At 38.6% G+C, this 72,089-nt stretch overlaps 3 protein-coding genes across 4 annotated transcripts in view; all 3 read left to right on the forward strand.

Moving 5' to 3' along the window:
- Positions 1-3,017, forward strand: part of LOC145015101 (sodium/calcium exchanger NCL2-like) — a 3,193-nt gene extending 176 nt beyond the window's left edge. The window contains exons 1-8 of the mRNA XM_078973551.1: positions 1-383; positions 557-742; positions 827-1,017; positions 1,102-1,392; positions 1,493-1,617; positions 1,733-1,988; positions 2,117-2,389; positions 2,512-3,017. The exon at positions 1-383 is cut by the window's left edge and continues 176 nt beyond it. Of these exons, the coding sequence (XP_078829677.1) occupies positions 1-383; positions 557-742; positions 827-1,017; positions 1,102-1,392; positions 1,493-1,617; positions 1,733-1,988; positions 2,117-2,389; positions 2,512-2,760 (1,954 nt within the window). The 3' untranslated portion in view covers positions 2,761-3,017. The remainder of the gene's footprint in view (positions 384-556; positions 743-826; positions 1,018-1,101; positions 1,393-1,492; positions 1,618-1,732; positions 1,989-2,116; positions 2,390-2,511) is intronic.
- Positions 3,018-16,793: 13,776 nt separating this feature from the next.
- LOC145018583 (sodium/calcium exchanger NCL2-like) lies at positions 16,794-19,886 on the forward strand. The gene is made up of 8 exons (XM_078976461.1): positions 16,794-17,251; positions 17,467-17,613; positions 17,778-17,965; positions 18,051-18,341; positions 18,449-18,561; positions 18,638-18,950; positions 19,040-19,312; positions 19,389-19,886. Exons 1-8 carry the CDS (start codon positions 16,840-16,842, stop codon positions 19,635-19,637), a joined length of 1,986 nt encoding a protein of 661 aa, XP_078832587.1. The 5' UTR covers positions 16,794-16,839; the 3' UTR covers positions 19,638-19,886.
- Positions 19,887-51,049: 31,163 nt separating this feature from the next.
- LOC145017816 (protein IQ-DOMAIN 10-like) lies at positions 51,050-57,667 on the forward strand. 2 transcript variants are annotated; one of them, XM_078975771.1, is made up of 6 exons: positions 51,050-51,154; positions 51,486-51,586; positions 51,769-51,927; positions 52,070-52,285; positions 57,024-57,140; positions 57,232-57,667. In XM_078975771.1, the coding sequence occupies exons 2-6, from the start codon at positions 51,512-51,514 to the stop codon at positions 57,457-57,459; spliced, it is 795 nt and encodes a 264-aa protein (XP_078831897.1). In that variant the 5' UTR covers positions 51,050-51,154; positions 51,486-51,511; the 3' UTR covers positions 57,460-57,667. The 2 variants fall into 2 exon arrangements, with proteins under 2 accessions (XP_078831897.1, XP_078831896.1); XM_078975770.1 differs by lacking the exon at positions 51,050-51,154 and adding an exon at positions 51,198-51,393.
- Positions 57,668-72,089: the final 14,422 nt, after the last annotated feature.

A 72,089-nucleotide genomic window follows, 5' to 3' on the forward strand; every position in this document is an offset into this window, starting at 1 on the left:
TTCAACAGCTGCATGTTCTTTTGCTTTCTTTTGTTTCTTTTTCGTTTGGAGTGTAACAGGTCGGTTTTTACAATATGATGATGGTGAGCAAGTTTCCGATGGTGTCTACAACCATGGAGATAAACATGAACAATCTTTCTTTCTTCGATTCTTGGGATTTAGTGGCTCTGAGGAGTATTGTGAGCAGATGTATGGATTTCTGCCATGTTCAAGCAATCTTCCAGGTCATTTGTTTCTTATTGTGGTATACGAGTACCTTTTGTATCATGGCGAATCTTATGCTGGTGGTGATGGAAGGATTTTCGGTGTTCTTGGGAATAACTTCTTTGGTGCAAGTGTTTTCCAGCTTCTTGATTCCCTCCCTGATTCTTTAATCCTTCTTGGTAGATTCCCTTATGTTGTTACTCTCAAATTCAATTGCTAAAAAGTCGAAATCGAAGTAGCTTTGATTGTATCCAAGATTCTATTATTTATGAAACGAATTTTGGGTTGTCGGAATTCGAACATCGATGAACTGATATTTTACGTATTTCCACTTTTGATTGTTTGATCGCAGCATCTGGACTCTCGAGTAGTAAAGAAAAAGCTCAAGAATACGTTGTAACGGGTGCTGGATTGTTAGCTGGATCTTCAGTGATGCTTCTCACTCTTCTATGGGGAGTATGCTTCATATGTGGTAGAACAAAATTCTATGTAAAACCCGGTTCTAAAGTGAAAAACAAAGTTATGCAACTATTAACAGGTTTGCATTCATCGTTTCGATTTAAAGTTTTGATCTTTAAAACTCAAAGACTATTTAATTATGATCGTTTGATATGTTTTATAGGTTCGGGTGTTGTTACAGATTCCGAAACGAGTTATCATGCGAAAGTTATGTTTTTTTCATTGATACCATTTGTAGTCATGCTATTACCGAGTGTGATTGGTTTATCGTATTCTGGTGGAGGATACAGGATTGTTGTTCTTGTGTCACTTTGTGTCGCAGTTGTTTGCTTATTCTCATACTTCTTCTATCAGGTATATATATATACATCGATCATATCACGAGATCTCTAAGCTATTCTAGATTCTTGATCATTCTTGATTTTTGTAATTTTGCAGCTTTTTGATTCTCGGATTCAGACAAGAAGACTCGAGTATGCAGAAGTTGAAAGAAAAGTTGAGTTGCAAGTACCTTTCTATGAAGTACAAGCACTTATGCTCGATAGAGAGAAGCATCTCATGCTTAGGCAAAAGGAAATGGAGAAAACGATGAAATACCCTGATGCGAGTGAGAAAATAACATTGACAAGGGATGATTTCTATAGCACGTTTGAAGATTGGCTTGATGTTACGAGACAATTGATGGATGATCCACATTCGTTGGATAAATCAGGGTCGGAGTACAATCAGGTGAGCATTACATGATAAACAAGTATCCGTTTTCTTGATATATATGAGCTTGGATGTGAACTTTTTTGTGTAATTGAGTTATACGTAAGTGATCTTTTAGGTTGCGGAATTGTTGCTTGAAGATAAAAACAAATTGATAGAACTAATATCGATTATGATGGAACGTGCTTCGGGACAAAAGTTGCTTAAAGAAGATGGAGGACGAGATGAATCGGCAATAGCTACGTGAGTATATATATATATGTACGTTAAAGCTATATATTCATATGTAAATCTGAGAAGAGTACTATATATGATCCGAAATATAGTCTTATTAACTTTATGTTGAACTATAATTCAGATTCTATGAACGCATTGATACTAATCACGATGGATTTATCACACGGGATGAACTGAAAAACTTTATTATGGAAATGAACTACGAGGAGATATTGATGGACGATGAGATAGCTGAAATCATAATGAGACATTTGGACATTGATGGAAATGGTAACATCGATAAACAAGAATTCCAATCCGGGATTACAAAATGGCTCAAGGAGATGGATCATGTAGCTTCACGTAACCAAAAAAAGCAGTCACGTAATAAGAACCTAGTAAGTGTTATGGTAATTATATACTATATCACTTTGTCTATATATATTGGACAGTTAATATATATAAGATTATTCATGAAAGTTAGTTCATTTCGTATGTGTTAATTAGTTATATATACTTGATGAAGGAAAAAGATAGGTACCAACGTGAGGAGGCAAAGGCAAAAGAAAACGAGAAGTTTAAGGCAATAGCACTTTTGATCATTGGAATCTTTATGCTAACAGTTTTGGCTGAGCCTTTGGTAGAAAGTGTCCGAAAATTTTCTGAATCTATAAAGATAGAAGCTTTTTATGTATCTTTCATCTTAGTACCATTGGCTACAAATGCTAGAACAGCCATTGCAGCGATTAGAGCTGCGAGTCAGAAAAGACATCTAACAACATCGTTAACTTTCTCTGAGGTTAGTTTCTCCCTTGATTTTGTTTCTTTATAGGGTGATCTTATATGGGTCAATTTAACACAAATTTTTTATAGCGTTATATTTACACCTAGCTTATAATATACATGTTGTGTAAAATACAGATATACCACAAAGTTTTCATGAACAACATCCTTGGCTTTTGTGTTCTTGTCTCGGTTATATACTTTCGGGGCTTGACATGGCATTTCTCAGCTGAGATTCTGGTTGTGATAATCGTGTGTGTCATAATGGGGCTTCTTGCAAGTTTCAGATCCAAGTTTCCGATGTGGACATTGTTCATCGCATTCCCCCTTTATCCACTTTCTTTGGTCGTGGTTTACCTTTTGGACGATACTTTCCGCTTTACTTGAAACTTGAACGAGAATTCGCATAAAACATGGTTGATACGATTGTTAAGCACTTAAGCATAGGAGGGAGATGAGTTTCAAACTTGTTATTTGGAATTATACACTAGTAAACTAGGAACTATATATGTTTTCTATTTTTGCATAAATAGGACCACAAAACCTTTGTATTAGTAGGGATGTTTTAAATTTATTGGTAAAAATGAGGTTATTTTAAAATTGGATCCCACTAACATATATAAAATTTTTAAGTTTCAAAACAACCTTTCAACTTTCGTTTTTAAATTTTGATTTTTTTTTCTTTTAAAGTTAATTTTACACCTTAGTTATAATAAAATAAAATACCTATATTTTAGTTATAAAGTTTATATCCAACTAAAAATATTATTATAGTAAAAAGTGAAGGGACTCAACATCTTTATAAGTCCAAAATTTTCATTTTAGTTTGAATTCACAAAAGAACAAGTACATATATAGGCTTCTTTGTGAGCTAAGTTATGAATATATCCACTCCACAAACCGACAACAGCAAAATATAAGAATGACTACGCAGATTCCATATTGCGGACTTTGTTTATGAGAAATCTGTACCATAACAATTATGACTTTTTTTTTTCTCATGTAAAATGATAATTTAAAAAAAAAAAAAAACAAAACAATTTCAGAAAATCTAATAAATTCCATTTTTCTTTTTCAGAAAAATGAATGATTTTTTTTTTTTGTTATTATATGTAAGGGAGAGTCTTGGCAAACAGTAAATAAAGAAAACACAGAGCCGACTCAACCAGTTTGGGGCCCTAAGCGATCAAAAAATTTGGGACCTTTGACAAATAACAAAAATTTAACTTCATATTGTATATCAAACAAATTTAACTTCATCACAATAATTGTACTCTATTTGGTGTAGTGCATCAAACAATTTTAACTTCATCAAAATAACAAAAATTAACATAGACCATGAGATGTCTTGTATAACCTTTTTAGACATAGATTACTAACAAACAAAATGAAGGAATATTGCAGAGATATGATAATGATAACCGTGCAGATTGAAAATTAAACTAATAGATAAACTCAAATAACTTCTTTTTTTCCTTAGGGTTGAATTGTGACAAAAAAAAAGAAGATAAAAAACAAAGACCTCTCTTGTGAAATTATTATAAAAATGAAATTGGAAACCGAGTTACAATGGACATGATTAGGAATTATTCCCTAGTCGTAAGTTTGGCTAAAATCAATAAGAAAAAAGGGGTTCTGGCAGGTCAAAAACGGGTTAAGCAGAAGTGCAGAACCACCCGGTCCAGGCTATATCACAAACCACAATCATAAATAATAGATTATCATCTTTTCACAAATTCACAAACCACAATCATAGATAATCCGAGGAAAAATCGAAGAAGAACAAGAATGGAAGAAGAACTTACTTTTCAAAATTTAGAAATCACAAAATCAATTGAGTTCTTGAGTCTTGACACTCGATAGCCTTTCAGAAAGAAGAATCAAGTCAATCAACAATGGAGGTAATTGGTTTCTGCAGAGAAGAAAGAAGAATCAGATTCAAACGATAGAGAAAGAAGAAGAATTGAAGAACAATGAGTCGCATTCAATAGATAGCGCCGATCGTTTGATTAATTTGTTTCTGCAGCTGATGTGTGTGATTTACGAACGGAAATTGGAGAATTTTAATCGATACTTAATTATTCCCTAATTGAGGTTTGGGTTAAGTGAGGCTCCTTAGAAGTGGGGGCCCTAAGCAAGCGCTTAATTATTTAGACACTAAGGCCGGCCCTGAGAAAACACATATGTTATGACATTTGTTACAAACTTCTCTTTACATATTTTGACATATTAACCATGAGAGGCATATAGAATTGGTTAAAGCAAAGACGAACTATACATATAATAGTAATATTAAATTATCTTTGTAACATCTAGTGTATGAGTATATTATGGATGTAGTCCATAATAAATTCGAAAAGTGTAAATTGTAACATGGACAATGTTGTGCATATGTATATGGTGTTGGTTGGTGATCGAAGTTCAAGAACAAATAGTAGTGAATCGGTTAAATGTTGGGCTTTATCAAATGTTGGAAAAAAAAACTCAAGATTGCAAGAGGGTCTGGTGCAAAGGGGATCTAGAGGAAGCAACAATATAGTGACCTTGTTTATTAGTGCTTCATTTCCCGAAAACGATATATATAATAGTCCACTGAAAGCTATAGACAATGATTTAATAAACGTTGATGATTGTGTTGATTATGGTGTTGAAGATGATTATAAAGGTACATGTGGTTAAAGAGATAAAACAATTGCTCTTACTGTTATTTAGGAAAATAATTTATTTTATTATGGAATACCACTCAATTTTTTTAAAGAAATAAATGGCGATGAATGATCTATTGAGTATGAAAAAAAGGTTGGCCATAGGATGAATTTACAAACCAATACAACTCAAATGTTGTCCTAGGTATGCCTCCCATACTGATATATCCAGATTCAGTTAATACTTATACATGATCTCACAATCAAAGATCTACCCATAAATTAAACAATGTCAAACCTTAAAAAAATTATAAACTGGTATTTCGATTAGAACGTGTTGAAGAAGGATTTCAAATGAAAACAAAAAAATCAACAAAAGATCAGTATGAGGTTTTTTTGTTTAAAACAAATAGGTTATAGTTCGTGTTTATATGTGACTAGGGTTAAGGAAAATGATTTTTCCAAGTTAAGAAATTTAACATACATACATATTCATCAACACAAGTACACACCAATCATAAACAAGTGAATAAGAAAGTGTTGGAAAACTATAATACAATGGGTAATGGGTAACAATCATGGCAGAGTTTACAGGGGAATGATATAGTTCGAGATTTTAATTCCATGTACAATCTTGATATCATTTATAAACGGGAAAATGACTTAAAAACCCAACGAAGTTTCCAAACCGTTTAAAAAACCCCAATCATATTTTGTCTGTTCAAAAAAACCCAACAAACTTAACATTTTATCTAAAAAGCTCAACTAAATTACACTTTCTCGAAAGTCAAATAAGAGAAACAGATGACGTGGCTTATTACCGTATCGGAAAACTGACTTGTTAGACCAACGAAGTTTCCAAAACGTTTAAAAAACTTCAATCATGTTTTGACTGTTCAAAAAAAAAACCCCAACGAACTTAAACAAAACAAAATTGGAATTTTCTGAACGGTTTGAAACATTGTTGGACTTTTTAGACAAAATATTAAGTTCGTTGGGTTTTTTTGAACAGACAAAACATGATTGCGGTTTTTTGAATGGTTTGGAAACTTCGTTGGGTTTTTAAGTCATTTTCCCTTTATAAACATGCATGATGTGTGAAACAATATGTCGTCGAATTAATTAAAGGGTCCACATAAGAAATATTTTTAAAGTTATTTTCACAACTTAAAGAAACATAATCTTGGGATTGTGACTTATATTCTAACATATGATGTAACAGCTGACTTTTAACACAAAGTACAACAAAACTTTTTGCACTTTTTAATTTATAAAATAACCCATTGTACATTTATGGTAACTAGTTGAATGCAAGAAGTTATCATAAAGAATCCAATGATAAAACAATACAATGATCCGATCCATACATTACCATCCCTTAGCTACAAATATCCAATTCGTTAATAAGACCGCATGAACCTAAAATGCATACAACAAAAGCTAAGATATAAGATCATAATGAGTAACCTACTCGACATACAAATAGAATATCAGTTATCTTTAATCACAACATCAAAACACAAATTAATCAGATTATGCATTTTAATAACCCAAAATCAGTTTAAACACGCGTTCACCCAATAATGAGTTCACCGCTTTTTAACAACTATTGGCAATCTATATCACTCGTGTACAACATTTTAACTACAAAACGATTAAATATGGTTTTACGACTACTCAAACCACCATCTCAACTAACAATGACGCCAATATTTTTACGTCTTTTCAAGCCACAATTTCAGATAACAATAATTTATATTACCACTAGGCACTTGTCATGTGATCAATGTACTCCTTAATTATTACCAAAAGGTTCTCTTTATATAGTTATTCATAATCGTTAAGCATTACCACATGGTACTCGTTATATGGTTATTTATACTTGTTTTGTGGTTATCATATTCCTTTAACAACAATTAACCGGAGTTTATCAACTATCATAGTTATCTACACTATGCTGAAACAAATAGCTATAACAACTTACCACATTTCACAAAAATAGTGACATATACGATAAATATCCTATAACTCACCACATTATGTTCATATTTTAAAATTCAACAACGATTACTCAGCTAAGCCCATTATTCATATAGAACTATTTAACTATATTTAGCTTCTACTTTTATGCTATTATCAATGATATAAACTATATTAAGATATAATTGTTATTAACAACGATATTAGTTATATTCAACTATATATACTCCATCAAAACTCTCAATTATTAACATCGTATTCAATTATATTCATTATTGTTTTTAACATCAATATTAGTTATATTTAACTATAACTCTTGTTTATATAAAAATGACAACTCTCAATAATACTCAACATTGCTTATCCTTAAATGTCAGAGGAATCAAAGTGGATGTAAAAATCAACAGGGTTAGGAGGTTAAAAAACCTGCACAAAGTTAACTTCCTAGGGATTCAAGAAACGCAGCTGCATGACCATGAAAAAATGGACGTGTTGAGTTGTTGGGGTGATCAAGACTTCAAGTTTGAAGGACTGAACTCGCATGGATGATCAGGAGGGTTGGTATCAATATGGAGTAACAAGTGTTTTAAAAAAAGAAGTAATTAAATCACGCTATTACCTCATTGTCATAAGTAAGTGGATTGGAATCAATGAGGATACCATATATGGGCCACATGATATCAATGAATAGAAGAAATTATGGAGCGAATTGTTAGTGATAAGAAGATCGATTCTAGGTAATTGGATCTATTTGGCGACTTTAACGTAGTTAGAAGACCGGAGGAGAGATTCAACTCTAATTTCTGTCAGGATAGTGCATCTGCGTTTAATAGGTTCATACAAGAGGTAGATCTTCATGATTTCAACATGGGTGGGGAACGATTCACTTTTATGTCTAGAGTAGGAGCCAAACTGAGTAAGCTCGATAGGTTCCTTGTGTGCGCTAATTTTCTTGCGCTTTCCCTTCATTGGTTGTCACTGCACACCCTTAGGAACTATCTGATCATAGTCCAGTTACACTCTCCTCTAGAGAAACTAATTATCGCCCTCATCCATTCAAATTATTTAACTCATGGCTACTAAAAGTTGGTTTCGATAACACTGTTAAGGAAGCATGGGAAAATTTTGTTGGTTATGGGATGCCATATGCATATCTAGCTGCAAAACTCAAATACCTTAAAGAGGAGATCAAAAAATGGAAGAGGATGACTAATAATACGGAAAAACTTGAGCTAGCACAAATTAAAGATAAGGTCTTACAACTTGAGACATTGGCGGTGTCAAGGTTGCTCATAGATACGTAACTTAATATTCACAGCGTGGGACTTCAACGAATTCTTGAGCTAGAAAAGCTTGCGGTGTTAGACTTAAAGCAAAAATCTAGGATCAAATGGATTGTGGAGGGCGACGAAAGTACAAAATTCTCTCATGGGCACATAAATAGTAAGCATAGGAGGAACACAATCCATGGGTTAATAGGTGAATGGTAAATGGGTGTCATCTGTAGAAGAAGTAAAAGATGAAGCATTAAGATTTTTTAAGGGTAAGTTTACTGAATCTTTGATCCTGAGGCCTAAACTCATCAACCCTATCTCAAATCCATTTCTATGATGGAAGCCATCAAACTTGAAGCCTTCTTCACATTGGAGGAAATAAAATATGTGGTTTGGGTATGTGGAGGTGACAAGCCCCTTGGTACTGATGGATTTACTTTAAATTCATCAAAGCCTATTGGGATACACTTAAAGACGATATGATGAATTATGTGCTACACTTTGACAAGTTTGGTACCCTAGTGTGGGGGTGCAACTCATCCTTCATCACACTTGTAGCTAAAGTTAAAGACCCCTCCTCACTCTCTGACTATCATCTCATCAGCCTAATTGGGTGTATGTAAAAGAGATGCTTGCATTAAGGCTCAAAATAGTTATTGGTAGAGTCATTGGAGATGTACAGTCAACATACATATAAGGAAAGAATATATTAGACGGACTATTGGTGATAAACAAACTCTACTCTTGGGCGAAAAAAATGAAGAAGAGGATACTACTATTTAAGGTGGATTTCGATAAAGCATTTTATTCAATAAACTAGGAGTACCTCGATTCTATTCTTGCACAGATGGGATTTGGGTCTAAATGGCGCACGTGGATCAGAGGATGCTTGAACTCATTCTATGCCTCTGTGATCAGGAATGGGTCCCCAACAAGCGAATTCAATATATCTAAAGGGGTACGTAAAGGTGACCCGCTTTCACCATGCCTCTTCATTATAGTCATGGAAGGTCTTAACGTGGCATTGGAGGCTGCCAAAGATAAAGGATTATTTAAAGGTGTCCAAACCCCCAATGGGGGACCTACCCTCTCACACTTATTCTATGCAGGCGATGTGATATTTGTTGGTGAATGGTCGAGATCCAACCTAAAAACCTTGCATGAATTTTAAGATGTTTTCACATATCCTCCAGTCTAAAAGGGAACTTTCACAAATCAAGGTTGTTTGGAATTAGGGCTTCTAATGGTGACATTGTGAACTGGGCCAACATTCTTGGGTGTGAAGCGGGATGTTTCCTTTTTAAATACCTTGGTGTTCCTGTCGGTGCACACATGAAACTTAAAAAAATTGGAAACCAATAATCGAAAATTTTCATTCTAAACTATCGTTATGAAAATCAAAATCCCTTTCTTTTGGAGGTCATTTGACAATGATCACCTCAGCCCTGGGCAACCTCCCCACTTACTACTTCTCACTTTTCACAGCTCCAGTGATAGTCAAGGACACTTAGAATAAATCGGACGCAAATTTTTATGGGGTGGGGATGAAGACAAAAGAAATATTGTCACACCCCTAAACCAGAACGGCAGAAACATCTGGGGGCGGATCACTTTCATGTCCAATATCATAACAATTTAATAGTAGCGATCAAAGCATTACAACCATTATATTGAATATTTAATAAGTTTACATTATGCTCAAAACTATAGCACCCATAAAATTCAAATCAATTTAAAACTTTTTAAAACATTTAAAACCATTAAGTTATTACGGTCTACTTTCAAATAATTTAAACATCAGTACCTGAAACAATAATCGATAAAATGCAACCTCATACCCAATTCCTCATGAAACTTCTTCCAGAACCTGGAAGTGAAACGCACATCTCGATTTGAAACAATCGAGACCGGTACTCCATGCCACGATACCACCTCTCTCACGTACAACTCTGCCAGCCTCTCCGCAAAAGAGCTCTTGCTAATAGCAAGGAAGTGAGCGCTCCTCGCCAACTTATCCACAATCACCCAAATTGCAACAACACTCCTCGCAGTCCTCGATAATTTGGTGATGAAATCCATGGTAATCTGTTCCCATTTCCACTCGGGAATCTCTAACAGTTGCAGCTTACCATGTGGATACTGGTGCTCGGCCTTAACCCTGCAATAGGTCAAGCACCTCTCAACGAACCATGCGACATCTCTCTTTATACAGGGCCACCAATACTCATTCTTCAGATCGAAATACATCTTAGTGGCCCCGGGATGGATCGAAAACTTCGATCTATGCGCCTCCTCCATCAAGATGGTGCGCGTTCCGCCTACAAACGACAGCCAAATTCGTCCATGAAAGGTCATAAGCCCTCGACTATCGGTGACGAACTTCAATACCTGCCTGATAACCTGCTCCCTCTTACGGTTCTCTGGTCTCACAGCCTCAGCCTGAGCCCCTCGAATGGCGTCAATTACTAGGGTCATCACTGTCAGTCTCATATAAACATCCTGTATCAGGGCGCCCTCCGCCCTACGACTCAGGGCATCGGCTACAACATTAGCCTTGTCTGGGCGGTACAGGATCTAACAATCGTAATCCTTCACCACATCCAAGCATCTCCTTTGTCGCATGTTCAGATTGGGCTGATCCATTAAATACTTCAGGCTCTTGTGGTCCGTGTATATGGTACACTGAACCCCATACATATAGTGACGCCAGATCTCGAGGGCGAACACCACTGCCCCTAACTCTAGATCGTGGATGGGGTACCTCATCTCATGAGGCTTCAGCTGCCTCGATGCGTATGCTATCACATGCCCCCTTTGCATAAGCACCGTTTCTAACCCTGATATTGACGCGCCATAATACACCACGAAGTCCTCCATCCCCTCTAGAAGGGCTAACACCGGGGCTTCACATAGTCTCTAGAGAAGTATCTCGAATGAGGCCTGCTACTCTGGGCCCCATGAAAAAGCAACACCCTTCTGGGTTAACTTGGTGAGTGGCATGGCGATCTTAGAGAAATCCCTGATAAATCTCCAATAGTAACCAGCAAACCCCAAGAAACTCCTGATCTCGGTAGGTGACCTCGGTACCTCCCAACTCATCACTGCCTCAATCTTGGCCGGATCGACCAATATCCCTTTCTGGTTAACGAGGTGCCCTAGGAACTAGACCTCTCGTAACCAGAAATCACACTTGGAGAATTTAGCATAAAGCCACTCCGATCTTAAAACTCCTAGGATATCTCTCAAATGTTCCTCATGCTGCTCTCTGGATCTCAAATACACCAATATGTCATCGATGAACACGATCACTGAGCGATCCAAGATCGTCCTGCACACTCTGTTCATGAGATCCATGAACACCACCGATGCATTGGTGAGCCCAAAAGGCATCACCACGAACTTGTAATGCCCGTAACGAGTCCTGAACGCTGTCTTCTAGATGTCCTCATCTAGCACCCTCACATGATGATATCCAGACCTTAAATTGATCTTGGAGAACCAAGATGCTCCCTGTAACTGATCAAACAAATCGTCGATCCTCGGCAGCGGGTAATGGTTCTTGACCGTCAGCTTGTTCAATTCCCTGTAATCAATGCACATCCGGTGTGAGCCATCCTTTTTCTTAACAAAAAGGATAGGTGCTCCCCACGGTGAACTGCTCGGCCGAATAAAGCCCTTCCCCAATAGGTCCTGAAGTTGTGAGGATAAATCTTGCATTTCTGGAGGCGCAAGGCGATAAGGCGCCTTGGCGATAGGCGCAGCCCCAGGAACCAAATCGATACTGAACTCAACCTGCTTCTCGGGAGACACACCCGGTAACACCTCCGGAAATACATTCGGGAACTTACACACTATCGGAACCTCATTAACTGACCTCGGTCTCTCTGAATCAACCCTCGTATCCATCACATACGCTACAAATCCCTTACAGCCCTGTTGTAGACTCTGTCTCACTCTAGCAACTGAACAAAATGCCGACCCAAAACGTATACCCTAGCCGTACACCGTAAGAACTCCCCGATTAAGGTCTCGTATGGTCACCAGCTGTCTCTCACAGTCGATAACTGCTCCAAATTTGTTCAACCAGTCCATGCCCACAATGACACATACGATTGGAAACTCAATGCCAAAAATCTCGAGTACACACCCTCGAATCACCTCGGTAGCATACACCGCTCTCTTGTCAGCTATGGAAACTCTCAGGGGTCGGCTCAACGCCGCTCGACTAATACTGATGTGCTGACTAAAAGCCAAAGATACAAAAGACCGACTCGCACCCGAGTCAAATAACACCAAGGCAGGTACAAAACTCACAAGAAAAGTACCTACACATATCATAATATAAGCACAATATCTTAACATAAAAGTAAATACATGAAAGAATACATACCACCCACGACATCGGGCGCTGCGCGGGCCTCTTCCGCAGTCAATTGGAAGGATCTCCCTTGTGCCTTCGGTGCGTCGGCCTTTACGGGCTGACTTTCTGTAGCTCTCACTGCAGCAGGGGCAGATCCTTGAGATGTTCCCTGAGCTGTTCTTCGCAACTGTGGACACTCTGCCTTCCGGTGTCTGGTCTGGTTGCAGTGAAAACATACTGCAAACCCCTTGGGGCAATCCTTGGCCATATGTCCCTCCTTGCCATATTTGTAGCAAAACCCCGCTCTGCACACCCCATCATGGCTCTTGCTGCACATGCCATAAGTGCGGACCTTCTGACTCCCAGATCTCAAATCAGCGGGCTTGGCCCGCTTGACTGCCAGCTGAGACTGCGCCGATCGCTGATCTCTCCCCTGAGACTCAACCTCCTCCCTAGTCTGGGTCTCCAGCTCTATCTCCCTCTTCCGGGAATTTTCCTGAAGCTCAGGAAATGTCCGGTACGTCGAGTTCGCCACGAACTCCCGTATATCCCTCCTCAAAATGCTCAGATATCGGCTCATATATGCCTGCTCGGAGGACACGTGCTCTGGGCAAAACATCGCCTGCTCATGGAACATCCTCGTAATCACTGTGACAAACTCAGTACCCTGCTTGAGGGTCAGAAACTCCTGGGCCAAACGCTCCCTCTCCACCTGGGGAACGTACTCATCTCGGAACATAGCAGTGAACCTCTCCCAAGTCACTGCAACAAGCTCAGCAGGCGAATAATGCATCGTCACAAACTTCCACCAGTCCTTCGCTCCCAAGCGAAGCTGGTTCAACGCGAACCGGACTCTCAAATGCTCTGGAGATGAGCAGGTGAAGAAACACCCCTCGATGTATGAAATCCACCTCATCGCTGCAATCGGGTCTTGTGTCCCATCAAACTCCGGTGGTTTTGTGTTGATGAACTCCCGGAACAGCAACGCATCACAACCCTGCGGTCTAGCTGCAGCTACAGCAACATCAGAAAGAGCAGCATATCTCTCATCAAATGTCTCTATCAGGGTGGTCTTGATAGACCCGAACATCTATGGAATCTCAGCGCGGATGGCAGCAGCCACCTCATCATGAATCATCTTGCGGAGCTCCTCGTCGCTCACACCCCCTCCACTAGTCCCTGGTCTGTGGCACATCCCCACCAAGATGCCTCTCTGAAATACAACACAAGATATCAGAAACTCGCTCGGGTTTAAACACACTCGATATCCTAATCCTAATTGATCTCTGGTACCCTAAAGATTCTTACTTGGGCTGCGCACTGACCCGGTGCCTTCGGTAGTACGAGCCTAATACTACCGACCACACCGCGTCAACATTCATCCCAAGTCCTCCTCCCAAAGTCCCAAATTCCAAGCACTCTACTCTCTTAAATCATATGCTACTCACTAGTTGATCTCTCATAAGCTCCTCGCTGCTATCTAAACACTCTCAAGCATCCCTAGCAGCAAAGCTCCTAGACTAAGGCATCATATATCAGGCCACTCTAGTCCTAATAGGGATACCTAGTCTACTTTAGCATGCATCATATAGCTCATCATATAACATAACATAATGTATCTCGTAACACTTATTACAAGGGTATTTTGGGAAATCACCGTTCGGACGCTGGTTGATCGTACACACGACTCTGCTTTGTTTTTCTCAAAACCCTTTTTAAAATTGTTTTGTTATAATTTTTTTTCTTTTTCCAAATCCTCAGTTTGAGTTCAGATACGCCCAAAGATGCATCCGAATCCCTCAAACCAAGGCTCTGTTACCAACTTGTAACACCGTAAAAATTAGAACAATTTTTCACATTTTCAAAACACATTTTCCAAACACATTAATTAATAAAATCTCATTGTATCATATCATTGTGCACAAAACATTTCCCAAGATCAAATCATAATAAACTTCGTGGGTGTGTGTACAGATCATGCCAGCGCCTTCCCGCGATCATCACTGGTACCTGAAACACATAACACATAACACTGTAAGCATAAAGCTTAGTGAGTTCCCCAAAAGACCACACATAACACATACTAGCCACTCGAGGCTATAACTCTATGGGCTCGTGGGCCCTAACTCTGTGGACCCTCTGGTCCTAGCTCTGTGAACCTTACGGTTCTAACTCTGATATACTCTGATATAAACACGGTATAAATCACATAGAATATAATGCAGTGCAACACATCACATAATAACATACAATAACTCTGTCACATAACTCTAATTACCACTCAAGGTAAAGTATAGTAAGAAGACTCACCCTTGATGTCTTGGTAAATCCCTGACTCGGTAGCAGTATAGTCTAGCCTCTGCCTAATCACATAAAGTAAAATACGCTCATAAATATAACTCTCGAGACTAGACCCAACCCTCTGTTAGCATCCTCAGATGGGTAAAAGACCATTTTACCCCTCTCTTGACTCAAAGACCCCATTGTTGACCAATCCCTAAAAGTCAACAAAGTCAACGGTAAAACTTTGACCTGACTCGTCGAGTGCACTTGGGTGACTCAACGAGTCTACACGTGTCCACTATCTCTCTAACCTCTCATGAGACGTCGAGCCTTCCCCCTGCTCGACGGGTTACACCTGGCATGAATCGCGGGGCCACCCCGACTCAACTCGTCAAGTTCAATTATGAACTCGGCGAGTTCCACCTGTAATCCTCTACCCCATTCCGACTCACCGAGTCATTCCCCCAACTCGACAAGTTACTCACTGAGTGACTTACGGGAAACCCTAGCCCTACTCGCCGAGTCTGTTCTTGGGACTCGGCTAGTTCATGCCATGCTTTAGCTCAAATGAGCTCTTGAGGTCAGATCCGTTCCTCTAACTCATAGATCTAGCCTCCTAAAGCAATAAAAACACGTAAAGTTTGGATCTTGATGCCCATGCAAAGACCCAATGGCTCTATTTGAAGAAATGGTCTCAATATGCCACCCTAAGCTCATATAACCCAATGACACCCCATAAAGATCAAGGGGCTTAGATCTCTAGACCTCTTTGGATCCAGATCCGCAACCCCAACACAAGAAGTGACCAATTGCACTAACAATCATACTTTAAATGGGCTAGAAACCCTAACTCTCAAGGATTAACACTCAAAGCGGAAGAAGGATCGAATATATATATACCTCAAGATGAAGTCCTTAAGCTCTGAAATCCACAAATTAGCTCCCTCTTCAGTTTCCTCTTTCCTTGGTCACCTTCTTCTTGCAAAATCACCCACACAATGATCAAAAATGGCTTCCTTTCTCTCTCAAAACGCTCACACACTCTGGGGTCTCTCTCTATCAACTTGGTAGCCGCAAATGAAGGCCATAAGGGCCTTTAAATAGGTCTCAAACCCCGGAAATTAGGGTTTCATTAAACAGCGCGGACTCGCCGAGTCCACTAGTTGACTCGCCGAGTCCGGTCATTAACCCGGATGAAAATTTGCGACTCTACTCGGCGAGTCTAAGCATCAACTCACCGAGTCTCTCTCAAAATCTCCAAAATAATAATTAAATAAAGTACCTGAAAATCCGGATGTTACACTCTATTAATGGTGGAGCAGTTGGTCGGCAACGTAACTTCCATGGCCTTGTATAATCATAGGGTGAAGGAAGGTGGGTCTATTTTATAGTCTGTTTTGTTTTTTTCTTTTTCGTTTTTTAATTTGTAAATAATTGTAATATTTCATCACAGTTGCCATGTTTTGGTAAATAATTTACAAACTGCTAGATTTTGGTAATTAATTTTCCAAAACACTATTATCACGATAAAAACTCATGTTTTCGGTGGCCATCAAAATGGTATGCTTTACCATCTTTTAAAACATGCTACTACGTTTGAAGTATTTCGTGTTTTATTGTTTGAAGTATTTCCTATTTTATTTTAAGCATTAATTGTCATGTTTTATATTCTAATAATCAAGAGAACGTGACACTAAATAAAATTTGAACAATTAATGTGTAAGGAAGACTTTCTACGTACTATTATATTAGGATTAAAAAAAGACGAACAAGTATAAAAGACCATAAAGACCATAAAGACCAAAAAAGTATACTTCTTTAACTAAAAGACCATAAAGACCATTAATATATTGGTAAACGATGATGAATTTGCTCCTCCCTTTCCATATATATATTACAGAATGCCCTTAATTATACAATTTCAATGACTTCCGTCACCATTTTCGAAATGGTAAAAGTATTTCCAAGAATCACATCTTACTTAGTTTTTATTCTTTTCCTATTAGCTTGGAATGTAGCGGGTCGTCACTTGCATTATGAGTTGTTTGATGGTGTCAGTGATGGTGTTGCTCAAGAACACAAGCCAGAGTCCTTTCTGCATCTCAAAGGACAGGATTCTTCTGAAGAACACTGTGAGCTAATGTATGGGTTTTTGCCATGTTCAAGTAATATCCCGAGTCATATCTTTCTCATTGTGATATACGAGTACCTATTATATCATGGAGAATCATATGCTGGTGGTGATGGTAGAATTTTTCGTGTTCTTGGGAAGAACTTTTATGTTGCAATGTTTTCTCAGCTTCTTGATTCACTCCCGGAATCTTTAATACTTCTTGGTAACTTCTCTTTTCTATGTAGTCCATATAAACTATCCGAGTCATATCTTTCTCATTCGTTTTTTTTTTCTTCATGAATCCTATTTTGTTATCTTGTCAAGGGTGTTCTCTAATGTCTACACAAAATTTTTGGAATTTAGTAAATGTGATTGCTACGTTTTGACACCTTACATTCCTACGTTTTTATTGTATATATAATTAATTATTGGTTACAGCAACTGGATTGACAACTAGCAAACAAAAAGCTCAAGATTATGTTGTAACGGGTGCTGGGTTGCTAGCTGGATCTTCAATATTGCTTCTCACACTTCTATGGGGAGTATGCTTCATCTGCGCAAGAACAAAATCAGTAAAATCTCAAGGTGCATAACCATTAACCGGATTGCATTCTTCATCTTGTTTATGACTTATGATCGTTATAATTTGTTTCTTCCTTAGATATGTTTAAAAATCATGTAATTAAGCTTGTTAGAAAATTAAGTCGATCACCCCATGAACGTACTAAATATGTTTATATTTTTTACAGGTGGTGTCGTCACCGATGTGGAAACCAAATATCATGCGAAAGTTATGTTTTTTTCGTTGATACCTTTCGTAGTTATTCTAATTCCGAGTGTGTTTGGTTTAGGGTATTCTAGTGAAGGATATAAGATTGTCCTTCTTGTGTCACTTTTTGTTTCACTTATCTGTTTATTCTCGTACTTCTTCTATCAGGTATATACATCTTTCGATTAAGAGAAAAGTTGCATGGAGATACCCGAACAATTTTAACTGTTGATAACTTTCTTTTTGGTTGTAGAGTTATGATTCACGGATCCAAAAAAGAAGACTTGAGTATGCAGAAGTTGAACGAAAAGTTGAAATGCATGTACCATTTTATGAAGTACAAGCACTAATGCTCGATAGGGAAAAACATCTCATGATTAAGCAAAAGGAAATGGAGAAATGGTTGAAAGATTCTCAGCCTAATGTCGCCAAATCAATGACAAGAGATGAATTCTATGATAAGTTTGAAAAATGGATTGATGAGACAAGACAATTGATGGATGATCCGTATTCTATGGATAAATCAGGGACAGAATATAATCAGGTCAGCATCCAACGATAAAACCAGTATTATTTATTATTTACTCGATGTAATTCAACAAAATCTGGTTTAAGCTATTGAGTTGTTTGTGTTTTGTTTGTATCTTTCAGGTTGCGGAATTGTTGCTTGAAGATAAGAACAAATTGATGGAATTAATCTCCCATGTTTTTGGAGAGAAAATGTTTATGGAAAATGGAGCTCTAGATGAATCTTCCATAGATAGGTAAGATCGGCTATAGTAACATGCGTATTTGACAATATTATGATCAACAGTATCTAACTTACTGTTTAACTCATAGATTTTTTGAATGCATTGATGATGATCAAAATAAGTCTATTACACGAAGCGAACTGAAGAACTACTTCATGGAACAAAACTCCGATGAGATACTGATAGATGAAGAGATGGCAGAGATCATAATGAGACATTTAGACATTGATAAAAGTGGAGAAATTGATCAAGAAGAATTCAAATCCGGTATTACAAAATGGCTCAAGCAAATCGATCTTGTAGATTCACATAACAAAGAAAAGCAATCGGAGTACAACAACCAAGTAGGGAACATTAATCATAACCAAGAAGAAGATTCACAATCACACGACAATAACAAAGTAATAACCAACATGTTTAACTTTAATTTCAAGGAATGTTGATTCATATTTCATGTTGTGTGATCGATTAATTGTGTACTTTTCTACAGAAAATAGACAAGTTCCATCGAGGTGAGGCAAAGGCAAAAGCCGAGGAAAAGTTCAAGGCAATTGCACTATTATTAGTGGGAATCATTATGTTGACAATTTTGGCTGAGCCTTTGGTAGAGAGTGTACGAAAATTTTCAGAATCTTTAAATATAGAGCCTTTTTACGTGTCATTCATCTTAGTACCCTTGGCTACAAATGCTAGAACAGCCATAGCAGCGATTAGAGCTGCGAGTCAGAAAAGACATCTAACAACATCTTTAACTTTCTCTGAGGTACGTATGTTCCCTTGATTATGTGTTCATGTACACTTTCCATACACGTGACATGCTCAATTTTGTTAATATGCAGATATACCACAAAGTCTTCATGAATAATATCCTTGGTTTATTTGTTCTTGTTTCGGTCATATACTTTCGTGGTTTGACATGGCACTTTTCGGCTGAGATTCTAGTTGTTGTCGTCGTTTGCATCATAATGGGGATCCTCACAAGTTTCAAGTCCAAGTTTCCAAATTGGACGTTGTTTATTGCATTTCCTCTCTATCCATTATCTTTGGTCATGGTTTACTTTGTCGCTGATACTTTTCAGTTTACTTGAACTATAATCTGCACAAAAGATCATTGTCCCATTTGATTGAGTCAGGAGATATGGTTACATATAGCAACAACGAAGGACGGTATTTTGGTATTATTATTTTTTTTCAAATGTAGAAGAACACTTTATTTATTTATTATGAAAATTCGTACTCAAGATCTAGTGGTTATAACAAAAAGGTAAAGAATATTTTAATCCGAGCCTAGTTCGTACCTGTATATGTTTCTTCTTGTTGAAAACTTCTTTGATTTACATCCTTCATCATCAATTTGTGTGTGAAATTGTCTTTGAATATGTGCTTTATGTTACCTATAACCGTTTGCACCGTTATAACGAGTCGATTCGTTGTAAAGCTTAACTTGTAGGTGGAAAACGATATGATGGATATTACTTCAATTTCTCAATAACCTTTTACTATATATATTGTTAAGCTAATTTTAACCTCCTAAAATTTAATCCTTTTTTTTTTGAAAAACAAAGTAGAAAACATGAATCATCATTACTACAATCACTTCATTTTTGAAATCAAATACATCTCATTATATTCTTTAACCGAACCACAATATCATCGAATTGAGGAAGCATAAGTATTGTTCTAAAAATGAATACGTAATAAGGTAAATACTGGGTAAACGTCCCCCCCACCCCCCGGGAATGTCTAGATGTCGCAATCATGTCGACTCCCTTCCCATCCATTCATCTGATAGACTTGCTATAAAAACGTAAAGTAGCAACTATAAGTCTAAGGGTTACTGAATAGTCACAACACTCACACATTATATATATATAACATGCAATACACATAACTTATAGTTGGAGGATCTCCAAGATAAACCATGATTTGAATAATAAAATTATCAAATGTTATCTATTTAAGACATTTATCCTAATCAATTACAAGAAGATTCTAGAAACCCTAAAAGGCTCCATAAAATAGTCCATTCTAGATAACCATCTAGAATTGTCCTCCGTGCTCAATTATGAACAATTACAATTCAGTTATTGCACATTTAATGACTTTCAGTTAACCCCAAATTAAATCCAAAGTATTTCATGGTTAATAATTAATTAGTTCCAACTATTCCTAATTAATTTATTAATCATATAATAAACTAACAAATCAATTTAATTATGTCCTAAAGTCATTTACAACTATTTCTTGTTATTTAGGACAACCCGAAAAAGACTTTATTTTATTCCATATTTTTTTGACCTTGACCAATTTAGTTATGACCTTGGAAACCTATTCCAACAGTCTCTCACTTAGACAAGTCATAAACTACAATTGCAAATATAGACTTTAAATAACCAGCAAAGTGTGCTTTCCACTGCCACTATCGAACTCTGATATAATCAAACATTAGACCTTAGATAAGTAATCATCTATTCCTTCGTACTACAAGATATCATATGGACACGAGACACTAATACAAATCAATCTCATAGTCCAAGATTTGTTTCTTGATTTCTTATTTATGATTACTAAATTCAGACTATAAATTGAACACATCAATTTAGTTCAGGCTAGGCCTAGCACATGAATATCAACATCAAATCACTGAGGAGCCCAAAGATATTGCTTTTCCTTTATGGAAAAAAGATTGAATAAACTTTGACTACATAATGACATATTTTACTCATCATTCCATACGCTTTTCCTTTATACAAGATATTACTGATAACGTATCCCACCAAGAATACGTCCAACATAACGGAACCATCAGTCTGATAGACGGTTTGAGCAAAGGACGGCATATGCCTATGCATCCTTGCCCTTACCCTCGCGATCTCGTATTCGTTCCTTGGCCCCCAAGCGCCAATGTCAGTGTCATGACAAAATAATACCAATCGCCTCCCAGAGTGACAGGTGTAGCACTCAGGACGCCGCTCCTAGCAAACCTGCACCAATAACAAACAAGCACGATCTACCAATCGAAGGCCATATATCCCTACCAAACCTAAAAAGGTAGAAGGTACTGTTGGGGATTTGTTGTAATGCCCCGACTCTCAGGTATTAATTTTCATCTTTACTCTTTCATATTGAAAAGTCTACTCGACGAGTTGGAGGTCCTGACTTATCGAGTAGGAACGCGTTTGGACCGCAAACTTAAGTGACCAACTTGCTGAGTCGAACGACACGACTCGACGAGTTAGAGCTGGACAAAGAAACCCTAATTTTCGGGGTTTTGCACCCTATTTAAAGGGTCGTTAGCCTCCCTTAGCCTCCCATATAGCGCCTTGTGAGTCCAGAAACCCTAAATCGTCGTTTTCTCTCCATACTTGTGTGTTTTAAGCATTGGAAGGTGGATCTTGGTGAGAGGAACTTGAAGATCAAGAAGTTTGAGGCAAGGAATGTGTGTGGATCTGAAGTCTACCCCAGTTTAGCATCATTTAAAGGTATCAAGTTATTACCTTGATCTTCTTCTAGCTAGATCCTTCTATATTTGAGTTTTGGGGCCATTTTGGCATATTAGTGCTTCATTTCGAGTGATGAACTAGGATCTGAAGTTGCAACTTCAGATCTAGGCTCATCTTGGCCCTTACAATCATAAAGTCTCAGTCTTTAGCATGCTAGTGTAATTCCCTTACCTAGAATCTCTTCTTTAGCTTGATTTAAGTCATTAGCGCCTTGCATGTACGTAAAGTTTGCAACTTTACGTAAGAAGTATGCCTTAGGAGCTTAGATATACATTATGGAGCTTTGGAATGGCTTAAAAAGCATCTGAATGGAGAAAAGACTGAATGGACTCGACGAGTTTCATGGTTAACTCGGCGAGTCCGATGAAGATTGCCGTGCAAAGGTTTCTACATGGACATGGCGAGTCAGTAGGAAGACTCGACGAGTCAGCTAGGGTTTTCCCGACTTTTGTACATGCATGAACTCAGCAAGTTGCAAGGAAACTCGACGAGTCGATGGGGGATTTCACGATTTCTAGAGTTCAGGAAGGACTCGACGAGTCGGTGAACTGCACTCGACGAGTCGGGTCAACATGGATTGCTGACCTTGACCATTGACTTGGACTTTGACAAAGGGTTGCCTAGTTGTCTTCTGGAGTATTTTGGTAAATTGGAAATTTATGAATATGGTTCTATGGTAAATATAGGCGGTGGAGTACATAGCAATGATTTGAGAGTTTGAGCTTATCACTTCAGTTCGACAGTTGCGAGTTGAGTTTTCCTTACTATACTCAAGGGTCTAAGGCACCAAGGTCGGCCCTTTTGAATTGTCATCCTGATATGTTATATGTTGAGTATTGTATGATCTGTTAGATTAGTATCCTGGTAGATAGGATTGTATATGTTATTATGATCCGTTAGATCATTATCCTAGTAGATAAGATGTTATATGCAGTTATGATATGTTAGATCGGTTTGTTGGTCTATAGACTATTATGTGGTTATCTTTTATATGTGCACATGTTTGATTAGTGGTTGAGGCTTCTCTACTGTGTGATAAAGCCAATAGACCTGGGCATTCCAACCCAATGGTTGTGGGCCGTGAGTATTCCATCCCGACGATGATTGGACTCGTAGTATGTGGGCATTCCAACCTGTTGGTTGTGGGCCTGGGGTATTCCATCCCGAGGATGATTGGACCCATAGTATGTTGGCATTCTAACCAGATGGTTGAGGGCCTGGGGTATTCCAACCTGATGGTTGCCTGGACCCATAGTATGTTGTTTGTGATTATATGAGTATTGTTGTGTGTATGGGTATATTGCGGGAAACTCACTAAGCTTTGGGCTTACAGTTTCAGTTTTGGTTTCAGGTACATCAGATGATCGCTGGAAGGTAGAGGCGTGATCGTACAACTCCTCATGTTTATGGATTGTTTCTGGGATACTCTGATATTATACTATTTTGAAAACAAATTTTGTATTGATTAATGGTTTTGAAATGTTTTGAAAAAGTTTAAATTTTGCATGATTTTTATGGGTGTTACATTTGTCCCCCTAACCATAGGTATAAAAGGTCCCTTCTCCCCCAAGGGAAAGGATCGAACAAATGCCACCCTTAAACTCTTACCTAACACTTTTTCACCATCTCTATAAGAGACAAACTAACTTGATCGTCAGAGCCTCATTCCACGACGGTCTCCCAGACGACGACTAACGATCTTGTTTTCTTTGTTGTGATTCTCATGCCCTTCATTTCCATCCCTCAAAGAGACGGAGTTAAGCCGTAGACATATCACAACAGTTGACGTCATCCGGACGTGTACCTAGTATCACAAAACCCACTTCACAACACCATGCGATAGAAATGACAGATAAATGACTGATACGGCAGGAAGGTGACAACACTAGCCCTGTTAGACCAATGCAACTCCTTGGCGAAAGCGGTCCATCGACACTGGAAGGGTAGCCGGTCACATGACACCAACGACGCCGCTAGTCGGTCCCATGGCTGAGTTCATCACTAGTCTATGGCGACCATCGCCCATCGCAACGGAACATCCGGCCACGACTACCACCTCAACGTCTCAAAGAGCGCCGACCACCTAATCACAACAAACAACAAATCGACCACATCTATCGACGTGACAGGTAGGGACCAGCGCCTATTCCCCTAAGATCATTCTATCAGCCGCACCACCAATACATGCATGTCATTATTCCTCCCCGATGGCTGCCATGTCACATATCCCACTATTTGCACAACAACCACCATTCAATAAGTATCCATACCACTACCAAGGCGTGTACCCTCAAACGCAACCACAAACCCACAACATTCAAGGTATACCAACACAGGGGATGAACTCACTCACTAAGGGGCCAACAGAGTCAAGTTCGCAGCCGAATCAGACGATGCACACATACTCCACACAGGCCCCGTATATCCCTTAAGTGACCATGTACAACCACGGGTACCATTATGAGTATGGACAAGGGTAAAACAGCCTATACCACGTGCAACAAGCAATGGTCAGAGGAGCACCCTACTACCCACACATGAATAGCCTCGTAACAAGTATTAGCTCGTCGTTCTGCCAAGAACTATTATAATATGAAATACAACATTCCGCCATGATCCGAAACATCCCAAAGTATGACAACACGACAGATCCTGACGAACAGATAAACACTGATTAGTGGATAATGACATCCCTCCGGATGGACAAAAGATTTACATGCACCTACTTCTCGGTCACGCTAAGGCACTACGTCCGAGAAGTATCTCCAGGTTTTAACGGTTGATGTATCTTTTCCTCCACAACTTCATGTAGTTGAGTAAAGTCAAAGGAGATGCCAACTCTATCATGATATGCAAGCAAAAAGAAGGAGAATCCATCCGATCATACTATGACCAGTTTAACCTCGCGACCTTGAGCGTCCCCGGTCACAAAGAATTTCTAGTCGCGGGCGCTTTTACCCAGGGGGTACTCCCAGGCCCCCTATCAAGGAAAATGCAAGGAACAGTGCCAAAATCTATTTAGACGAGCTCAAATGTAGGTCGAAAAATACCTTAGGCAGATCGAGAGAGAAGAATGCAAACAAGGAAATATAAAAGTTGTAGTGAATGCCTACCTCAAATAAAAATCAGCCAACTCCGACTACCTCCATAGCCATAAGGAGCGCAACGATGGCAGCCATCATAAAATAGCTGAAATTCTAGACACTCATCATGTAGATTCCGCCCATTTATCAAAGACGATCCCATGAGCTATAAGTTGTAAGTACACGTGGTAGAAAAAACCCCTCGGCGAACAGAAAAAGAGAAAAACAAATATTGCAAATACCACAAGAGAATAACCCATGACACTGGAGAGTGCGCGATCCTCAAAAGAGATGTAGAAGACAGGCAACTGAGTGGATACTTAACAGGAATCGCAAAGACTCTACGATCAAAGTTCGAAGCCAAGCGGAAAGACGGGAGTACCAGGAAGGAGGTAAATAAACAACCAATCAAAAAGGAGGAAATCTTCGCAAGTATAAGGCCCGAGAACAGAGCCAGGCATCGGTTGCCATCCAATGACATCGATGGCTCACCCGACGATACTCTCACCATAAGTTTCTCATCGGAAGACCCTGCGAGCACCCGATTGGGACTTTATAGACCCAATCATAATCCCCATCCTCATCCAATAACATCAGATCTAGAGAGCCCTGGTAGCAGCACTGACGTCCCCTATGAGCACTTTTCAAAAGACTCCCACTATCCTGGAAGAGGAACCTAAAACCCCCAATCCAAGCCCCACTCATTGGCTTCACGGGACACAAGTTATGGCCGCTCGGGACTATAAACCTCCCGTTGACACTAGTCAGCCACGATGGAAAAGAAAGGTTAACAAGGATAATCAAGTTCTTGACAGTTAAACAAATGTCAGAATATGATATGATCCTAGGGTGACCTGCCTATTCTGGCTACAAGCCATCCCATCAACAATACATGGTACAATAAAGTTCAAAACAACCACCGACTCAGCCAACCCTAAATACACGGGCAAAACCACTTCGGGCGATCGCTGCTTGGGCTACCATTCACATCCTAAGAAAGCGACGCACATCTATAATTACCACCCATACAGTCAAGCACAAAAAAATAACACCCACACCCAAGGTAAGTGGGAAAGGATGCCAACCCATAACTAACAACTAGGGGTAGAAGGGCGTGTTAGCAACAACGTTACCACTCCGGAAACATCAAGGATTGTCAACACCAACACCAAGCGAGGTTGGATATCACTGATCATACCCTTAGCTCTTCACACAATAAGAGCACAGAGCATGGAAAAGGAGGAAAAGAGTGAACACACGCGCAAAGTCACAGAGCTCGACCGGAAACACAACTAATGAACTGACAGTGCTGGAGTAGTGGGGGTAGGCAACTGCACCAAAAAAAGAGGACATGGAATTGAGGCTCACTACAACTATAAGAGTTTGCAACTGGCAAGGTTTTCCCCCAGGACGACATCTAGTCAATAACCTCGCAAAAAACAAAGCCAACAACGAAAAGTCATGCAGAAGGAGGTAAAACCGCCCAACGGTGATAACTAGGAAACCAAAGGTAAAGAATGGAGGGAATTGAAAATCGTCTTATGAAAGATGGTCATCCCTAAAACAGCCAAATCATAGCTCACACATGAACACAAACATTGGACAGATCGTAAGCACAAGCTTTCGAAGGACACAAACCAAGAAAGACCAAGAAGAACAATTTGTCTAGATGACCTGGGAGCCCTAAATCCCAAGCCAATAGTCTTAGCTTTGGGGGAGTGGGGAATCAAGGGAAGGGACTAAGTGATCAACCTCCTAACAGATAATCATGCCCCAACTAGTCAGTCCAAGAGCTAGACCTAGAATAGCAAAAACTATTAGACTCTTGATACTTATCTAACAATGTAGATATCTCCAAGACACCAAAAAATATGCAATGAAAATGTAACACCTAGTTTCTACTTTGCTTCATTATTCGGGGATGTGGCCTGATCATCAGTTATCATAAGGCTTAGGGCCTTAGGAAAAAAAAGGATTTGGTCCTTTTTGAATGAAGGAGTTAAAGTCTAACTAATCCAAGTGTTCAATGGTGGTTTGGAGCCCAAGGATATAGTCATAATTTCTTAGTTCGGGACTTTATGATATTTGGGTTATTGTTCGGGTAGTTTTAAGGCAAGGGTGAGTTGTTAGAAGTGTAGGGCTTCTTATCACCTTTCTGAGGATATAAAGTTCATTGGAAATGGACTTAGGACGAAGGAGTTCATTGTTCGGGGCGTACTGGGTATTATGGTTACGAGTGGTCTTTGAGTACACCAAGCATACTAAGAGGTACGCGAGGTGTACTCCCTTCAGGTATGAAACCCTAATTTTGGTCCTTGACCCTATTTAAACCTTATTTATTTCATGAGCCTCATCTTTTATCATCCTCTAAGCCTCCTAAGCACTTGAAGTCAACCCTTAGCCTTTATCTTGGAGCTTTTAAGCCATTGTGAAGGATCTTGGAGTCCTAAAAGTTGTCTTCGGTATATCCTCATCCCTAATCCTCATCTAAAGATACCAAGACCGAAGATCAATCTTGGAAAACCAAGATACACTCTGAAGCTAATCGAACAAATCATCAATCCTCGGGAGCGAATAACATTTCTTCACCGTTAGCTTGTTTAGCTCTCGATAATCAATACACATATTGTGTGACCCGTCCTTCTTTTTCAAGAACATGATCGGTGTTCCCCATAGGGAACTGCTCGGGCGGATAAATCCTCAGTCTAACAGCTCCTGAAGTTGCATAGATAACTCCTGCATCTCAGGCGAAGCTAGATGATATGGTGCCTTGACTATCGGAACCGCACCAGGCACTAAATCAATATGGAACTTCACTTGCCTCTCCGGAGGCACCCCGGGCAACTCATCAGGAAATACGTCAGGAAACTCTTGCATAATTGGAACACTGCTCAACTCTGGTGTGGCCTCAATCCTCGTGTCTAAAACATAAGCCAAGAACCCAGAACAACCCTGCTGAAGAAGCCTCCTAGCCCTCACAGCCAAACATAGAGCTGGCCCATGCGAGGCGCCCTCTCTCTCTCTCTCTCTATCTCTCTCTTTCTCTCTCTCCACGAATAACCATTTCTCCCCCACCTGGGTTTCAAACTCTCACCAGCTGACGCTCTGTAACGCCCGTAGATCCAGGCTAGTCAATTTAGAGACGATAAGCATCAAAAATGACTTTTTGATGGTAGATTATTTAGAAGGATTAATCTTAACCAAGTTTTAGTATATGTCACAAGGTTTCCGTACATATAAAGAACACCAAAATCCGAGTTATAACGAAGAAGTTATGACCTGTCGAAGTTTCACGACAGAACCGGTGCGACCCAGCGCGACGAAAATTGTGAACTTAAGGTAGATAGATATCTATACTTAGTGATCTAAACAAGATTTGAAGATTTATTCGATAGTAGTCCAACGATAAAAAGACAGACGAAAACGGAGTTCAGATGAAGGAGTTATGAATTTCGAACGGAGTTTTCCTGTCCCGGCCTACTATAGATAATATATAAGTAATATACTTATAATATATTAAACATAAAGTCAAAATTAGCCAATGGAGTGTAAACGAGGGTTGTAGAGAATAATCTCACCTTCGCGTCGATATAAAGAACGTCGAAAACGGAGTTTGTATGCGAAAGTTATGAATTTCTGAAGTTCGGGGCGCGAAACCCCAAAACTGTCAGAGACCACGACGTGGAAAGCAGTGCCACGACGTGGAAAGCAGTGCCATGACCCATAAGAGTAAGGAAGATAATGGGGATGGGTAATTGGGTTGATTGTTTGATGATTGAATATAATAATTATATTATTGTGGGTTGAAAACCCTATATGCTTACCAGGCTCCCAAGCCTGACCCACGCAATTTAATTGTATCACAGGTATCGATACGAAGCTGCTTTGCACTGAGAGATTAAAGGAGATCTAAATCACTAGAGTCAATGAATGTATGTTCTGTTTATGTTTATGTGTCTGTATCGGAACATGACATCCCGAGGTTTTATTATTTAATGAAAATACATTCTCTTTGAGAAATGTTTTGATAAGTTTTTATCATATCTTGTTTTGGGAACAAATTCCACAACCGTTTTCTTTAAACGATTACTCTGATTTTAAAAACAAAGCATAAACAAATCGGTCTTTTCTGGCCATGAAATTGGGGATGTCACAGTTGGTATCAGAGCATTAGTTTAAGCGAACTAGGAAGTTGTAGGAAATTTCTAGACTTAAACTTAGAATGCTAAGTAATGATTGTGAGGAGTATGTCTAAAATATGTTAGGTAGTACACGTAAATTGACACAAACACTAGTTTAATTTAGGAATGATGCCTAAAATGCTTTTATGTTCTAATTGTTTTGTGTGATAGCTAAATTGATGCTATTATTTGTTCCGATCTATGGTCTATTGTCGACCGGATCTGGAAACCTTATGTGTTTAGGATTCTAAGCGTACGACTACGAAATTAGAACTAGCATGTAAACGCTTTGGGGTGATAAGGAGATTTATACGTTTATTGTAATTAAAAACTTTCTTATCTTAAAAAATTCTCGCTTGGTACACCAAATGTCTGCTTGGATGTACAAAAGGTCATGGTGAAGACTCGTAGATAAATTGAGTAAATGGAGGAAATGAAGAAGGCTTATGATAGTGGATGACACCTATTAGAAGATATCATAAGAGTGGTATCTTGCCTTTAGAGTATGTCTTATGAAATAACAATACGTTAGAGGAGTACGGTACGTCTAAAGTACACCTTCGATTGGCAGGATGATGGAACGATTGGTGAAATTCTCGAACTTGTCTCGTCATCTGGTATTTCCATCACCAATCGAGTTGAAGTAGAGTTGATGATTGAAGATTGAGCAATGAAGAAGTCCTAGTAGAGTTTAGGGAAATTGATTATGATTATTTGGACACATTCGTATGTGTTAAATTCTTTTGTGATATTCTTGTATGGTGACTTGGTTGACCGCAAGACAATACTTGGGATGAGTATGAGTAGGTGTGAAAGGTCGTAGATGCATATACTACCAGAAGCACAAGACTCGCACTTGGATCAGGGAAAGTCACAAGGTTACCAAGAAACTAGTAATTGACTTCCAGTTTATTCTGGTATGTCATTACCATTGTTTCGGTAATGACTAGTAATATGGTTGTTATTCCGACCCTATTGGTCATATCAAATTTGAGTTCGACTACGAAGAGTATGTTACGTGGTCTAGAGGACCAAGTTAGATGTAACATCCGACTTAATTCAGAAGGTTGAAGTTAATGCGATTGATAGTGTCGCGCTCGTTGTTAAAAGAAGTTTGCAGGTAGAAACGCTACATGCTGAAATGTGATTACATCACATTAGAATATGAAGAAAGGTATATTCCATTCTGGAATTTGACTCTAAGAGACTTGAGTCTAAGAGTTGCATCATACGATGAGAGGTAATTAGAACATGACCCATCGGTCTATTGCAATAGATGAAGGAAAGTACTTATCCTAAGAAGAAGAAGGAGTCCACAATAAGGACTTATTTTGTAACTTGAAAGTTATGATTGAAAGTACAGCATAGTACGATAAACAGATGCAAGATTGGGCATCATCTGCGGTCAAGAAAGCCATAAAGTTAAATACTCTATCGAGGAAACATTGAAGTTATGGTTATTACCTAGGATGAAGAGCTAACATGTGGAATCATTATGCAAGTCCTATTTCGTTGATGATTCTGGGACGTAATCATCCTAAGGGGGAGATAATTGTAACGCCCGTAGATCTGGGCTAGTCAATTTAGAGACGATAAGCATCAAAAATGACTTTTTGATGGAAGATTATTTAGAAGGATTAATCTTAACCAAGTTGTAGTATATGTCACAAGGTTTCCGTGCATATAAAGAACACCAAAATCCGAGTTATAACGAAGAAGTTATGACCTGTCGAAGTTTCGTGACAGAACCGGCACGACCCAGTGCGACGTAAATAGTGAACTTAAGGTAGATAGATATCTATCCTTAGTGATCTAAACAAGAGTTGAATATTTATTTGATAGTAGTCCACCGATAAAAAGACAGACGAAAACGGAGTTCAGATGAAGGAGTTATGAATTTCAAACGGAGTTTTCCTGTCCCGGCCTACTATAGATAATATATAAGTAATATACTTATAATATATTAAAAATAAAGTCAAAATTATCCAATGGATTCTAAACGAGAGTTTTAGAGAATAATCTCACGTTCGCATCGATATAAAGAACATCGAAAACGGAGTTCGTACACGAAAGTTATGAATTTCTGAAGTTCGGGGCGCGAAACCCCAAAAGTGTCAGAGACCACGACGTGGCAAGCAGTGCCACGATGTGGCAAATCTCCTGACTGCTCCGGGAGTCCCCCAGATGAAACTTGGGATGACGCATGCAGTGACGATCAAGCCCACGATGTGGCAAAAGGAGACTATGGTTGCTCCATCCCTTCTCTCTCACTCCCGATACACCCTCTAAGCCCTATTTTAACCCCCCGAAGCCCCAGTATCAACCCCGAAACCCGAAGAAAGTCCTGAAGCCCGAAGATCCCGAGAAGAAAAGAGTTTCCGAGTCGAAGCTCTGCCCGCGAGAAACTAGGTGTGTGAAGTGATCACGGTTTCACCGAAGAATACTACTTCTACAAGTCGTAGTGTTGTCCGATCATCTTCTGATCAAGTGAGTGTATAGTCCCTTTCATAAACACGATTTTAATACAAGTATTGTTTGAATGTATTAAGTATATGTTTGGTGTGAGTGTGTGGTAACTTTCTTCTAACACATAAATATTAAGTATTTTCTACGAAATACATGTTATGTGTTTATATATTGTTGTTTATTTGAGATAAGCGTGGAATGGATGTTTTATATAGGTTTTAAATGAGTTAAATTGCATATGTATTTTATATCTACAAATATGTTGGGTAGAACATGGGTAGACGAACTAGTTGGTGTGTGATGAAGGATAAGTTTGAAGATGAGACGAAAGATAAACCTCGGTAGCTATGGATTTAGTACTGTATAGATAAACCGTGGTAGCTATGGATTTAGTACCGTATAGACGAACGCTGGTAGCTATGGATTTAGTATTGTATAGATAAACCTTGGTAGCTATGGATTTAGTACCGTATAGATGAACGCTGGTAGCTATGGATTTAGTACTGTATAGATAAACCTTGGTAACTATGGATTTAGTACCGTATAGACGAACGTTGGTAGCTATGGATTTAGTATTGTTAGATAGACGATGATAGCTATGGACTTAGTACCTACACTGGTAGCTATAGATTTAGTACCCGATGAATGAAACATAGCAACTATGGAATTAGTGCTCTATGAAGGAGCCTTAGCAGCTATTGTCTTAGTGCCTAATAAAGAATCCCGGCAGCTATTGTCTTAGTGCCTAATACGAAGTGAACGAATAGATGATTCTTAGGGTAGACCCTTAAGAGTAAGGAAGATAATGGGGATGGGTAATTGGGTTGATTGTTTGATGATTGAATATAATAATTATATTATTGTGGGTTGAAAACCCTATATGCTCACCAGGCTCCCAAGCCTGACCCACTCAGTTTAATTGTATCACAGGTATCGATACGAAGCTGCTTTGCACTGAGAGATTAAAGGAGATCTAAATCACTAGAGCAAATGAATGTATGTTCTGTTTATGCTTATGTGTCTGTATCGGAACATGACATCCCGAGGTTTTATTATTTAATGAAAATACATTCTCTTTTTAAAATGTTTTGATAAGTTTTTATCATATCTTGTTTTAGGAACAAATTCCGCAACCGTTTTCTTTAAACGATTACTCTGATTTTAAAAACAAAGCATAAACAAATCGGTCTTTTCTGGCCATGAAATTGGGGATGTCACACGCTCGCAGTCTATCATGGCCCCATTGGACCCTAACCAATCTATCCCAATGGTCGCTTTCAACCCCCGCAAAGGAATTTGAACCAAATCGATAGAAAACCTCTCACCGAGCACATTCAGAACACTCCTCTGAAATACCCTTGCAACACCCACGGTGTGGTCATTCGCAATCTCCACCTCGAGTGGGGAATCCAAGGTCCCCGAAGCATCCTAGAACTTCTTGCTAAGCGCAAGAGATACAAACGATTAGGTAGCCCCCGATTAAAAAAGAACATGCAATGACAAACCATTGACCAAGAAGGTCCCTATATAATATCATAATAACATAAGCATAAGAATAAAATAAACAAGACAAATATAGATCACATACCAGTAATGACATCTGGCGCTGCTCGGGCATCCTCCGTTGTCAGTGGAAATGCGCAGCTCTTCACTGCAGGAGCTTCAGCCTTGGTGGGGCGGCCATTAGTAATCCTCATGGTGGCGGGTGTAGGCACCACCACTGCTCCTCCTCCTCTAGCCAACTATAGACAGACGTCCATTTTATGACCAACTTGGTTAAAGTGGAAACAAATCAACCCTTCCTAAGGCAATCCATACTCACATGGCCTGGATGACCACATGTATAACATACTGGACCTGTCACTTGACAAGCTCCACTGTGCATCTTCCCGCACTTGGCATATTAGCTACGGACCTACTGTTCCCTAATGGAAGGATCGAAGGTCTTAGGCTTTTTATCCTGACCTACAGTCGTTTGAACCTGCTCCGGCTTCCGCTTCGTGCGGAGCACTAACTCAATCTCCCATTCCCGAGCCTTCTTGTTGGGTCAAAATATGGTTTATACTTTGCTTTTCTGGGCAATTATATTTTTCTGTAATATTTTATGAGTTTACTGTCAGGGAGGTGTTTACGGTCGTAAATAGGTTTACGGCCGTAAATCCTGTTTACGGCCCGGTCGTAAACCCATTTATGGCCCATGTTCAGTTAGCCCATATATATATATATATATATATATATATATATATATATATATATATATATAGGTGTTAGGTGTGAGGAGTAGAGATTGATGAACGTGAGAAGAGTTTACGGCCAAAGAGAGAGAGAGAGAGAAAGGAGCGTATGTGTGTAACTGTGTGAATCTTGTAAAGGAACTTCATTTTAATCAATTAAAACAAGATTCATATTATTTTTCTACTCCTTCTCTTCTATTTTATCTGACATCATCCATTTGATTGGGATTCCGCACCATCAAACGGATCTGATTGATACACAGGCATTTTAGGGACTTACAATTGGTATCAAAATGTGTGCAATATTGTGACTAAATTTTCTTCTTCAAACTCCTTTTTATACAGGAAACTGGGGCTTCTTCTTCAAAAGGAAAGAAAGGAAGAAAAGAAGGGATCACATGGGGTTTGTGCTTAACGACATGAAGAATTTTCGGATCTGTTCTGAGATTATGCGTGCTGTTCTTAGACCTTCTGGATGCTGATTCAATCGGTGAATTACGGTTTGCGTTTTCTTCTTTGTACTCCTGAGTTTTTCTTAAGCTGATTCGCTTTAAAGACTAATTTTTGTTTTAGGATAGTTTAAATTTGCGCATTTACTTTCGTTTCTCTCCTATGCACAAATTTAGGGGGAGAAATAAAAACAAAACAAAAATTAGAAAATTTTAATTTAAAAAAAAAATCCAAAAACATTAGAAAATAAAAAATATGGTGTTAATGGAATGTGCTTGCAGGAGATGTTTTGGGAAGTGATGTAATCATGTGATAACAGGCAATCTGAATCTGTGTAAGGGACTGAATCTGAATTGTCTAGGCTCTGTGTTCGATGCAATGGTAGGCACGAAAGATTAAAATGGACTTGACTAGGCATAGATGAACTTAAGGAATCTAGAGACTTGAAAAATCTTGACCTAGATAGATCCATTTAGCCTGACAATACGACGCTCGGATAGGTTGAGCGGGGAGATATACATGGGAATCTACTGGTCACACTAAAAGAACATGTATCTAGAACTGTGGATTCACTTTTCCTTGATGTGCAGACTCTGTCCTTAATTCCGGTTTTGATGGGGTGACTGGGGAATTCTGATAAATTAGGTCTGTAGAAAGTTATTTTTTTTCTTTTTGTATGTTAGTCATATGTTGCCTCCTCTGTGTGATCGAGAGATCCGACCTGGACTGTAACATATGCAATTCTATCTCTCTGCATCTTCTATCTATGCAATTCTTTCTATCTGTTAGCCATATATTGTCTCCTCTACGTGATTCAAAATCCGACCTGGCACACAGTATATGCAACATTCTCTTCTCAATCCCTCTGAAACTTCAGTTAGTCATATGTTTCATCCTTTGCGTGATTGGAAGAGATCCGACCTAGATGTACAGCATATACATTCTAAATCTATCTTCTCTCTTAATAATTGTCTTCTCACCCGGTGTAAGGAGTATTTTGGAAGTCCTTGATGGCTGGAGCATATCAGGAAGTGGGAAACACGTTCTAGTACAATTAAAATTGAACACATACATGTTGTCTATAGATCTCGCTGCTCAATTTAGGTGGACAACAATATATTTGGTCGTCGTCAGCTGAATGGTCCTTAAGGAATATTATCTAGGAACTTAGGATCACATTGTCTTGTCACTTATAGTATGTCCTAATTTTGTCACAATCTCTCATGTTTAAGTGGACCACAATACCGGCGATTGACCAGATCTATTCATGAAGGGAGAGGTACTGATAAACGGATAAAGGCTGTCCAACGACTTTGATCCCAAATCACTCTTAAAGTTAGCTATTATTTTTGTTTTTTTTAAGTTTGTTCATAGTGTTCTTCTAATTTAAATATTATGGGAGAATTAAAAAAAAATCAGAAAATTAAAAATTTTAAAATAAATAAAAATTAAAAAAAATAATAGTGTTATTTATGATTTATTTCTTTTTCAGAAAATATGAAAAATCCAAAAATATTTTTGTTTTTGTTTTAATTCGTGTGTTGATTTTTCTTTTAGTTTTGTTTTGTCTTGAAAAGTGATTTCAGGTATAGATAAGACTCATGGAGACTGTGTCGAAGATTTCTGAGCCAAAGCTTCGTCCGTGAGCATCGAAGAAATCTCATTCGAAGGAGCAAGATATGAAGATCATTCTTTCAACATTCATTCCTTCAACCCCAGAAGCAAGGTGAAGCAGAAATTGAAGATTATGTGACGGATTGCATTGAAGCCTCCTCAATCAGTCTACTGTTATCGTTGTACCTGCTGAAGTGATCCAGAAGATTATTTCTCTCTGAAGATTCTCAAGCTGAAAGCGCTATCTTTCAAGAATCAGTACGTCAAGCCTCTTCACCCAATGTGCGTTCAATGCTAAATTCTGAAGAAAAGCTCAATTACTCAAGATGAAGTCATTCATTAAAGATTCATATGTTCATCCTGATGATGTGAAGAAATCGAAGGTTAAAGCTGAAGCCAAGCTCCCATTGAAGATTAACAAGAAGAGCTAGCTACTTTTTAGGGGGAGCTTGTTGGGTTAATTAAGAAAAGAAAGCTATAAACCAAGGGGGAGATTGTTGGGTCAAAATATGGTTTATACTTTGCTTGTCTGGGTAATTATATTCTTCTGTAATATTTTATGAGTTTACGACCAGGGAGGTGTTTACAGCCATAAACCCTGTTTACGGCCCGGCCGTAAACCCATTTACGGCCCATGTTCAGTTAGCCCATATTCCCTTGTATATATATATATATATATATATATATATATATATATATATATATATAGGTCTTAGGGGTGAGGAGTAGAGATTGATGAACGTGAGAAGAGTTTACGGCCAGAGAGAGAGAAAGGAGCGTATGTGTGTAACTGTGTGAATCTTGTAAAGGAACTTCATTCTAATCAATTAAAACAAGATTCATATTATTTTTCTTCTCCTTATCTTCTATTTTATCTGACATCATCCGTTTGATTAGGATTCTGCACCATCAAACGGATCTGATTGATACACAGGCATTTTAGGGACTTACACTTCTCCACCATATCATTCAGGGTCTTACACACTGAAAAGTTCACAAATTCTTGGATATCATCCCTCATAATGAAATGATACCTCGTCTTCTTCATCTCCTCATCCGCAGTGTACTATGGAACCAACAATGCTCCCTCCCGAAACATGGCGGTGATCTCCTCCACAGCCTCGGTAGTCTGCTGCAAATCCTGAAACTCCCTCACTAAACGCTGCACCTCAATGGATTGTGAAAACTCCAGATCAAACCCCTACACAAACTCCTTCCAATACATCTCAGACACACCTGTTGATCCAACTTCACGGGTCACCTCCTCCCACCAGTCACATGCTCGATCCCTTAACATACAAGATGCAAACCCCACATCTGTCGACTCGGGGCAAAAGCTCATGCATTAGGAATTCTCCATGCCTGCCACCCATAATCGACTAATGGTAGGATGCCTGGCCCCAAAGAACTCGGGCGCACCACACACCTTGAACTCCCAGAAAGAAGGAGCTCAGGTTCTAACTTGGCCCACACAATCTCGTCTTGAAAAGACCTAAGCCGCTCCTCCATGGTCTCCATCATACCCTCCTTGACAGTCCCAAAAATCACTGGGGTAGCATTAAGAATGCCACGAGTAACCTCGGCTGCAATAAGATCGTGCGGCCTCTCATCAATGGGCTCTACGCCGAAGCTTGAACCTAATCTTGAACCTCGAGTGATCATCACCATCATTAACTGAAAATACCACAAGACATAATGAATAACAAATTCAAAAGAGGTTCTTCCTCACTGGTCTCCTTAGAGTTCCCAGGTATAACATTAGTTCTTTTGAAACCCATTTTGACGATTGGTGGATGCGGGATAATAATAGCTCAAGATCTAACGAACATAAAAATTAGAATGAAGAACATGAAGATGAGTTGTTCCATAAAATACTTGAAAAGAGATAAAAGATAATACATGAAGAACATGGTTGGGAGAGAGATAACTCTCCCCTGGTGGGAGAGATCCCACCACACTTTCTCTCTCTAGAAACTGCATTGTGAGTGCACTCTTACGTTAACAATGACCAACTCTCTCTATATATAGGAGAGAGAAACCTGACAATACAACAAAGGGAAATAATAAACCTAACTTATCACTCATAATTTGTAGAGCATTTACATGCTCCAACATTTTCTCTCTAAATACTCGCAAATAATGAGGGTACAAATGAAGTGATAAAAAGGCTAAAATACAGTAACCGACTAACAAGTGTGGTAATAAAATGAAACTTAATGAGAACCAAATGTTGAAATGTGTCTGAAACTATGAAGTGTCTGTGATCTGTGATGTTGGCCATGAATCTCTAAATAGTAAAGGTCTTCGACTTCAAAGCAAAAAAGTCTTTAAACTAGTTATAAGCCCTATGATCAAGTAGAAGATCCAATCAAAAAAACACTTTGGCTTCAAAAAGACTTAAAAACATCTCTAGTTCTCGAATCTTAATACACACAAAATTCTTCAAAAGAATAATCTACTAAATATGTGAGGCATCCAAGAGTGAAGTCTGAATAATAAATAATGGGAGTCCAAAGACATAATCTAGTTGTAGCGCCTAGTTCCTGGTATGTAAATCTTAATTGAGTATTTTTCCTTTTTTTAAGCCTTGGACCCGGTGAGTCATAGGTCCGACTCGCCGAGTAGGGACGAGACCCGGGACACGTTTAAGTTGGCGACTCGGCGAGTCCATATCCTGGACTCGGCGAGTCACCGCTGTTGGATGAAACCCTAAGTTTCAGGGGTTTGCACCCTATTTAAACCTCATATCCACCCCATGCCAGCCCCCATTCACCCCCAGAGCTCCCAACCCTCGTTCTAAGCTTGTTCCTTAAGAGTTTGAGGCTATTGTGTGTGTTCTTGAAGGCTTTGAGGCAAGAAGGAAAAGTAGATCAAGAGGAAGTAGAGCCACCCAAACATCATTGTGTTCTCTCAGCAGTTTCATTGAGGTATACCCCATTTTCCCCCTGTTTCTATGCTTAAAGTTTCATTTAAGACATTCTTGAACCATTCCCCAAGCTAGTATGTGCATAATGTTTCGTAATAAGTCGATTGGCCTCTAGATCTAGGCAAGATTGAGCTCCAGGAGCTCAGATCTGTTAGCTTTATGGACCCATGTGGCTTGTTCACCCTAGATCTACCCTTTTGAGGCATTTTGAAACCTAAAATCCATATTGGTGAATATCTACACGTAAAGTTGGAAAGTTTACGTGTGATTCGTGTCCTAGAAGCCCAGATCTGTGAATGGCATGGACTGGAATCGAACAAATTGGTGTAATTAATGGGTGCATGGCAACGACTCGGCGAGTCGTTCATGTGACTCGGTGAGTCTGCTCGCGAGTCTTCGAGTTGTCCCCTTTTTGCTGTATCGAGTTTGAGTAGTGAGTCACAGGGTGTGACTCGGTGAGTTGGAAGCTGAACTCACCCATGGTAGGACTCAGCGAGTCATGGCTTGGCTCGGCGAGTCCAAGGCAATTGTCATAGATCAAGAACAGACTCGGCGAGTTGTTCATACAACTCGGCGAGTCTAAGCATGAGTGTTCATCGGATGAAGATGAACTCGATGAGTTGTTCATACAACTCGGCGAGTAGGATGAAGGACTTGAACATCAGTTTGGATGGAGAACTCGTCGAGTCAACGCCTAACTCGACGAGTAGGAACAGAACCCTGGATAGTCGTTTGGACATGGACTCGACGAGTTGGATAGCCAACTCGGCGAGTCGGGTCAACTGGAAGTTGACTCTGACTTTGACTTAGGGCATGGTCGGGGGGGTAAAAGGGTCATTTCACCCAAAAAGGCAGTAAATAGTGATTGATTGAGTATGTGTGGGAATTACAGCCAGAGGATTTCCGGAGTAGCAGCAACAGCAGACAGTTGGTTCCCACACACACCAGCAGCCATTTCGAGGTGAGTTTCCTTTCAGTAGTAACGGGTCTAAGGCACCAAGGTCGGCCCGTATAGACGAGAAGTTAGTATTAGAGTGTGGGCCGAGCCCGTATCTCTTAATTGAGTGATTACGATATATGCTAGTATGATAGAGCTGTCTATACTTGTTGTCTGTGTGATACTTGTATGATATGAGTTGGCGGTTGAGTGTGGGCTAGGCCCGTATCTCTCCGAGAGTGGAGTGTGGGCTAGGCCCGTATCTCCCAGATAGTGAAGTGTGGGCAGGGCCCGTATCTCTACGAGTGTGGGCGTGGCCTGTATCTCCCAGATAGCGAAGTGTGGGTAGGGCCCGTATCTTCACGAGTGTGGGCAGGGCCCATATCTCATAGTTGAATGTTGTTTGTTATATGCTTGCATGGTATGGGGTATTATGGGGGAACTCACTAAGCTTTGTGCTTATGGTTTGCAGTTTTGATTTCAGGTACCTCTTCAGCTAGGGGAAAGGAGCCGGCGCGGTAGCAGCATATCACACATACGCCTTTTGTTTCCGCATTATAGATTTTCTGGGATGTACTCTGAATTCTGATTATGATGTCACCGGTTTTTCAGACATGGATGTTTATCATGAATGATTGTAATGATATTTTACGTTTTCATCTAAATTAAAAATGAAATTTTTAACCGGTAATTTTGGGGCGTTACAAGTTGGTATCAGAGCCCTGGTTTGAGGGATTCGGACACACCTTCGGGGGTGTTTGAACTCAAATTGAGGGATTAAAAGATTTTCGAAGGAGAAAATGTTTCTAAAAGGGTTAAGTAAAGGGTTTTAAGAAAGAATAATGTGTGTGATGTGCGCAACCGGCCGAGCTCAAGTAAGTATTCCCCAAAATACCCATACAAGTTTATGTTATGTTTATCAGCTTTTGTAGAACAGCATGCTAGAATATGAATAAGGATCTAGGAGTGATGACCTTATGTGCCTGCTTTATGTGCTTAAGTATATAAAAGAATTGCATGCTAGGTTTGAGTAGACAGTAGTAGGGTAGCCTCTTTAGGTTATTCCTAATAGTACGAGTTTAGCATTGTATGCTAGTTTAGTGCTTTCGGCGAGGATAGAGTGGCTTGAGATTATTTTCCGTATGTCCAAATGTTGTTTGCTTTGTGCTATGTGGGCCTTGAAGTGATGGGAGTTAACTGTTAGGTGAATACGCTAAAGTCACATGTGATCAGGGTCGTATAAACTCAGAGTGTTGGATTTTACCCTATTGTGTAGCTCTTATTTGAGTCTTAACCGTTGTAGGGATGATTCCCTTACTCGAAGGATTATCCGAGCCTCATCACATGTGATTGTATTCAGGTAATAGTTAATTGACATCACCAAGAGGCCTTCAACAACTGAGGACTGGTTTGGGTGAAGCCAAGGGTTTCCTAGGGTAAGCCTAGGATAAAGAGTAGCAGTGATTAGTGGTAGTGGAAGGGACCTGGTGGAGTTAAGGCAGTCCTTGAAGAAGGTACGGATAGATGTGGAAGGTAGTATGGGCCCGTACTACTGAAAGTAGAGGATCCGTACCCGAACCAAGGAAGGCCAAGATGAGATCGGGAAACTTGTAGTGAGTAGGATCCCTCCAGGGGTATTAGTATCGCTAACAATTGTTATTTCTTGCATTTCAGAATGGTGGTACTACGCCCGAGGCCAGCGGTTGGCAGTTCAGGAGAGGGGTCGGGTTCGGGATCAGGTTCCGAGCCAATTGATGAGAGGCTGCGGGAGTTCATCGCGTCTGAGATCACCAGGGGTATCCTTGAGTCTACCCCCATTATCTTCGGGTCGATCAAGGAAGGGATCATCGAGCTGATGGAGGATCGCCTCAGGGCGTTTAGGAGCGACATGGCATCCGGCCAGTCGGGATCTCGCACACTGTCCTTTAAGGACTTCAGGGGCAGTGGTGCACCGGATTTCCATGGGGTGAAAGACCCCATTGCCACCAGACGATGGATTGCAGACATCGAGTCTGCACAGCTGACTAGTTTCTGCCCCGAGGGGTCGAAGGTGAGGTATGCAGCAGGGTGTTTGCGGGATCGAGCTCGAGACTGGTGAGAGTCAGTGGGTGACTCGTTGGGAGCCTCAGCTATCGAGGCTATGACCTGGTCGGACTTTGTGACCAGGTTCAGGGCAGAGTTTGCGCCGGCGGTCGAGCTTCAGCAGCTGGCCAGGGAGTTTTTGGATATGAGGCAGACGACTGAGACTGTGGCGGAGATCACCGCCAAGTTCCGAGAGAGGGCCTTGTTGGTGTCCCAGTATGCAGGTGACGAGTATATGAGGAGGACCCATTATCATGATATGCTCCGGGCCAACATCCGAGAGCATGTTAGTTTTTCAGCTTGCCCTACCCTGGAGTCCATGATCGCCAGGGCGAGGGAGTGGGAGATTGATTTAGAGCACACTCGGAAGAGGAAAGCAGAGGCAGGTCAGGTGATTGGGACTTCAGGAAAGAAGTCCCGAGGATCAGATGGGAGGCCGAAGGGCCAAGGGGGACCGGGCCGCTGCGGGAAATGCGGCAGGACACATGAGGGAGCATGTCGGCGTGGATCAGAAGGCTGCTACAAGTGTGGCAAGACAGGGCACTTTAGCAGGGATTGTACTACTCCCATTGCGGCGATACGGACATCTGAGTTACTGTGTTTCCACTGCAACCTGAGGGGCCACAAGAAGGCCGATTGCCCCCAGTTGACAGGTTCAGCGCCGGTAAAGGCGCCAGCCCCAGCGACCCTACGGATCACAGATGGCCGACAGGGCAAGGCAGAGGCTCCAGTGGTGAGGAGCCGGGCATTCCAGCTGACCACCGAGGAGGCACGCGCAGCACCCGATGTGGTGACGGGTATGATTCTTTTCCTTCTTGTTTATTTATATGATGTTATGATATTGAGATGTGCCCGGTATATGTATATGTGTTAGGATCGTTCCATGTGAATGGTATCCCAGTCCAAGTGTTGTTCGACTTGGGTGCATCCCGATCGTTTGTGTCCCTTGCGCTTAGCAAGAAGTTTCCTGAGTCTTCGGGCATGCTGGATTGCCCTTTGGAAGTAGAGATTGTTGATGATCGATCGGTGCGAGCATCGATGGTATTTCAGGACTGCGTATTGCGGTTGTTCGAGGAGCGCTACTTGGTGAATTTGGTTCCCATTCCGTTGCGTGGGAACAAGGTGATCATAGGAATGGACTGATTGAGACCTAATGGGGTGGTGATAGATTGTGCGCGGCAGCTAGTGCGAGTCAGGACCCTGGGTGGGGGAGAGTTAGTGATTCATGGCGAGAAGCTACAGCGCGGACCCGCTGTATGTTCAGCAGCGAGGGCTAGACGTTACCTTCAGCAGGGATGTGCAGGATACGTTGCGTACGTAATGGATACCCGGGAGGCGGGTAATTCGACCGTGATCGAGGTTCCGGTGGTGCGAGATTTCGCAGATGTTTTCCCAGAGGAGCTTCCTGGGATACTTCCCGAGCGACAGATGGAGTTCAGGATTGACCTCGTTCCTGGTGCGGCCCCGATAGCCAAGGCACCATATCGGTTGGCTCCTCCTGAGATGCAGGAGTTGTCTACGCAGCTGCAGGAGCTGCTAGACAAGGGATTCATTAGGCCGAGAAGTTCACCCTGGGGAGCCCCGATTTTGTTTGTGAAAAAGAAGGACGGGTCACACTGGATGTGTATAGATTATCGGGAGTTGAATAAGGTAACGGTGAAGAACCGTTACCCACTCCCGAGGATTGATGACCTTTTTGACCAGCTTCAGGGAGCATCTTGGTTCTCCAAGATTGATTTGCGTTCGGGTTATCATCAGATGAGGGTCAGGGAGGAGGATACGCAGAAGACCGCGTTTCGGACGGGCTATGGTCACTATGAGTTCGTGGTGATGCCGTTTGGGCTCACCAATGCTCCTGCCGCGTTCATGGACCTCATGAACCGCGTATGCAGACCGATGTTGGATCGGTCTGTGATAGTCTTTATTGATGACATCTTGGTTTACTCCAAGACGCAGGAGGAGCATGAGGAGCATCTGAGGAGGTTTTGGAGACCCTGAGGATGGAGAGCTTGTATGCCAAGTTCTCCAAGTGTGAGTTTTGGTTGCGCGAGGTACAATTTCTCGGACACCTTGTCAACCAGAACGGGATTCTGGTCGATCCGGCCAAGGTCGAGGCCGTGATGAGATGGGAGGTTCCGAAGTCACCATCTGAGATTCGGAGTTTCCTAGGATTGGCGAGCTATTATCGGAGGTTCATTCGGGATTTCTCCAAGATAGTTGTACCCCTGACGCAGTTGACAAAGAAAGCTGTGGTCTTTCGGTGGGGACCCGAGCAGCAGGCAGCATTCGAGACACTAAGACAGAGATTGTGCGAGGCGCCAATCTTAGCCCTAACAGAGGGCGTGGAGGACTTTGTGGTTTACTGTGACGCGTCTATTTCAGGTTTGGGCGCGGTATTGATGCAGAGAGGGCACGTCATTGCCTACGCTTCGAGGCAGCTCAAGCCTCACGAGGCGAACTACCCGACGCATGATTTGGAGTTGGGGGCAGTGGTTTTCGCCCTCAAGATTTGGCGGCATTACCTCTAAGGGGTTCGATGTACCATTTACACGGACCACAAGAGTTTGAGGTACCTCATGGATCAGCCGAATCTAAACATGAGGCAGCGTCGATGGTTGGACGTGGTGAAGGATTGTGATTGTGAGATCCTTTACCACCCGGGAAAGGCCAACGTGGTGGCTGATGCGCTTAGCCGCAAGGCGGCACCGATCAGTGGTATGTGCATGAGGATGACTGTGGTGACTCCCCTGTTGGAGCAGATCCGGGAGGCCATCAAGGAGGAACATCGAAATAGCGAACGTGTGGTGGGTCAGGTTTCCTCCTTCGATTATGATAGCCGAGGACTATTGACACTGCACCGCAGGGTGTGGGTGCCGTATCACAGAGGCGTGCGTCAGATCTTGATGGAGGAGGTGCACAAGTCCCGATTCTCTATTCATCCCGGGGCGACGAAGAGATATAGGGATCTTCGTCTAGATTATTGGTGGCTCTGCATGAAGCGGGATGTGGTATGGTATGTCGAACGGTGCTTGACCTGCAGGAAGGTCAAGGCCGAACATCAGAGACCGCATGGGAAGATGCAGCCGTTGGACATCCCGTTGTGGAAATGGGAAGACATCACGATGGATTTTATCACAAAACATCCCAGGACTGCGCGCGGAGTAGATTCGATTTGGGTCATCGTGGATCGATTGACCAAGAGCGCCCATTTTATTCCGATCCAGGAGAGCATCTTGGCCGAGAAGTTGGCCGATATCTACATCAGGGAGATAGTATCGCGGCACGGGGTGCCGGTGTTAGTAATATTAGACCGAGATGTGCGATTCACTTCCAGATTTTGGAAGAAGTTTCATGACGACTTGGGCACTCGCTTGCATTTTAGCACCGCCTTTCACCCGCATACGGATGGTCAGAGCGAGCAGACCATCCAGACTTTTGAGGACATGTTACGGGCATGTGTGTTAGATTTCGGTGGTAGCTGGGATACCTATCTTCCCTTGGCTGAGTTCTCATACAACAACAGCTACCACGTGAGTATTGACCGACCACCATTCGAGATGTTGTACGGGCGGAGGTGCAGTTTCCCGATATGCTGGGGTGAAGTTGGCCAGAGAGTCATGGGAAGCACCGAGGTGGTGCTCGAGACGACCGAGAGGATCCAGCAGGTTCGGAGCAGACTTCAGACTGCTCAGAGTCGGCAGAAAAGTTACGCCGACAAGCATCGATCCGAATTGGAGTTCCAAGTCGGGGATATGGTTCTCCTGAAGGTGTCGCCTTGGAAAGGCATCATTCCATTCAGGAAGCGGGGAAAATTGGGCCCGAGATTTATCGGACCGTTCAGGGTGGTAGCCCAGGTGGGCAAAGTGGCGTATAGATTGGAGTTGCCAGTCGAGCTCAGCCAGATCCACAACACTTTCCATGTTTCTTAGCTGCGGAAGTGCCTAGTGGATGATTAAGCGGTAGTGTCGTTAGAGGATATTCAGGTTGATGACAGCCTGAATTACATTGAGCGCCCAGTCGCAATCCTCGACAGGAAGTCGAAGGATTTGAGGAACAAGAGGGTGGAGCTAGTGAAGGTGCAATGGCAGCACCGCAGGGGTTCAGAATGGACTTGGGAGTCGGTAGACGAGATGATGGAGCATTACCCCGAGCTGTTCCAGGATCGAGCAGCAGACTTTGAGGACGAAGTCTAAAATAAGTGGGGGAGATTTGTAGCGCCTAGTTCCTGGTATGTAAATCTTAATTGAGTATTTTTCCTTTTTTTTAAGCCTTGGACTCGGCGAGTCATAGGTCCGACTCGCCGAGTAGGGACGAGACCCGGGACACGTTTAAGTTGGCGACTCGGCGAGTCACCGCTGTTGGATGAAACCCTAAGTTTCAGGGGTTTGCACCCTATTTAAACCTCATATCCGCCCCATGCCAGCCCCCATTCACCCCCAGAGCTCCTAACCCTCGTTCTAAGCTTGTTCCTTGAGAGTTTGAGGCTATTGTGTGTGTTCTTGAAGGCTTTGAGGCAAGAAGGAGAAGTAGATCAAGAGGAAGGAGAGCCATCCAAGCATCATTGTGTTCTCTCAGCAGTTTCATTGAGGTATACCCCATTTTCCCCCTGTTTCTATGCTTAAGGTTTCATTTAAGACATTCTTGAGCCATTCCCCAAGCTAGTATGTGCATAATGTTTCGTAATAAGTTGATTGGCCTCTAGATCTAGGCAAGATTGAGCTCCAGGAGCTCAGATATGTTAGCTTTATGGACCCATGTGGCTTGTTCACCCTAGATCTACCCTTTTGAGGCATTTTGAACCCTAAAATCCATATTAGTGAATATCTACACGTAAAGTTGGAAAGTTTACGTGTGATTCATGTCCTAGAAGCCCAGATCTGTGAATGGCATGGACTGGAATCGAACAAATTGGTGTAATTAATGGGTGCATGGCAACGACTCGGCGAGTCTGCTCGCGAGTCTTCGAGTTGTCCCCTTTTTGCTGTATCGAGTTTGAGCAGTGAGTCACAGGGTGTGACTCGGTGAGTTGGAAGCTAAACTCACCCATGGTAGGACTCGGCGAGTCATGGCCTGGCTCGGCGAGTCCAAGGCAATCTTCATAGATCAAGAATAGAGTCGGCGAGTTATTCATACAACTCGGCGAGTCTAAGCATGAGTGTTCATCGGATGAAGATGAACTTGACGAGTTGTTCATACAACTCGGCGAGTAGGATGAAGGACTTGAACATCAGTTTGGATGGAGAACTCGTCGAGTCAACGCCTAACTCGACGAGTAGGAACGGAACCCTGGATAGTCGTTTGGACATGGACTCGACGAGTTGGATAGCCAACTTGGCGAGTCGGGTCAACTGGAAGTTGACTCTGTCTTTGACTTAGTGCATGGTCAGGGGGGGTAAAAGGGTAATTTCACCCAAAAAGGCAGTAAATAGTGATTGATTGAGTATGTGTGGGAATTACAGCCGGAGGATTTCCGGAGTAGCAGCAGCAGCAGACAGTCGGTTCCCACACACACCAGCAGTCATTTCGAGGTGAGTTTCCTTTCAGTAGTAAAGGGTCTAAGGCACCAAGGTCGGCCCGTATAGACGAGACGTTAGTATTAGAGTGTGGGCCGAGCCCGTATCTCTTAATTGAGTGATTACGATATATGCTAGTATGATAGAGCTGTCTATACTTGTTGTCTGTGTGATACTTGTATGATATGAGTTGGCGGTTGAGTGTGGGCTAGGCCCGTATCTCTCCGAGAGTGGAGTGTGGGCTAGGCCCGTATCTCCCAGATAGTGAAGTGTGGGCAGGGCCCGTATCTCTACGAGTGTGGGCGTGGCCTGTATCTCCCAGATAGCGAAGTATGGGTAGGGCCCGTATCTTCACGAGTGTGGGCAGGGCCCGTATCTCATAGTTGAATGTTGTTTGTTATATGCTTGCATGGTATGGGGTATTATGGGGGAACTCACTAAGCTTTGTGCTTATGGTTTGCAGTTTTGATTTCAGGTACCTCTTCAGCTAGGGGAAAGGAGCCGGCGCGGTAGCAGCATATCACACATACGCCTTTTGTTTCCGCATTACAGATTTTCTGGGATGTACTCTGAATTCTGATTATGATGTCACCGGTTTTTCAGACATGGATGTTTATCATGAATGTTTGTAATGATATTTTACGTTTTCATCTAAATTAAAAATGAAATTTTAACTGGTAATTTTGGGGCGTTACACTAGCAATACCAATGGTTCTGAAGTTGCAGCAGTATCCTCAACTTCCATCTAACCTTGTTCAGTCCTCCGAACATTCAAGTGAGTTCTTTATTCAGAAGGCTCCTGAGAAATCAGTGAAGGTGGTCTCAGTTTATTAGCTTGTTCCTTGACCTTCTTCGGTTTTGGTACTACTTCCGAAGGAATAGCCTTTGGTTTTCTCTTTCCTCACCTTTTTTAGGTTTATTAAGATCTTCAGGCATGGGTCAAACACCAGATGCAGGAAGCTTTTAGTACTCATTCATGATGACATTGTCAGTTGGAACATTCAACAACATGGCTTCCAGAATAGAACCCACGAAGATGAACTTGGTTGGATCAGATGTTTCAAAAGAGGATGTTTGTAGAAACGGAATGACAGCGATAACCGAATCTTCTGCCACCAGAACTTGGAAGTGAGTCAGGGCTCGCTTGACGATGACAGACCAAAACCGAGCACACGAGATCTCTGAATGTCATGTAGACGAAACAGAGCTTTAAACAAGTTGAGTCCAAAGAATAGCACCATAGTCCAAATTGATTCCTCTGTAAAGACCATAGATTAAGGTGTAAAATAACTTACTGGCACTAGTGGACCCAGCAACCCTTTCAGAGAAGCTTTTGAATAACAACATGAAAGGCCCATTCCACATAGGAGGTAGAATGGACTTCTTGAACTTTGAGAGAAATGAGATATCGCCAATAAACCCCATCTGGTAAAACATTTCAATCAGTGCAGAAGAAGAAATTAAGTCAAGATCTACAAGCCCTTCAGTAGTAGCAAACCCTAGACGTCTACAGAAATGGACTTTTGAAACTAAAGTCTTGTGAGAAGCAACCTCGAATATAATAACCCCTTCAGCCTAACTATAGTTTGCAGTAGAATACGCCTTTGACAGATGAACCAAGGGTACAGATTCAGCCATGGTCAATGCTTGAGCCAGTGGTGAAAAACGGAGACATTCGATCATAGGCCGTAAAGCTTCAGGATATCGAGAAGAATCAATATCGAGGGTAAGGTTTTGGTGAGGCTTCACGTTCAACATCATCAAAGAAGCAGATTGATCAGCAAATGAGGTAGTCTCAGATGAACCTGCCATGGAAGCAGTGGAGACAATGATGAAAAGTAGAGAGAGAGAGAGAGAAAGAGAGAGAGAGAGAGAGAGAGAGAGAGAGAGATGATGTGCACTTACATCATTAACATATGTATCAACATCATTATCACCGATATACTTAAAATTCTCTAGTTGAACATACATAATCGGTTCTGGCATCACGTTTACATTTTCAACACTATGATATTGACTTTTACTTGGAGTTGTAAAATTACCTATTATGGTGTTACTCCCTTTTTTGCTGGATAAGTTAGTTGCAGATGCCTTTCCTCTATCAGCGACTTCGTCTGCCCGAATACCTTCTTCAACTACAACATACACAGACACAGGTTTACCTCAAACATTATTTATTATCTTGATCAACTTTCTAATATCACAATCATCAACAATAGCACAATAATACATTTAGTATGGATGTTCATAAGACAAGATGACTTTTGATTCATTAGGAATATCATCTTGCTTTTCACCAAATAAACAAATTTAGTGAATGTGGTTGTCTCGTAAAATTCAACACCGTAATAAAACATTTTCGGAATGTATCGCGGTGGCCATACATACGATAGTTGGGAATTAACAAACTCTCATGTTCCTTCAGTGATAAGCAATAAGAAATACTCGTTTGAACTCATTCTATGAATTTAAAATAAAAAATAATAATAATAATAATAATAAACTTAAGAAGTAAAATCACAAACTTTTAATCTAAAAAATATAAAATTTCTCATATATAGTAAGTACAATACAGTTGTTAATACCTAAAAAAAATTAACCAACTTCTACGAATAAATAGTATATAATAAATAAATAAATAAAAGAGTCAACTTCTACAAATAGGTAGTCCATAATACAATAAAGTAGTATTAAAAAAACAAAAAACAAACTGTAGGTTTCTTGTAAAAACCGTATTTTTTTAAATATCTACGGTTTGGGAGACTGTAGGCCTTCGAGAGCATGTTGTAGGTTTCTAAAAAGCTACGTTTTTCGATTTCAAAATTGAAAAAAAAAATTACTTAAACCGAAACCGTAAGTATTAAGGCAAAAAAGTAAGTGATCCTAATAATCATCTACGGTTTTGGTAGTTATTTTACGACAATGCTAATTTTTGGCTAAAATTGGTAAGTAATTAGTGGTTTTGGCTACTTTAGTAATTTATAATTTTCTATTCTTTTTATGATATAGCCATTAAGACTTTAATTTAATTTTATAAAAAATATACAAAAGCAAAGTGTGGTTAAAACAAAAAAATAAAAATACTTTTGTGGTTAAACAATATATATATATATATATATATATATATATATATATATATATATATATATATATATATATATATATATATATATATATATATATATATATATATATCGGATTTTTTTGGAATTTGGCCATTGAACTAACTCCGAGCTACAAAAAAAATTATATATTTATAATACTTTTTTTTAGTCTCTGGGACAACAGACAACAGAGTGTTGCACAGAAGCTTGTTTCATTGTTCAAAGCATTCTACGTTGAGGTTTCATTTTCCAAAGGGTTCATAATTGAAGGTTCTTGGAGTTTAAAGCCTTCCACCTACAAATCTAGTCCATCTGTCAACTTCTGAGAATTCTTCCATACCTTAAAGCCATATTCCACTTTGTGAAAGTTGATCCATATATAACCATGGATCATGACACTTCTCCTTCCATCCTTTTTCATGCTATTACAACTATTCATTTTCCCAATTCAATGTCCATATCTTCTGTACCCTTTTTCAGTTTCTTCTCACTATTTCACCACTGCAATTTAGGTATATATATTCTTGCTTTTATTGTGATTGTTTTTGTTGTATGTAATCACATATAATCTTACTTATCTTTGTTAATTAATTAATGACTTGCCTTTTGGAATTTAGGGAATTTGTCAAATGTTTTATGTAATCTTTGTTGTTTATATGATGTGCATTTTGTGACTTGCTTCAAGCATGGTTGTGTGTCAAAGTTTTCTTGTGATCTTGTTTTGGTTGATAATCTGTGTGGTGTTTACAAGGTTAATTATTCTTCTTAATTGCTTCATGTATGTAATTCATTTGTATCAACAGAAGTTTTCCATGTAGTTTCTAAACTATATTTTTGTGCTAGGTGTTCGCAATATTTTATCGGCATAAATGGGTGTTTGTGATTGGTTTAAGATGATAAGTCGCAATAAGAGAAAGAAGAAAAATACGCCCATAAAGTTGAAGGTAATGGGTTTACCAATAGGATCTTATTTTCATCTTTGTTATTTGAAATTTAAATTGAACGTAATTTACGTTATATCTTTTCTTACTTCATGGGCTTAACTAGAACAAACTAAATATATTATTTTACTTGTTCCAATTTTATGGGATTTCCCCGAATGGACACTTAATGCTTGTTTTAACAGATACAACATGATTCCATCGATTCAAAAGGCGTAAAGAACGGGTATTCTATGGAGAAGGAATTGAAATTTCTTTTCTCTAGTAGAGAAGTTAAAGGTTGTAGCATGGGAACCAAGGAATTGGCTGCTATACGAATCCAAAGTGCATTTCGAGCATATAAGGTATGTGTTTATGTTTTTCATTTTGTGGGTCTCATGTACTAAGTATCCCATGTTAGAGTTTCGAAAGTGATATCATTGTTGTGGTATAAAAGAACGTTTCTTCATGAGACTCTTGTTTTGTATACAACTAAATCAATGATAGGCAAGGAAGATGCTACGTTATCTCCAAGGGATCTCGAGATGTAAGGATAAACTTACCTTTAGACAAGCTTCTACTGCTCTTGAAAGATTGCATTTTTGGAGCAAAATCCAAGCGGAAATCAATAGTCGTCGCATGTGCATGGTCAAAGAAAGCCGAGTAAAGCAGTTGAAACTTGAAGATCGGTTGAAAGTTGAGTCCAAGCTTAATGAACTTGAGGTACAACTTAAATCCTTACCACATGATATTTAACGCAATATCCAGCAGTTATGTGACAACAATCATGATGAGAAAAGTTTGAACGGAATTTCGTGAACTAATTTAATTCAACACGCATGTCTTACACCAGCAGCTTCCATGGTTTCCATCAAGTGGTGAAAGTGTCCATTAACTCCATGTATTGTGAGTAAAATAGTATCCAACCGAGATCATGTGACAGAAATCTTGATGCGTAAAAGATTCTATAGACAATCATACGAGATCCATAAAATTCATAAGCATCTCCAACCCAATCCCAATAAACACGAAAGAAACTTACACCATTCCCAAACCAATCCTCGTACCAGAAAGAGGTCATGTTGCCCCGACCCAGTTCTTTCTTGAATAGCTCCTTGAGTTGAATGTTGCATATAGTAAAGTCTTTCGTAATGCTAACTATTTTTAATGAATAATGTATGAGTTCAAATCCTACTTATATAAGATAGAAACTATCTTGATGATTTTTTCTGAAGATAGGAGTTGGTTCCCATAAAAATCTTTGAACCTTAGGCTAAAAGGAATAGGTGGTGGTGTTAGAGGCATAAATAGATGGTCACATCGACCAATATCAACTCTATTAGGTTTTTACCAATCTTAAGAAATGATATTGCACTAGTAGGTTGTTAGTAAGTGAAGAGAAGAAAAGAGATAGAAGGAAAGGGAGGAATGCAATTTGGTGATAGGACCCACAAAAACCATTGAGCTTTAGTAGAATTTTGGATCTATTTCCTAAACTTGTTTTTTGCTTTATTTCCAAATTCATTACTCTCTAAGCACATTTAATATTTCAGTCCATCTTGGTAAATAAATAGTATTACTCCTACTATAAAGTAATAATATTCTTTTGCACCAAAATGGAATAAAACTTTTGGTTGTTAATTTTAATTTTTTTTTATATTTATATATGGGAAAATGACTCTTGAGGGTAATTAACTTTTGAGTTTGTACTCATTTTGTCCCTTTTCTTTTTTTTGTATTCAGTATACCATCGAACTTGTTGTTAGTGTTTACCATAGCCCTTTTAACCGGCTTTTGACCTGTGATAGCCGGTCAAAGGGTTATGGTGAACACAAACAACAAGTTCGATGGTATATTGAGTACAAAAAAAAGGAAAGGGACTAAATGAGAACAAACGCAACAGTTGGTTACCCTCTTGATTCATTTTCTCTTTACTCATTTACAACAAATCTCACATCATCTCCTACTAATATTAATGACTTTATGAGATTCATTCTTGCTTCTCTTCAAAACATAACCTACGAAAGGACATTATTCATACATGTACAACTTTGTAATACACTTGAATATTTATTAGGGGAATTTTGAATAAGTAGGCGCATTTTATGACTACATTTACATTTGCAATCAAATGATTTATCGTATCATGGTACCTAGACAAGTCTACAAACGAGTGGAATCCCAAGTGCTGTGATTTTGGAGTTTACTTAGCTTTAAGATCGAACTCATGGGATAAGATACAACATCAATATGTACAATATCATGATGTTTTTGTAGACACATCACCATAATATTGTACATATTGATGTTTTATCTTATCCCATGAGTTCGATCTTAAAGCTAAGTAAACTCAAAAATCATAGCACTTGTGATTCCACTCGTTTGTAGACTTGTCTAGAATCCATGATACGATAAATCATTTGATTGGAAATGTAAATGTAGTCATGAAATGCGTCTGCTTAGTCAAGATTCCCCTAATAAATATTCAAGTGCATTACAAAGTTGTACATGTATGAATAATGTCCTTTCGTAGGTTATGTTTTGAAGAGAAGCAAGAATGAATCTTATAAAGTCATTAATATTAGTAGGAGATGATGTGGGATTTGTTGTAAATGAGTAAAGAGAAAATGAATCAGGAGGGTAACCAACTGTTGCGTTTGTTCTCATTTGGTCCATTTCCTTTTTTTTGTACTCAATATACCATCGAACTTGTTGTTTGTGTTCACCATAACCCTTTGACCGGCTATCACAGGTCAAAAGCCGGTCAAAAGGGCTATAGTAAACACCAACAACAAGTTCGATGGTATATTGAATACAAAAAATAGAAAAGGGACCAAATGAGTACAAACGCAAAAGTTAATTACCCTCAAGAGTCATTTTCCCTTTATATATTTCTAATTTATTTTTGAATAGTAGTTATAATTTAAATGTAATAATAAATATTTTTAATATTGTATTGTATATTGAATGATATAAATTAGTTATAAGAGTAAATTATTGAAATCATCCATGTGGTTTGATCAAAATTGTACGTTTGGTCCCTAATTTTTTTTTTGCACTCGGATCGTCCCTGTGGTTTGATTTTGTTGCGTTTTTCATCCCTATGGTTTGGTAAAAATTGCATGTTTGGTCCCTAACTTTATGTATGTAAGGGACGAAAAATGCAACAAAATCAAACCACAGGGACGAAAAACGCAACAAAATCAAACTATATGGACGATCCGCGTACAAAAAAAAGTTAGGGACCAAACGTGCAATTTTGACCAAACCACAGGGACGATTTCAATAATTTACTCTAGTTATAAATATAAAGTTTAATATTATGTCTCGAATTCATATAAATTTTAAATATAGTTTTCAAAAATTAAAATGTGACAACTTCAATTAATGAACAAAATTTGTGAAAGAAGTGTCACTATGGTTTACAGTAATTTACATGTTTGGTCTCTAACTTATTTTTTCAACTTGAAAGGTTCTTACTGTTTGTTTTATTACGTATTTGGTCCCTAACTTACCTAAAAATATTATTTTGTCATTGATTCTTTATTTTATTAATAAAAACACCCCTAACCCTACCTCCGTCACATTACCTTACCCACCCCATCATTTTTTACTATTTAAATAATAATCTTTTTAGGTAAGATACAGACCAAGTGCGTAACAATAACACACAGTAAAGACTAAGCACGTAACAAAAACAATGGAGAATTTCATATATGCCCTTCTTAAACATCAAAATATTATATTTACCCAACATAATTTCTAAATATCATATTTACCCTTCATAAACTTTGTAAATATCATATTTACCTTTCGTAAAATTTCAAAATATCATATATGTCCTTTTTAAACATCAAAATATCATATATATGCACTTTTTAAACATCAAAATATTAATGATAATATCTAAAATATCCTCCATCTACAAAATGATAATAATCAACAACAACAAAAACTAAACAATCAAAATATACCTTCCATAGAAAGGGTTAAATGTGAATCTTTTTGTTTGTCAAGAGGCCGACATTCCAACAATTTACAAGTTCACATTCCATTATCATAGACGTAAGGATAATATTGTTAAATTTCTTAATTATTATAATAATTCTAAGGTATAAAAATGATTATAAAATATTAAAAACATTATAAAAAATGATTTTGGCAAATATGATATTTTGAAGGTTTATAAAGGGTAAATATGATATTGAGAAATTAAACTGGGCAAATATGATATTTTGAAGTTTAAGAGGAGCATATATAAAATTCTCCCCAAAAACAAATAGTAGAGACATTCCGAGTTAAAAAAATAAGTTAGGGACCAAATGCGCAAATGACTCCAAACCATAAAGACTATTAATGTAATTTACTCCACTAATAAAAGTCGATGCCACATAGATGAAGATTATCAATTTCACAATTTAATGCGTGTATAAATGTATTAAAAATAAGAACATTTACTTTAGTCTATGAGATATATCTTAATTGATAATTTAAGAACATCTACTTCGGTCTATGAGATATCTGAATTGATAATTTATGGAAATTTTATTCCAATACATAAACGTGTACTTTTTATTTCAAATGTATGTATGATATTTTTATAAAAGCATGCATAATATATATATATATATATATATATATATATATATATATATATATATATATATATATATATATATTTAAAGTGTTTTATGAAAGTAGTTTTTTATTTAATAAATTTTGATTTAAAAGTGTTCCATAATAACGAACAGTTTGTTATAATTTTTAGATAATATGATTTATAATTTTTTACAATAAAAAAGATAAAAATAAAAAATAAAAAATACATGTTTATTAGAAGCTAATTAATATAAGTGTCTTTTACCATTTAATATAAGTTACAAAAGAATATATTGGGAATGTATTTTTTGGTTAAAAAAATTAAATAAAACAGGGTCATAGATAAACACTATTCGAATTTTTTTGTATTTCATTTAATATATATATATATATATATATATATATATATATATATATATATATATATATATATATATATATATATATATATATATATATATATATATATATAAAAACCCTAAAGATGAGTTAGAGATGATCTATTAAGAGTTTTTCCTTAAATTTTTTCATAACATCTCAACTGTCAACTCAACAATTTATAAGCCTTAATACATCTCCATGATAGTAAAGCTTTTTCATCAAGTTATTTATAACACTTACCGATTTTGATCTATATAAGTTTATTGATTTTTATATAAGTTGGTATGTTTAAAGTTACATTAAAATAAATAAAATGCCAAAACACTAACTGAAAAAGCTCTTTACAAGAGCTTGTAATTTCATAATAACTTTTGAAAAACATGTCATAATAGGTCATAAGATTTTCCATTGTTTTTTTTTTTTTCACAATGAAAAAAAAAACCACTCATGTTATGGATTCTCTAACAATGCCATTTGACAGATGAAATGGTGTGATGGGCCTAAGACAATGGTGGAAACCACATTCAGGAGGATACAACAAAGAGAGGAAGCAAATAGCAAACGTGAACGAGCACTAGCATATGCATTCTCTCATCAAGTACGTTCTCACAAACATTTTGAAGTCTTTTTGAATTTTTTTGGTTTTGAAATCGATGAAACTGAAATTATGTTATAATGATTTTATATAGTGGAGAGCTAATTCAAGTCGATATTTTGGTCAAGCTTATTATGATCTAAGCAAAGAAAATTGGGGGTGGAAATGGTCTGAAAGGTGGATTGCGGTATATCGATTAGAGGCTCATGTTGTTGTTCGGCCCATTGTTTCACTAAAAACCAGACAACCGAAGAAACCATGTGAAAGAACAAAGATAGAGGTTGGAATGAAAAACAAAGGAAATGAAAAATCAGATAATTGATAAGTTATTGCGTATGAAAGAGATCGCATGTTTGGTGTTTTCATGACATGTCCCTTTCGGTAGTACATAGTGAATGGGAGTGAATTATTTATGCTTTTTGATTTATTTGTTTATATTTTGTTGTAAGTAAGTTTAATTGATCTTGGAAGTTTTCTATGACATTCTTCAGTTTTGTCAATGATATTCTAAACTTTAAAAGCATTTTTATTGGAAGTATTTTTTTATTATGAATAATTAATAGTTGGTTGATCATTCAACACTATTAGAGTTGCTATTTTCTTTTTGTTTTTTCATTGATAAGTCTATTGAATGCTTATTTTACTTTTAAGTTTTGTACATATAAATCTTTTTAATTCAAAAATAATTCGTTTGGCATCCTTTATTATATTTAAATTTTATATAATTTTTTTTACTAATTAATTTATTTTACTACTTATTTAATATTGTTTTATTTATAAAATATTAGTTTATAACAATCATATAATATTTTCAAATGTAAATAACAAAAAAACATTGTGGTTCGACCCATTAGGAAAACGATTGCTGATTTTTTCTACAAAATCGCTCCTATTTTTTCTCTTATTAAGATTTTACCAAAACTCTAATTTTACGGGTTTACTATTAGTTACATTATCATTTGGATAGCATAAATAATTATAAAAAATATTTGACTAACAATAAATCATCTTTCTTTTGAGGTCATGAGGTATAATCCCTACGTCATCTCATTTCACCTCATCACCGTCTCCTTGTTGTGTACATGTAACATGAACCACCTTCATGAAGAAGAGAGATGAACATAAAGAAGAATGAGATTGGCTGAGAAAATACATACTCTTCCTCATTAGTAATGCCTCAAGCTTCTTCCTTATTTTTTTTCTCAGTTCCCTATGACGCATCACAAAACGGCATGGTCGTGGAATCGAGAATGGTGTGCACAACCATGGCCACGAGAGGAGCTGGTGCCTTGTATACCGTAAGGCCTAACCCCTAAGTTAACTTTCAGATCTTATTGTCTCTTCATCCATAACTAACTTACAAATCTCTCTCTCCTCCCCCCCCCCCCCCCCCCCTATCTCAAAATGAAAAAGTAAATATGCCAATCTATTTTGCTTGACTACTCCTTACTCCTTGGAGCTAATTAGTACTTACTATCTAGAGTTATTAAAAAAAATGGGAGTATTCCTAATGTATCCATGTATTATGTTACAAAAGATGTAGAGGTGTAGTCATGTATTTGGAACGTATGAAGGAGTTAAGACAAAAGTGTCCTCACTTATGATTCTAATGATGAAATGTTTTAAAGGGATGAGAGCTTGTAACACCATAATTTATCAATGTGTAAGAGTAAATCGAGGATGAAATGTTTTAAAGGATGAAATGATTCTGAGGATAAAATCCGGTTTTATAAAACGCTAATAACTTTTAATTTTGAAATACTCAAATATAAGTTTTAAAATGGTGATTTTTACAACTTATACAAACTATATATATATATATATATATATATATATATATATATATATATATATATATATATATATATATATAAGAAAGTTTTATTAAATATATAAAAAAGTTCAAATGCACTCAAAATTAATACTGGTTATTAAAATTGAATTGCGTTAAATTATATAAAAACTAGTTTTTTATATAGAACCTTTAAAAGTGATTTTCTTTTAAAAATCGGTACCATGGTTATTATATGCATGTAATAACTATGATATCATATGTTTTTAAAACTAGAATTATAAAACATATAAAAGACCCTTTTACAAACCTCAAATCTATGTAATATTTTTTGAAGAACAATCGTACATCTCTTGTATGCACTAGTGGGATAAATGATACCTAACCGCTTAGTGTTATCTTTTGATGGTCGGGGTGTATTCGTAATTTCCATAACCAAGTTATAGACCGATTACACATGTTTTCAAATTAGATGATTTGATCGAAAAACCTTTGTGATAAAGGATACCTAAGCAAGAGAGTTCTGAGGCATAAATGAGATCATACATATCTAATCAAATTTTTTGTTAGCGATCCCATAAATCTAGGAATTATATAGTAAGATATAGATGATAATCGATATTTACCAGGTTGAATTCAAATAGATGGGATAAATGATACCTAACCATTTTTTTTTTTTTGCAACTTGGATCATAAACTTTAATAATTAATGTTTTTGGAAACTCAAAGGGTGTTAATTATTAAAGAGCTTAAATATTAAAAATACTAAATGAATTTTGTTAAAATTTTGTAGTTAAATAATTCATTCTCATTACCATGAATTGTTATTTTTTATCTTTAGTGACTTAATGAAACAATAACATTCACTAGATACAACTTCAATGAATGAGTTCATGTCTTAAGAGATAATATTGTGAGAGATATGAAATTGTTAATATTTAAAGGTCTAAGTCCTAAACTATTTGCTTTGAGCAATAAACATGAACATGATACCTAGTAAAGGCATCACTAAGATGCTAAAGATGTTTCTAACATTAAACTAGGAATAGTTTAAGTCCCAAACGAGTCACCTTATGTGATCTAGGAGGTCCATTTTTTTATGGAGTGAACAGCTTAAATCCCAAAAAATTCAATAAGGCCCACATAGATGGATCTTATTTCTTTTGTGAAGAAACTGGACACTAAAGGAGAATCTGTTCGTCTTATCTGGAAAGAAAGTCTAGAATAGACTAGTATTTCAGGTATCTATAACACTTAGGTACTTGGTACTTAAATGTTAATCTACTATTTGTAATTGACTTGCAGATATTTATAGAAGAGTAACGAGCTGAGCACAATCAAGTTGGAACTATACTCTCGGAGTTTAGTTTATTAATTATGCTTGGAGCATAATGTACTTGTAATATAAAAAAAAATGTTTGTTTTGCAACGATGTATGTTTTAATTTAGTTTGCCTAAATATATATCTCAGTTTAATTTATGAATGATTGACTATTTACTTAAATTGTTTTTATAATGATCACTTTCATATTCTTAAATGATTAAAATTCTATTTATGAGACTAGATCTCTTAGTAAGAATAATAAAGTAAATATCAATGTTTTATAAATAACAAGTTCTATACGCAAAATACTTTTGACTTAAAATTGATTTAAATTAAACTTATCTTTGACATTATTATCTTTATTATATAAATGACAACCACATATTTCAACTTCAAGAATGGGATCCTTGAAGGCAAATAATGTAAATTATTTGAGATATGTAAATCTTATCTACATATAAAAGATTCCTAATGATATTTTCACTAAGTAGCATAGAAAATAATTATTAATGAACTATACACTATGGTGTATGACTTCATATCTAATGAATTTCTAAAATAAAGCATAAGATATCAAATCAACTTTATTAACAACTATAGTAGTTATAATTATATTTTACATGGTAAAACATAATTGTGAAACTTTTGCTTAAGTTTTCAAATATAAAGTTCAAACACAAACCGGTAATAATTATCTAAGGCCTTAATGATAATAAAGGGTGAATTAAATCTTACTTGGTATGATTTTCTTTATAATCGGTAGAAATATCCTCTTTTTATTTCCTTATGATAACACCCAGAACACTATCAGTTGTACATTGAGTATAAACACCAAATAACTAGTAGATATAACATTTTCTTCATAAGATTTTGTATGGAAAGGCCCCATCCATAGCTTATTAAATGTTTTATGGATTTAAGTTTTGTGTTGGAATAAAGTTTTTAAAACCAAAATCTATTAAATACATATTTGTATATAATACTCTAAATGTCGCTTAGATTATTATAAGCAAACCTACCAAGAATAAGCTTTTCTTATTCCTCTGATAGCTGAGTTAGTAGAAAACAAGCTTCTAATGGCAAAGCAAGTGGGAGGTACATGGAACTTAAAGCAACTTAAGAACTATTACTTGATGTATTAATAGTTGGTACTAGGTTTTAACAAGGATTGTTAAACTTGAATAATAGTTATTAACAAACACAAATTGTTCGCGTTAATGGTAAAAATTATCTATGACTTGAGAAATGTGGAATATCTCATTGATGAGATTTTATTGATGATTTCTAGTAAATCCATCAAATACCAAGATGCTATGTCAGATCTCGAATCTGATTAATGACTGAGAGTCATGAACATGAGATGTAATTCATGTATGATAATCAATTATGGTCTTGATTGAACTTTATCTCTATAGTAAGTCTAGAAGGAGAAAGTGATTCTTCTAGAAATAATATATTACATTTAAAGCAAGACTTGTTATAAAAGGATTTTATCATACCCATGTCATTGACTATAGTCCTTATCATACTCATGACATTAACTATCATCAAAAAGAATTCACAAGTAGCTATGATTAAACCAACATCGATATTGTTTACTATAAATTCATATTCTCAATATGAGATATAGCAAATAGATTTTAAGAAAGAATGTTTTTCTTAATAGAAATCTACTAAAAGATATCTATATAAATTAGCATGGAGGTTTTCTTAATCCATGTTATCCTAACAAAATGTTTAAAGCTTGAGATCCACCTGTAGATATAAATCAAATATCTGAATGTTGCAATCATCATTTTAATGTAGAACCACAAGGTATGTTTTTATATCAAAATGATAGAACATATGTGTTTACTAAGAACTAGTGGGAACATAGTGACATTCCTAATCTTGTATGAATGAGACATACCGAATCATGAGAAATTACATTTTGACCATGTCATGCCCATTCACCTTAACTCGGAATGTATTTCTAAAATGAAAAACTTAGGAAGGATAAGATACATTCTTGGAATGTAAAATCTATAGATATATATAAAATAAATATTAAAAGTTTTATACCCTTTTGCATATATTGACAATATCTTGAAAGAAATCAAGATAGAAGATTCCTTTAAATAATTTTAAGCCAGCCTCAAAAGGACCAAAGTCATAGGTTTGAACTAGCTAAAATGATTTTTATTCGATTTGCTTGGAAAATGAAACCATCATTTATGCCATATTATGCATAATACATGGTATATGATCATGTTATGAACATATCATAATATACCAATTAAATATATGGTTAAGTCACTGGATGACTATAGAAACATTCTAAGAGTACTTTGGAAGAACTAAGAGAATGCATATGATGAAGATAGTTTAAAGCAAAATGTTCATGTAAAGAGCTACATAAGATTTTGATTCTAAACAAATGTATATAATTATGAGTTATAATTGGAGTATCACTTCATTGAGGTATGAAGAGTAATTTTAGTTGGAATAAGGTCCAAGCAAAACAAAATGACACAATATACTACCAAATAAGAATACATTAAGTTAGAAGTTGAAATCTAATATGATTTGATGAATGAGTTCATTAAAAAGCTATGTTGATCTCTATTATTCAAGGATCGCATAAAAATCTTCGTGACTACGAGAGTATACTTAGTCGAGCTAAGAGACTCTATATCACGAAAGAACACCAATCATATACTCCAATATATTTAACTATACCTAGAGTAAAGTGAAATATGGAGATGATAGTATTCACAAAATTTACACAAATTAGTTTTAGTCGAACCCATTAATAAAATCCTTATTCTGAGCTAAGTATTAATGGTCACACTTTAGCTGTGAGACTTTATTATTCTAGAAATGAGATTTTGATTTGGATTTAGTATTTGGATATTAGAACATTGTTACAACAAGTGTTATATAATGTTTTGATATACTGTGATATGATCATTACATCAATACTTGTTGTGTTCTATATTAACATGTTTAATCCATGAATAATCTTATTATTCTAAAGTTCATAGTCAGTTATAATTGTAGGAGCAATTATGAAGTAAGAGTGATATGAATTGGATTGGTTGAATTTCACTGGATAAAGGTAGGAAATAGGTTGTAACCAAGTTTCATAGGTACTTGTCAAAGAAGTAGTATTGAACCGACCCACATCAAGATCATCTCATGGATCACTATCATGAATGACACTTGATTAAAAGATAACATCTTTGTATCCTTAACACCTGAGATACATAGTGGAACGTAAGTGTAGGGAGTATTGTGCTTAGATATGGTCAAACGCTAGTCCTTAACCGGGTAGCTATAAAATCCATTTTCATGTATGGTATAAACTATGCAATAGGCTTATGTAGTCAATATAGGATTTGTTCCTATTATATATTGAGAGTTAGACATATAAGGCGCATTACCAATCTATATCTCATGTTTAACCTTATGTCTGTAACAAAGGGATGACTGATAAACTTACCTTATAGACCAATTATAGCATGGATCTTTTTAGGAATTAGGCATTGATGGAATGGCACAAAGTCATATGTTGATGGGGGCAGTGAAATGTTTTTATACGTTCAACACTACCTATATCAGTCTAATAGGAATCTTGTGCAAGTGGGAGATTGAAGGATTTAGTATGCTTAAGAATCATATTAAAGTGATACTGCTAATTGACATATGATACTAATAGGTCACACTAACAACAACTTGATACAATTGATGATTTATTAGAAATTGATTTTAATAAATATTCAATAAACTCTTATAATTAATTGGAAATTATTTATTTCTAGGAAATTATAATTTTCATTAGCAAGTAGCATATTATTTCATATGACATGAATTAATAATTCATGTATAACCTTTTGGACTAGTTGAATCCTTTTGTCTTTTACCTAAAGGCAAAGTTCATATTTTATAAACTTTGAGTTTATAAATTTAAACATATCTTCTTCTTTTTGGAAGCATGGGCTGAAAATAGAGGGTTATAGGAGAAATGTCTTTTGAAGATAATATTATAAGGAACATGCTTCATAAGTGTAGGAATTAAATATTATAAAGAGGCATGGGTTGTCTTAAAGTGTTAAGACCTTGTGGGAAAAGACTAAGCTTTAAAAGAAGGCTTTCATTCTTCCTTCGATATGTAACACCCAAAGTCTGTAAGGCCAAGAAAGGAAAGAAAATCCTAATTTTAAAGGGCGACTCGGCGAGTCCAAGGATGAACTAGGCGAGTCCGAGCGGGATCCAGGTCGAGGAGTAAGTGACCGACTCGGCGAGTCGGCGAAGGGGACTCGGCGAGTCTGGTCTGTGCGAGGGAAACCCTAAATTCGGGACTTGGAGCCTATTTAAACGCCTCATTCTCTCCCCTAGGGTTCCTTTACTGCCTCTTTCACCCATAACATCAAACCCTAGCCGCCATATCCATTGATTGAGCCATTTGTTGCCTTGGAAGGTGCATTAAAGCTTGGAGAAGGAAGAAGGAACTTGGAGGAGCAAGAAAGGACTATAGATCTGGGATTGTGAGTACATTTTTGAGCTTTTGGAGGTAATAATCTAGTTCTTGGACTCTTTGCACCTAGATCGATGTGTGGTTGTTGGGGCTTTTTAGCCATAATGTTATTCATTTGAGTTAGAAGCCAGATCTGAAGTTGCTACTTCAGATCTAAGCATTTTATGGTCTTGAGAAGCATAAAGTATCAGCCCTTGAGTTGGTTATGGAGCCTCTTTGCCTTAAACCCTAGTTTATGGTGTATTTTGCCTAGATCTCCTTCTCTACACGTAAAGTTTGCAAATTTACGTGAGGAATAGGCTTGGGACGGGTAGATCTACAGTTTGGAGTCCATGCATGACTCTAAAGTCCTCTGCATGTAAGGAGATCTGAATGGACTCGGCGAGTCCTTTGAAGTGGACTCGACGAGTAGCATGAAGGTGAGGAGCAACTCAACGATTGGGATGAATAGCTCGTCGAGTCAGATGAAGATTGTTTTGTGCTCGGATAGTTTGTTCTTGGACTCGGCGAGTCAGGTTGCGAAACCCCAAACCCTTCAAGTTGAGACTCGAATCAGTGAGTCGGGTGGAGACTCGGTGAGTTGGTCAGGTCAGGACTCAGGAATCGGTAGACTCGGCGAGTCATGGACTGACTCGGTGAGTCGAGACGCGAAAGGAAGGATTCTGAATATATGAACTCGGCGAGTCAGTAGGGTGACTCGGCGAGTAGGGTTGACCTGGAAGGTTGACCTTGACCAGGACTTTGACTTGGACCAGGGTTGACTTGGTTGTCCTGTGGGTGTCAGTTAGACTCAATGTTGCATTGTTATTGGTAGTTTGGGGAGCACGGGGTACAGGAGTTCAGTAAGTTGTCGGGTAGCAGCTAGTGAGATCATCAGCAAGTTCAGCCAGTGCGGGTGAGTTTCCCTTTGTGTGAATGGGTCTAAGGCCACAATGCCGGCCCATGTAGTTATGAGTAGAAGACCCAGGGGTTAGCCCTAAGCACAGTATGCTAGTATGATATTCAGGACGAGATCCATTAATAGCGGGCGGGTGCCCAAGGATTTGTTTATATGATAGTTTATATTTGTTGTCTGTGTGATACATGTATGTGCCTGGTAGGGAGGTGAGTGTGGGCGAGATCCCGTATCTCACCAATAGCAGAGTGTGGATGGGGTTCCATATCTCATTAGTAGCAGAATAGGGGCGAGGCCCAAGTCAGGGAAGGAGTGAGGGTGGGTTGGGCTCGTATCTCACTACCAGTAGGAGCGTGGATGGGGTTCCATGGCCCATCAGTAGCAGGACAGGGGCGAGGCCGAGGATAGGCGAGCCTTAGGACAGGATCAGACGTATGAGTTTAGCTTATGTGTTGTGATATGTTTATGTGTTATTACTTGTTGGTGGGCGAGGCCCTGTGACAGGCGAGGCCTAAGTGAAACATATATGTATCCGAGCAATGCTCAAAGCCAGGCGGGGCCTAGAGCGGCGGGACCGTTGTAGCGAGCGAGGCCCGAGGTAGGGGCGAGGCCCAAGATAGAGGGTGTGGCCCAGTATGTGCAGTATGTGATTATGCATGGTATGTGGTAGGGTGGGAACTCACTAAGCTTCGTGCTTACGGTTTTCAGTTTTGGTTTCAGGTACTTCCGGTAGCGGAGGGAAGAGCTCGGGGTGATCGCATGGCACACACCATAGATTAGACCGCCTGGGAATGTTTACTCTGATAATGAACATGTGTTTTGAAAGTTAATACTCTGATTCTGTTTTGGAATGATAACTTTGCTTAAAGTAATGTTTTATTAAAAGAAATTTTTGGTCTTGAACTTTGGGTCGTTACACGATACTTGTACCAAAACTGTAAAATGGAGAGAGTGTGCATAACCTTTCCATTTGTTTATTCTTTAGAAGATTACTTGCACCTTTTATACTCTTTTAAAGTTCATACTTTGGTTATGAATTTCAAGCTTAAGAGATAAGAGTTTTAGACTAGCATCTACATCAAGTTGACTTCTTGTTGGTGTCTCTAAAGTTCATCATTCTTCATCAACTCTCAAGCCTTCCAAGAGGATCCAAAGAACTACAAGGGTTATAATTTCTCCATCTTCATCTTTGGTTGTGTTTTTTTCTTTCCAAACTTTTCAAGAAGATCCTTGGTGGGTTTAACTTGTTTATGTTATTCAAAAAATGATCAAGTCTTCCATTGCTAAAAATCATGTTTTGAAACTAGTTTTTTGAATAAAACCCCAATAAATGGCTAGGTACTCTAGTGATTATGACGTTATCATAATGTAGTTGACTCCAAGTGAGGGATGGTTACTTGGGATCGCTGGGGAATAGTTCCAATTACGAGCTATTTTAGAAATTATGCCCATGTTAGAGTTTTGGATCAGCATAGCTAGAGGGAGTACCGGGGTTCCTTGAGGTTGGAAAGAATTCAAGACAAGTCAAGATTGTGAGTGTGGAGCAGACTACTGTGTGGCCGATAGGGCCATGAACAGCTAGTCGGACGATGTGGATAAGATATTATTTGAATAAGGATTAACTAGGAATCATGGTATCAACATAAGGCAACTAGAGAGCCAGTTCTGGTTGCAAGAGGGTTCATGGTTAAGCAAGGAACGATGCTCTTTGGAAGTGATGTAGGAGTGACTGTAAGGATGCGGAGTAGTTGTAGCATTCATCGGGTTAGTATGTGGTTATGGAAGAGATGTAAGATTGTAGAGCAACCATAACATTCACCAGGTTAGTGTGCGGTTGTAGAAGTGATGTAAAACTACAAAGCATCTATAGCATTAACCGGGTTAGTGTGCAGGTGTAGGAGTGGTGTAAGACTGCAGAGCAATCGTATAAGTCACTAGAATAGAACACGTTTAAGACGTGTTATAAGACCATGGAGCAGTCATAGCATTCACTAGGTTGGTAGGCGGTGGTATCAGTGGGGGAAGTCTATAACTTGGCCCGTGGATTTTGTTGGGTTTTGAGCAATCTAACACTTCCTAAGTGTGCATGCAACCCTAATAAACCTTGGATCTATGTTTGTCTAAATACATGCAAAATAATAATTTTCCAAGGTTTATAACCTATCTAACATGGCATGGGGAACATTTCAACATAAAAGAGTTAGAAGAGATTACATACCTTTTGGTGAGTTTGGTTCTAAGGAGTTTGAGGGCCAAGCACCAATAGTGTGAATGCCTCAAATGGAATCACAAACACCACAAACTCTTGGAAAACTTTGAGAGAGTATACACACTCTTGTATTTTCGGCCACACACATGCACACACACACTAGATCACTAGTTTTCTCTTAGGCTTCATTTCATGCTCCATAAGCATGCTTATATAGTGTGCATGGTTAGGGTGAAACCCTAATAACCCATGTCTTTTCCTTTTCCAAGGATCCATGGGTTAGAAGCTCCATGGATCATCCATGGACTTCCACATAAGCCTAGCCCATTAACAAATGAGTATTAGCCCACACTATATAAAACAAATAGCCCATAATTTAATTAGTATTCCTTTTAATCTCTAAATTAATCCATAATTAATTTAAGACTAAAACTAATTAAATAACGTAACTTCATATTAATATATTATAACTCATAATATATTAATAAACATATGTGTATAACTCTCATAAAATTATCCATAATAGTTTGGATGAGATGCAACCCAAATGGACCATGCCGGTCGGGTCAAGTATATACCAAATAAGTTATGGACTTAGACACCTTATCCAACAGACTCCCACTTGGATAAGTCTAATAACTATATTTGCCTATAACTTCAGGAACCAACCAACAATCGTAGCTCTCGAAAACTCCCTCGAACAATGAAGACTCTGTCGAACTATGAAGCGCCATTTTAGATAAGTGATCACATAATCCTCTGTTCTCATGATATCAGCCGGACAAACACATGGAACTATGTCTTGCTTATTGTCTAGCAGTTGTTTCTCGATTTTCCGATTTGTTTGATGAAGAACTTCACTGAACACATCGGTTTAGTTCTGACCAGGCCTGGTTCATGGGTCAACACAAAATCATCGAGGGGCCCAGATATCGCTTCTATTTCTAGAAGGAACAGATAAACTTCGACTGATATGCTTGTTCTACTACTTATTGAATTGTACACAAAGGCACGTTTTATAACATCAAGTTACTGATGCGTTTACGTGCAATCAATGCACAACCAACTCATAGGTAACAACTCATATCTCTAGGTTTAAAGATTTATATGATGTTATCGTCTCACGATCACTCGAGATAAATTCCATGAAGTGATACAAGTGAGCGTGGGTTTATACCAATACTCATAACTTATGAGTACTCATGAATGTTGCAGCAACCATTGCCATGTCTAAACACCTTTAAGGCATCTACAAACCCAATTCATGACAATCTTGATTCATACCTACTTCCGACGTATGATCGATTGTGGAGGTTTGAATAAATTAATTATTCTGGAAGTCAAAACATGCAAAACTGAAACAATAGTAAATAATTGACAATGATAGTAACACTTTACTCATAAATAAATCAGAAATTTTATTCATCATCAAACGTCGATTACATTTTACAAGTTTCAGGAAAACTATCTAATCTGTAAAACTAATATCGTCCCTCAGCCCGATGCATCTCGCATGCTGAAAATGCTTAACCCTCGTCAGTCCCTTCGTAAGGGGATCTGCAGGATTCTCATCTGACGATATCCTCCTTGTCACAAGGAGTCCTTCTTCAATCTTGTGTCTTATGAAGTGATATTTTCTGTCAATGTGTCGGGATCTGCCATGATCTCTTGGTTCCTTGGCTAAGATAACCGCAGCATTGTTGTCACAGAAAATCTCTATAGGTTCCTTAATAGCTGGTACAACTCCAAGGTCTCCGATGAAGTTCTTTAGCCATATCGCCTCCTTCGCTGCTTCACTCGCTGCTATATATCTCTGATTCACAAGTCGAATCAGCCACCGTCTCCTGTTTGGAACTCTTCCAAGAAATTGCCCCTCCATTTAAGGTAAAGATCCAGCCCGACTGAGAGCGGAAATTATCCCTATCAGTCTGAAAACCAGCATCACTATACCCTAATATTTTCAAGTCATCACTGTCACCAAGGGTAAGGACCCAATCCTTAGTCCTCCGCAGGTACTTGAGAATGTTCTTTACCGCGGTCCAATGAGCCTTGCCAGGGTTCCCCTGATACCTGCTGACCATGCTCAAAGCAAATGCCACATCAGGACGGGTACAAGTCATAGCATACATGATCGAGCCAACTGCGGAAGCATATGGTAATTGGCTCATCTCAGCTATCTCTGCCTCTGTACTCGGACTCTGAGTCTTACTCAGTTTGGTATTGCTTTGGATCGGTAAGTCTCCTTTCTTGGAATTCTCCATGTTGAACCTTTTCAACACCTTATCCAAGTAGATACTCTGACTAAGTCCAATTAGTCTTCTACTCCTTTCTCTTAATATCCTTATCCCTAGGATATAGGTAGCCTCCCCTAGGTCCTTCATAGCAAAGCACTTCCCAAGCCAGGACTTAACCTCCTGCAAGGTTGGGATGTCATTTCCTATGAGTAGTATGTCATCCACATACAGTACCAAGAAGCTAACTATACTCCCACTAGCTCTGACATACACGCAAGACTCATCTTCGCTTCTCAAGAAGCCAAACTCTTTTACCTTCTCATCAAAACAAAGATTCCAGCTACGAGATGCTTGTTTTAATCCATAAATGGATTTCTCAAGCTTGCATACTCTATTAGGGTACTCTGCATTGACAAAACCCTCTGGCTGATTCATGTACACATCCTCAGCCAACTTTCCATTAAGGAAAGCGGTTTTGACATCCATTTGCCATATTTCATAATCATGAAATGTTGCAATGGCTAACATAACCCTAATAGACTTAATCTTGGCTACCGGCGAGAAGGTTTCGTCATAATCAATACCTTGAGTTTGAGTAAAACCCTTCGCAACCAGTCGAGCCTTATAAGTATGCACTTTTCCTTCCATGTCGGTCTTCTTTTTGAAGATCCATTTGCACCCGACTGTTTTACGGCCTGGTACATTGTCAACCAAGTTCCAAACTTGATTGTCATACATGGACTGTATCTCGCTGTCCATAGCCTCCTTCCATTTAGCAGACTCCGGGCCTGCCATGGCTTCCTTAACACTGCTAGGTTCATCCAAATTTACTAGTGTACTATCACTAATAAACGTATCACCTTCCGTAGTAATATGAAAACCATAATAAAAAGAAGGTGTGTTCCTAACCCGTGTGGAACGTCTCGGAGGTACAGACTCGTCAGCTGGATCAACAGGAGTTTCTTCCTCAGGTTGATTGCTAGTGTCTGAGGTTCCTTCACCAATTGATTCTTGAATTTCTTCAAGATCAATCTGCCTCCCACTGTCTCCTTGGCTTATAAATTCTTTCTCGCGAAAGATCCCTCTTCGTGCTACAAAGACCACATTCTCATTGGGTCTGTAGAAAAGGTAACCGAAGGATTTCTGTGGGTAGCCGATGAAAATACACCTTTCACTTCGGGGTTCAAGCTTATCATGAGTTTCACGCCTCACGAAAGCTTCGCAACCCCAAATTTTGATGTGGTCCAAATTGGGAACCTTCCCAGTCCACATCTCATGAGGTGTTTTGGTAACCTTCTTTGTAGGGACTAGATTAAGGATATGGGCGGCAGTCTCTAAGGCATACCCCCCAAAAGAGATTGGTAACGAAACTCGACTCATCATAGAGCGAACCATGTCCAACAAGGTTCGATTACGCCTCTCAGCTACACCATTCAGTTGTGGTGTCCTAGGAGGAGTCAATTGTGAGACAATCCCACACTCCTTAAGGTAGTCAAGGAACTCGGTACTAAGATACTCACCACCTCGATCGGATCGAAGCATCTTAATGTTCCTGCCCAATTGATTTTCTACTTCCTGCTTGAATTCCTTAAACCTTTCAAAGGTTTCGGACTTATGTTTGATTAAGTAGACATACCCATATCTACTATAATCATCAATAAAAGTCACATAATACCGATTAGCGTCCCTTGTGGCGGTTTTGAATGGCCCACATACATCAGTATGTATTAGGTCCAACAAACCTTCACCCCTCTCACAAGTTCCAATGAAGGGTGATTTTGTCATTTTTCCAAGTAGACAAGATTCACAACTATCATCTGATTTAAGGTCAAATGATTCCAAGACTCCACTCTTTTGGAGTTGGCCTATGCGTTTCTTGTTTACATGTCCAAGACGACAATGCCACAATGATGCTTTATCTAGGCTAGTAGAAGAATCAATATACAACACATTATTTCCTAAGTTGTCTACAATCGACACAG

This window comes from Lactuca saligna, chromosome 9 (assembly GCF_052625555.1).
Source record: "Lactuca saligna cultivar CGN05327 chromosome 9, ASM5262555v1, whole genome shotgun sequence".
Taxonomy (NCBI): domain Eukaryota; kingdom Viridiplantae; phylum Streptophyta; class Magnoliopsida; order Asterales; family Asteraceae; genus Lactuca; species Lactuca saligna.

What these genes read in the sequence shown, in the direction of transcription:
- LOC145018583 (XM_078976461.1), top strand. Translation starts at nt 16,840, where the DNA reads ATGACTTCCGTCACCATTTTCGAAATGGTAAAAGTATTTCCAAGAATC. An exon ending in AAAATCAGTAAAATCTCAAG is followed by an intron (nt 17,614 to 17,777) that starts GTGCATAACCAT and finishes TATTTTTTACAG; the next exon opens with GTGGTGTCGTCACCGATGTG. An exon ending in CAGGGACAGAATATAATCAG is followed by an intron (nt 18,342 to 18,448) that starts GTCAGCATCCAA and finishes TGTATCTTTCAG; the next exon opens with GTTGCGGAATTGTTGCTTGA.
- LOC145017816 (XM_078975771.1), top strand. Translation starts at nt 51,512, where the DNA reads ATGGGTGTTTGTGATTGGTTTAAGATGATAAGTCGCAATAAGAGAAAG. An exon ending in ATACGCCCATAAAGTTGAAG is followed by an intron (nt 51,587 to 51,768) that starts GTAATGGGTTTA and finishes TTGTTTTAACAG; the next exon opens with ATACAACATGATTCCATCGA. An exon ending in CCAAGCTTAATGAACTTGAG is followed by an intron (nt 52,286 to 57,023) that starts GTACAACTTAAA and finishes GCCATTTGACAG; the next exon opens with ATGAAATGGTGTGATGGGCC.